We start from the raw sequence: 72089 nt of genomic DNA, 5'->3' as shown, positions 1-72089 counted from the left end.
CGAGCTACTTCCTCAGGCAATGCTCCAAAATCTCTGCCTTCTGGCCAGTCCATGATTTCTTTCAGGATTCCTGGGCGATTAGATTTCCCCAGCCGACATCGTTGTGTAATCAACGCCATCCACTTACTCCATGTAGCGCTGGTTGCATGATGTATAGAAGGGGTTTTCCCTTTGAACATCCAGTGTAACACAGGCAGACGTGGTGCCAAGAGGAGATGAGCTTCTGTGCCAATGACTTCTGAAGCAGCTCGAAGTCCCTCATATGCTGCTAGTATTTCTTTTTCAGTTGGGGTGTAGTGGGCTTCCGATCCTCGATATCCTCGGCTCCAAAACCCTAATGGTCGACCTCGGGTTTCTCCAGATGTTTTCTGCCAGAGGCTCCAGGTGAGACCATGCTCTCCAGCGGCAGTGTAGAGGATATTCTGCACATCTGGTCCTGTACGGATGGGCCCAAGGGCGACTGCACGAGCTATTTCCTGTTTAATTTGTTGAAAAGCTTGTTGTTGCTCAAGGCCCCACTCAAAACAGTTCTTTTTTCTGATTACTCTAAAGAGAGGGCTCACAAGCTGACTATAACCTGGGATATGCATCCTCCAGAATCCCACAAGGCCCAGGAAAGCTTGTGTTTCTTTCTTATTAGTCGGTTGAGACAAAGTAGCTATTTTATTCACAACATCCATAGGCACATGCCGACGCCCATCTTGCCATTTTATGCCCAAAAACTGTATCTCTTGTGCAGGTCCCTTTACTTTGTTTCTTTTTATAGCAAAACCAGCTTTCAGGAGAATCTGTATTATTCTTTTCCCTTTCTCAAACACTTCTTCTGCCTTGTTGCCCCATACAATTATGTCATCAATGTACTGTAAATGTTCAGGGGCATCACCCATTTCCAGCACAGTTTGGATTAGACCATGGCAAATAGTAGGACTATGTTTCCACCCCTGGGGCAATCGATTCCAGGTATATTGGACACCTCTCCATGTGAAGGCAAATTGTGGCCTGCACTCTGCTGCCAATGGAATTGAGAAGAATGCATTAGCGATGTCAATCGTAGCATACCACTTGGCTGCTTTTGACTCCAGTTCATACTGGAGCTCTAACATGTCTGGTACAGCAGCACTCAGTGGTGGTGTCACTTCGTTCAGGCCACGATAGTCTACTGTTAACCTCCACCCTCCATCAGATTTTTTCACAGGCCATATGGGACTATTAAATGGAGAATGAGTTTTGCTAATTACTCCTTGAGCCTCCAGTTGATGAATCAACTCACGGATGGGAGCCAGGGAATCTCGGTTCGTGCGATATTGCCTCCGGTGCACTGTCCTGGTAGCAATTGGTACCTGTTGCTCTTGAACTTGCAGCAATCCCACAACAAAAGGGTCTTCTGAGAGGCCAGGTAAATTAGAGAGTTGTTTGATTTTCTCTGCATCTACAGTGGCTATACCAAAAGCCCATCGATACCCCTTGGGGTCTTTGAAGTACCCTCTCCTGAGGTAATCTATGCCAAGAATACAAGGGGCCTCTGGACCAGTCACAATGGGGTGTTTTTTTCCATTTGTCCCCTGTTAAGCTCACTTCAGCCTCTAATACAGATAATTCTTCACATCCCCCTGTCACTCCAGAGATCCAGACAGAATCTGTGCCTCTATACCTTGATGGCATCAATGTACACTGTGCCCCTGTGTCTACTAAGGCTTTATACCTTTGTGGGTTTGATGTGCCAGGCCATCGAACCCACACAGTCCAGTAGATTCAGTCATCCCTTTCCTCCTCCTGGCTGGAGGCAGGGACCCTCTATTTCTGTTCTTCATCAGAGTATTCGCTATCTGATCCTTGCAATTTTAGACCTGAAGTCTCCTCATTGGCTTCGAAGGAAGTAGTTGCAGTTCTTCTATGTCTTGGAGATTGTTGATTGTCCTCTTTTGTTTTGGCAGCCACTCTGCTGACAGCTCTCCTGGGCGGTCCTTTTCTAACAGCTGTCTTCCCCCTTAGTTCACGTACACGCGCTTCTAGCTTAAAAGTGAGTTCACCATCCCACTTCCTCATATCCTCTCCTTGGCCACGCAAAAAGAGACAGAGTTCATTTCGCGGTGTACTCCTGCGTCTGGGACTTCCCTTTCCCCTGGTCGGGACAGTGGATGACTGAATTCTTGAGGCAGATCTAACAATCAGGCCATCATCCCACACTGATGAGGAGGTGCAGAGGCTCTCTTCATAGTTCTGTAACCAAGAAGATACCCTCTCCACTGTTGGTATGTCCATGTCTGGATGATACACCATTGCCAGGATATTAGAATATGTAGCTGGGGCACTCTGGATCACTTTTCTCAACATGGCCCGTGTACACTGGACATCGTCTGGATCTGTGGAGGCCTCGACATTATCCAGATCACCATAGATGACTTCCAACACAGCTAATTCCCTTAGATATTGGATCCCTTCATCAGCTCTAGTCCACTTTCCTCGGGCATTTACAAGGTCTTCCTTGAATGGGTATCTTGCCCGTACACTTGAGAGGAGTCGTTTCCAGAGACTACAAACTGAGGTTTTCTTTCCAATGCCTTTATCAATTCCCCGGTCCCTAGCAAGAGATCCTAGCTGTTGGGCTTCTCTGCCTTCCAATTGTTGACTGTCAGCCCCGTTATCCCAGCATCGGAGCAGCCAGGCACCAATCCGCTCACCTGGCTGGCGACTGTAATCTTTTCGCATATCTCTAAGTTCTGTTGAGGTGAGGGACCGAGTAGTTTCCATTTCCTTTTCGATTTCTCTCACTTCTCCTGATCTCCTTACCGAAGGACCAGTTTCTTCTTCTAGCCTTTCCTCTTCCTCCTCGTCTGCCCTTACTAATCGATGATATGGACTTGACCTCCTTATCCACTGCTTCTTTTTCACTACTGGGGCAACCACTGTGGTTGTTGTTTGGTTCCCTGACTCAACCATGGTAGTCTCAGGTATAGTTTGAATTTCCACCTCGGCCATAGTTCTCTGAGAGGGCTGGACTGCGACTGACTCAACTATGTTGGTCTCAGGTACCGTTTGAGTTTCCATTTCAATCATAGTTCTCTGAGAGGGCTGGACTGCGACTGACTCAACTATGTTGGTCTCAGGTACCGTTTGAGTTTCCATTTCAATCACAGTTCTCTGAGAGGACTGGAATGCAGCTCGGTAGGCAGAGGCTAGGCCCCAGTATAGTGCCTGAACCTGATGGGCCTCATTAGGGTAGGTAAGACACCCTTCTATCAGGTAGCGTGTCAGTAAAGCAGGGTTTTTTATCTGTTCAGATGTAAAATCCCAGGTTACAGGAGGTGATAACCGTCCTAGGAATTTGCCTAAATTCATCCACATACCCTGCCACCCAGGGACTGGCCGCTTCAGGGGGCATTTTAACATGTTTCCATCACAAATTTGTACTCTCTGATACCCAGATGACTCCAGATTCCACAAGATATATAATATACCAACCATGTTAATTAGTAATATTAAAACTCTCGTATAAGGGTGACTAAGGACCTGGGAAGTCTGTGTAACAGAATTGTCTAGATCAGTCCGAGCTGAGGAGAAAGAGGTGCTTTGCCCCATGGCCTCCACAAGATAGCTCCCACAGCACACTAAATTCATCAGTAACAGAATGAGACTTGCTATTATTATTTGGGCCATCATGTTCCCAGGCCCTTTCATCCTCTTCACAAAATTATATAGCCAGCTTAGCAAAGCTATTAAGGTTAAAGCACAGCCGAGAGTCAATGTTAGGAGCATCGTGTTCCCAAACATTAGAAAGTGTAAGATAAGCTGCATAGCAGCAAGGCTCCGTGACCAGCACAGGAACTTTGCTCTCATTGGTTTACTGTAATTGCAATGCAGTTAATGTAAATCTGCTATTATCTCGCCCCACGTTGGGCGCCAAAAGGGCTGTGGTAGTTTGAGCCTGGCTGGATGCCAGGTGCCCACCACACCGCTTTACCCCCCACCTCCTCAGCAAGCCAGGGAAGGGGAGAAAATAAGATGGGAATCTCGTGGGTTGAGATAAAAGCAGTTTAATAAATAAGCCGCAAAGCCGCGCGCGCGGGAAGCAAAGCAGAAGCAGATAAGCTGTTACTCTCTACTTCCCATCAGCAGCGATGTCCGGCCACCTCCCGAGAAGCAGGGCTGCGGTACGCGTAGCGGTTGCTTTGGGAAGGCCAGAAATGAATCTCGCCTCCCCTTCCTGCTCCTTTCCCCCAGTTTATATTACTGAGCTGACGTCATATGGTATGGAATATCTCCTTGGTCAGCCTGGGTCAGCTGTCCTGGCCATAGTCCCTCCCAAGATCATGCCCACTCACAGCTATTGGTGAAGGTGGGGGAAGGAATGCTGGAGGGACAGCCCCGATGTTGTGCAAGCGGTAGTCATAATATTGATATCAACAGTAAGCACAGCACTGCAGGAGCTGCTGTGGAAAATCACTACCGTCCCAGACCCACTGCATTTCTCCCGCCGTCTCCGACAAATGGTGACCTCGACGTGATACACGGGGGACGTGATATACCGACGTGATACACGAACGACGTGATACAAGATTGGCAACCACGGCGGAGCGGCGAAGGAGCTCGGGTCCTAGCAGCGAGGACGGCAACTAAGCACCAGAAAACAGAAGGAAGGGGTGGTGCCGTGCCCTGGGTGACCGTACAGACGAGCCCGGCCGATACGTGCTGCCGAGACCTTGTGGGGCTGCAACAGCGCTGACGACTTCTGAAAATGGAAAGGCAAGCAGCATATGATTTATTTACTTGCTTTTAAAAGAAGTGACAGGTTAAGGGAATAGATTTGGAAAAGGATCTCCCTGGGCTTTTAGCTTATGGGTATGCTAAGGGTTGTTTTCAGAACCCACATACTGTTCATGAGTTAAGTGAATGGCGAAAGTTTGGGGATAAACTATGGGAAGCTACCCTGGAGGACGATGAGATAGCTGAAAAGTTAGGGAAGTTTTGGCGGATAGTGCGCAATGAGTTGTTGCAACATCAGGCAGAAAAGAAGGCTGCTGAGCACACATCAGCAGCACAGAGTAAGAACAAAAACTATGAGCATGACTGGTTCCAATCCACCTCACTGGCTCCTACCGTCTCAAAAGTAATGCTCAACCCCCCGCGTGTAGAAAATGGGGTGCAGGAGCCACGTGAGTCATCGGCCCCTCCCGGGGAACGAGAGTGCCGGCCTAAAGAGCCCCCGCCTCTGCCCCCCCCACTTAGTGAGCCTGTCCCTGGGGCAGAGAGTGAACTGGCAGAGGCACCGACAGTAGTGCCGGGAGAGGTGCCGGGAGAAGCGCCGGGAGCAGCACCGAGAGTAGTGTCGGGAGTGGCGCTGAGGCGGATGATACCGAGAAAAAAGAAAAAGGTTCTTCTCTACACAAGAGTATTTACAAAGTCAGAGAGGCGAAGGGGCTTCAGAGCAGAGCCCCCGCAGGAGAGCTGCTTCCCATTCGAGCCCAACCCGCCGAGTTACCCCTGGGGCGACTCGCAGGGGAATGCCGAGCGGGCGGAGTCGGGCCGGGGTGCGGCGCAGGATGATCAGAGGAGAGTGGGGGAGCGCGACCCCGTGTTAGACTGGGCACCATCGGGCATGTGAGGGAAGACCAAGAAAACACGGGAGAGAGTAATAGCGGCTGCGCCGCCGGCGCCGGGGATGGCACGGAGTGAGCCAGACCCCCCCCGCCCCTTCCATCCGCAGCCGCCACCGCGCAGCCGCTTCCCGCGCCCGGTCGGTGTCTCCGGAGCCCCCCCACACACATCGCACCGACACCGCCGGCCCCGGCCCTCACGGACCGCTGGGCTCGTCCTTTCCATCCTCAGTCCCTTGCCTCAACGAGTGTAAAAACTGTTGGTCGTGATGTTATGCATTTTGCTGTAAATGTGATGATGAATACTGGTTTTCTTACAGGGGAAACTTTCTAAGGTGTTGTAGGTGTCAGGAACAGAACATTTTGGCATTGAGAAACTAAAAGGTGGTTTGTGTTTTAGGCAATTTCAACAACCCAAGCAAAACATGTGGGTTACACTGGCCAAAGCAATCAATCAGTCTACAATATGTTTATCAATGGCCACTCCAGATAATCCTTTTTCTACCTGTTTGGTGGGAGTTCCATCAGATGTGGCACAATGGCCTGTACCAAATGCATTAAAAACAAATCCCTTAGTTAAGGGTAATGGCAAAGTTGACAGCTGGGATTTGATCATTTCATGGTTGCCAATAATGACCACAGAGCCACAGGAGTTAGAATTATTGGGATCTATAAAGATGGATGTTTGTGTTATGTTTAATTTTACCGGCAATACCAAAACATTTGGGACAGAATGTGGATCCCATCCTGGGCGTGTATAAGAACAACATCTTGGTGCAATTATACTTCACCAAAAAGATCCAGGTCTAGTCTTGTGCCTGTACAGTTACCAAAGGGAATTTTTCTGATCTGTGGGGACCAGGCATGGCCTGGAATACCCTCGAGATTACAAAGGGGGCCACGCAGTTTGGGACAACTGACGATCTTGATGCCTAATCACACAATGATTTAGAAACATCATTGTCCAAAACAATTTGTGCGTGCATTTACTGGCAAATGTGATGACCATGTTACCTTTGGTCTCCCTCAACAATAATAGCAACTAGTATATTTGCTCCAGGTGTAGGAGTATCTGCTTTATTGACTCAGCTATGCAAATTAGGATAGTGGCCTAGCAAACAAAGTAACCAAACCTCAATGACATTAGAAGACTTGGTTAGTAATGTAAGTAGTATCAGCCATAGAACTTTGCAACATAGACCTGCTAGAGATTTTACCTTTAACACAAGTATAATAACTTTGTTTGTCAGCTGTGCTTTTTTTTTTCAGTGTATAAGAAGCAGCTTACCAGGCATGAGTTGCTAAAACTAATGTGCAGATTGTCCTTGAGCTGCTCTCTACTGTGAGAAACAAAGAAGCAAAAATACCTACACAAGGAGCAAGGAGGAAGCTGAGGCAGCGTGTGAAACTGCAAGGCTTCTCGCAGAAAACTACAGCTGGCTTTTAGAGAAAGGACCAATTAGAAGTACTATAAACACGCTGGCTTTGCTGCTGATTGGAAGGGTCTGATGCTTGTTAGTAAAATTTGAGTTATAGGCTGCCCGCAGGGGTCATGGACATACCAGCTATCCCCATGCATTGAGCCACGGTATCCCTCACACTAGTCTTAGGGAGAGGGAGAGCATGGGGTGTAGAAGATATAACGGTCTACTCAGTCTCTCTTGCAGATTGACGTGTTTCTCGGAGTGCTCACCGTGATGCAGATCAAGATGGAGTCACTCAGCTATTGGCAAGATTGAATAATGAAGTGGAACACGACCACCACCTGATCATATCTTCCTGCAATTGACTCAGCTAGCATGTGTGCTGGGCAGACACGTTATGTATCAGCCCGTGTCACAGGACACTGGAGTCATCAAGCATAGGGAACGGGAGATGTGGTAGGCGTCTGGAAGATCTCGGGTTGTAACGTGAGAGGTGAAAGGTACAGAAGAGGTGGGCACGGGATGGAGTGAGAGGAGGTGCTGGTGGTAGCAGATATAAGCACATGGTGTAAACAAAGGGCCAGCCTATATAAGTAGAAGCATAGAACAGTTTATGAAGCAATGGGGAGTTAAACATGTAGCAGGGATTCCCCATTCCCCCACAGGACAGGCCATAATAGAAAGAGCTAATGGGACTCTAAAAAGATATCTTGGCAAATATGGGGATGTCAAAGACCCACATATGAAATTGTTAAAGGCCTTATTTGTTATGAACCACCTGTGTGTGTTTGGGGAACAGAAGCTACCACCTGTAATAATACATCATAATCCAAAGGCACAAAAGGAAAGAAAGAAAGAAATATGGGTTAAATATCATGACCCTAAAACAGGGATATGGCAGCCTCCGGCCAAAGTATTATACTGGGGACGTGGGTATTTGTGTGTTGATTCTCCCACAGGATCCATTTGGGTGCCAGCCAGGTGGACAAGAGCTGTCCTTGAAGCTGCGGAGATCCAACCATCTGACGAAAAAGGACAGGAAGAGATTGAAGAATACATACACCCTCGTCTTGTGGTCATTGGAGGACTGGCTAACAATCAAAAGACTGAAGGTTATATAACAAAAAGACAGTGAATTTAATGAATAATGAGGTGTTTTGTTATAACCATAGCTTTTAGTATAACTATAATTGCTAACAGCTTGACGCATTTTAATCAGCCTAGAGATAATATTTGGATAACCTTTGCTAATCGAACTGGTCAATCATCTCTTTGTCTTAGTTTCGGAGGGGTTACTAATCCTTTTTAAAACATGTTTGGTAGGATTGCCCGTGTGAAATCTGGAGGAACTTTGTGGACTAGTAGATGATAACACCTTGTGTAATAGAATGAGGCTGAATGCAATTAGGATGGGAAACGTCAATGTGAGATGATTAAGTCCCTTAATACCACATTAGCCTCACCCCCTGAGAAAATAGACCTGTTTGGAAGTGCCAACGCAAGCTTCGGTACTAATGTAACTGGGGGAAAAATTGGATAAGTTCTAGGCCACAGGATATCCATAACTTTAATAGGAATCAAAAATACTGGGCCACCTTAGACTCTTCTTTGAAGTCAGAATCAGTATTTAAGCAATTGCATTACAGCTGTAATGTTTCTAGTATTACATCACCGAAGAAATTGCCCACGGGTATATTTTTAATCTGTGGACAAAGGGTCTGGAACGGAATACCCTGAACAGGGGTGGACCCTGTTCTATGGGGAAATTCTCTTTATTCCACCCTTAACCACGCTAATGCAGCTTACTGACCATAATAATACCTGTCGCAAAAAATGTAGTTATTATCAGTTTGATTGTACTGATATTGGTCGCCCACGATTTTAGAGTGAATGGGATTGAAGATAGCTCCCAAAGGAAAGCAGCTGCAAATGTGACACCGTGATGGCTGATAGATTGCATGGGGACCTACTTACTACTATAGCTGGGGTCTGCCTTCCTGCTTTCTTGTAGCTCCCATACTCAGTGGTGTAACTTCTACCTACAGTTTGTATTTTTTCAATGGGAGTTGAGGAGACAATGTCAGTGTAATTGGAGATAGTTCCCATGGAAAAGCAGCTGCAAATGTGTCACCGTGCTGGCTGATAGACTGCATGGGGACCTACTTAATACTGTAGATGGGGTCTGCTTCCTGCTCTCTAGTACCTACGATACGCAGTGGTATACGTTAATTGACAACATGTATTTTTTCAAGGGGAAGGGAGCAGTCCAAATGAGTGGGATTCAGGATAGCTCTGCTAGGAAAGCAGCTGCAAGTGTGACACAGTACTACCTAATAGACTGCATGGGGACCTACTAACTACTGTAGCTGGGGTCAGCCTTCCTGCTTTCTTGTAGCTCCCATACTCAGTGGTATAACTTAACAGACACATGTATTTTTTCAAAGGGAGATGAGGAGAAAACCGGTGGTATTGAAGATAGCTCCCACAGTAAAGCAGCTGCAAATGTGACACCGTGCTGGCTGATAGACTGCATGGGGACCTACTTACTACTGTAGCAGGGATGTACCTTCCTACTTTCTTGTAGCTGCCATACTCAGTGGTACAACTTAACAAACACATGTATTTTTTCAATGGGAGCTGAGGAGAAAAAGTGTGGTATTGAAGATAGCTCCCACAGGAAAGCAGCTGCAAATGTGACACCGTGCTGGCTGATAGACTGCATGGGGTCCTACTTACTACTGTAGCTGGGGTCTGCCTTCCTGCTTTCTTGTAGCTCCCATACTCAGTGGCATAACTTAACAGACAAAATGTATTTTATTCAATGGGAGCCGAGGAGAAAAATTGTGGTATTGAAGATAGCTCCCACAGGAAAGGAGCTGCAAATGTGACACCGTGCTGGCTGATAGACTGCATGGGGACCTACTTACTACTGTAGCTGGGATCTGCCTTCCTGCTTTCTTATAGCTCCCATACTCAGTGGTATAACTTAACAGACACATGTATTTTTTCAATGGGAACTTAGGATAAAAACTGTGGTATGGAAGATAGCTCCCACAGGAAAGGAGTTGCAAATGTGACTCCGTGCTGGCTGCTAGACTGCATGGGGACCTACTTACTACTGTTGCTGGGGTCTGCCTTCCTGCTTTCTTGTAGCTGCCGTACTCAGTCGCATAACTTAACAGACACATGTATTTTTTCAATGGGAGCTGAACAGAAAAAGTGTGGTATTGAAGATAGCTCCCACAGGAAAGCAGCTGCAAATGTGACACCGTGCTGGCTGCTAGACTGCATGGGGACCTACTTACTACTGTAGCTGGAGTCTGCCTTCCTGCTTTCTTGTAGCTCCCATATTCAGTGGTATACCTTAACAGACACATGTATTTTTTTCAATGGGAGCTTAACAGAAAAAGTGTGGTATTGAAGATAGCTCGCACAGGAAAGCAGCTGCAAGTGTGACACCGTGCTTGCTGATAGACTGCATGGGGACCTACTTACTGCTGTAGCTGGGGTCTGCCTTCCTGCTTTCTTGTAGCTGCCATACTCAGTCGCATAACTTAACAGACACATGTATTTTTTCAATGGGAGCTGAGGAGAAAAAGTGTGGTATTGAAGATAGCTCCCACAGGAAAGCAGCTGCAAATTTGACACCATTCTGGCTGATAGACTGCATGGGGACCTACTTACTACTGTAGCTGGGGTCTGCCTTCCTGCTTTCTTGTAGCTCCCATACTCAGTGGTATACCTTAACAGACACATGTATTTTTTCAATGGGAGCTGAGGGGAAACAGTGTGGTATTGAAGATAGCTCCCACAGGAAAGCAGCTGCAAATTTGACACCATTCTGGCTGATAGACTGCATGGGGACCTACTTACTACTGTAGCTGGCGTCTGCTTTCCTGCTTTCTTGTATTTTTTCGAATGGGAGATGAGCCGCCCCCGCAGAAATTCCTCAAACCCAGGCCTGCTACGGGCCCCAGGTCCGTTGCCCCTCTCCGCCGTCACCCCGACAACGGGTTCATTGTGACGCACGCCGCCCCCGCCCAAACCTTGCAAAGCCACGCCTGCTATGAGTCCTGGGTCTGTTGCCCCTCTCCACCGTTACCCCGAAAACGGCTTCCTTGTGACGAAGGCTGCCCCTGGCCAAATTCCGCAAACCCAGGCCTGCTACGGGCCTTGGGTCCGTTGCACCTCTGCACCGTAACCCTGACAACAGTTTCATTGTGACGCAGGCCTCCCCCGCCCAAATTCTGCAAATCCAGGCTCGCTGCCGGCCCGTGGAGCCTTGCCCTTGTACGCCGTCACCCCCACAACGGGTTCATTGTGACGCAGGCCGCCCCCACCCAAACCTTGCAAACCCAGGCCTGCTGCGGGCCATGAGTCGGTTGCCCCTCTCCGCTGTCACCCCGACAACGGCTTCCTTGTGACGCAGGCCACCCCCGTCCAAATTCCGCAAACCCAGGCCTGCTATGGGTCCGGGGTTCGTTGCCCCTCTCCTCCGTCACCCCGAAAACAGGTTTATTTTGACAGAGGAACCCCCTGCCCAAACCTTGCAAACCCAGGCCCGCTGCGAGCCTCGGGACCGTTGCCCCACTCCGCCGTCACCCCGACAACGGCTTCCTTGTGACGCAGGCCGCCCCCGCCCAAATTTCGCAAACCCATGCCTGCTACGGGCCTTGGGTCCGTTACACCTCTGCGCCGTAACCCCGACAACAGGTTCATTGTGACGCAGGCGGCCCCCGACCAAACCTTGCAAACCCAGGCCTCCTGCGGACTCTGGTTCTGTTGCCCCTCTCCGACGTCACCCTGACAACGACTTCCCTGTGTTGCAGGCCGCCCTCGCCCAAATTCCGCAAACCCAGGCCCGCTGCGATCCTGGGGACCGTTGACCTCTCTGCCGTCACCCCGACAACGGGTTCATTGTGACACAGGCCGCCCCCGCCGAAACCTTGCAAACCCACACCTGCTGCGGGCCCTGGGTCCGTTGCTCCTCTCCGCCGTCACCCCGACAACGGCTTCCTTGTGACGCAGGCTGCCCCCGACAAAATTCCGAAAAACCCAGGCCCGCTGCAAGCCCGGGGTCCGTTGTCCCTCTCCTCCATCACCCCGAAAATGGTTTCATTGTGACAGAGTGCTGCCCGTTCCCGAAGGAAAACACAAAACAACCGAGGTCGTTTTATGCGGTGCTTTATTGAGGGCCCTAGGGACCTGAGGACTAGTGTCCAAAGTCAGAGCCCCCCACTAACAGAAAATTTCACAGAGTTTATATACTTTTCACAAATGATTACTTCATCAGGTCCCCGTGACGTTTACCAGTTTTCTTAGACTTTAGGATTATGTTGTGCTCTTTCATGTAGTTACTTGAGACTATGCTTATCTGAATCCACAGCCAGAAATTTCCATAGATAACAAACAGGTAAACATTCGAGATAACGATTTCTTTGAGAAAAACAAGATTCAGCATTCAGCATTCTTCACTAATCTCTTTGCTTTGTTTAAGCAAGAATGCACAAGCTCAGCATGCGCCACTAGTTCCCTAGACTGCTAGGTTACATCAGCATCCCACACTGCTCACTAGGCCTCGATACAGACCTTAGCCTAACTACTTCTAACTTTCCATATACAGTAATGCTAACAAGTCCCCCCTTTTGAGCATTCTTCTATCTTGCAAGGATGCTCAACATCATCTGTCTTTATTGTCCGTGTCTCAAGTAGCGGTTTCCTTATATGATGGAGGAGGAGACCCATTTCCAGTTCCATTTCTGGTCATCGCATTCATTAATCTGCAGGTGTTGAGCTTTTCTCTGGTAATGGTTCCTAAAATACACTTGTAAACTATATAAATTATCATCAGTAGTATAACAAACATAATTACATATTGGATGACTGAGGAAATCCACCCAGAGACCTGGAGCCCCACTGAATCAAATATTGCTCCTATCCAATTATGTTGAGCTTCTTTTTCAATTTCTTTGGCTTCGGTTTTAACCTTCTCCAATTGTAAAATATCTTTTTCTACTTCGATTGTCATGTTTGGAATATGGATACAGCAGTGATCAATTCTTTTGCTCAGGTAACCACAGACCCCATGTTCCCGCAGCAGCAACATATCTAAGGCCATTCTATTCTGCAAAGTCATTCTGCTAGTTGCCTGTAGCTGCAAATTCATATCCTTAAACCCTTTCTTGGTGGCTGCTGCTAATCTTTTAGTCTGGCCCAGTAGCTTATACAACATTTCCCTATTACGGTAAGATGCAACCTGTGCAAACAAAGACTCTAAAGCCCAGCCAAATTTTACTCCATCACTTGGTTCATGCCACTCATCTTCTACCTTGATATCATCACCTATTTCCCTTTTCTTCCGAGCTATCCTTGTTTCTAATTTAGATTGTCTCCAAAATGGGCACAATGTGGGAACTCCCAAGGTTATTCAAGTTACTGGACCATCAACTGGTAAATGGGTGGTCCATTGCCCATGACCCATAACCCAAACTAAGTTTCCTGGACTTCTGATTGTGGTGGATTTGCAATTAATGACCCTTTTTCCATACATCCCTTTCTCATGTACATCTCCCTTTATTTTGTCTTTAATCGTATGATTGTATCCCCGACATTCACACCCCCATTTCAGCAGAACTCTAACAGGGACTAAACCTATCTGACTCTCTGGGGAGTCACAAGTAAAAACTTTCGTACAGTTCCATATTTCTTTCTGATCTCTGGATGGTCTCACGGAAGTGTATGTAGCCATCACACTATCGTGAGTCTGATCTTTCTCCCCTGTCCATTGTATACACCATTGTACTGGACCTAGGTAACTATATGATTCCAACAAACCAGGTCCCCATACTGTGTCCCATTCATCTTCCAAAGACTGTTATCATGTAACATTCTGGCAGATCTCTTCATTCCTAATCTTTTCAACTTTTATTTTTGTGCTACTACACCAATATCCAATTATTGGAATAGTACAGCGACCTTTAATATTGCCACCTCTCCCATAAGGACCTGTTCTAACCCATCTATAATACCCCGGCAATGATCTGCACTCTTTTTCCGTTAAATCCCCCTATATTAAACACCCATTTATCCACTCTTCATACTTTATTGATACTTGCCTGCAGTTCCAAGTAAAATTAACAGAGGTTTCTGGCATGGTTGTTATTGGAATAATTCCCCAGGGTATAGGTTCACCTGCAGCCTGAGGTAGTGGCAAACATGCTGTAATCTTAGATACATTCTGAATCATTCCAAAATCTCTAATCAACCCGACCACTAAGTTTTCCCGTCCTTCATCTCGATGGAAGTTTATTGTCCCATTTCCTAGATCCCGCACTCTCCTTCGGCTATATTTGCCTCTAATTAATGATACTAACATCCTAGAGTGGGCCCATCACGCATCTTTGGCTATCCAACACCAATACATCCCTTCATCATCTGACTGTACGTCATTTATTATTAATACTATGGTGCCGCCTAACCTCTTCTCTATCCGATATTTCCTTCCAGGCTGTATACTGCTACCTCCAAACCACCACCCAAAATCTGAAAAACTCATTCTGGGATTCACTTTACATGTTAAAATAACTATTTTCCCTTCGTTGGCCTGATACACCCCTTGTGTGGCCCTAATTCCTTGATTCAAATGAGGTCGGCCCTGCACATTTCTTTTTCCATAATTAGAGTAGGGTCCACATACAACTACACATAGATATTGTCCATCCACCTTACCCAACAGAGGTTGAGTATAATTCAGCCATCCTATCCCTCTATTCTCCACATTCCACCAACTGATTCCTTCCTCGATCCTGTCCCACAATCCTTGAGGTCCCATTTTCCACCATTTAACTTGAACCGGGGCTTCACATTCTCTTTGTGAAGTAAATGCGCAGTTTATCCTCAAGGGTGGGCCATCCCACATATCCATTGAAGCTATTTTTGGTATTACTTCTACTCCCTCCTGAATCAGGGACCAAGGTACCACTCTCAAATCTATTTGCTTATAATCAAAATTTTCCCGAATTAACACCAAACACATGTATACTCCTGCTTCTCCTAACGTTAAATTAGTCAATTGCAAGGTAACACTTCCTTTTTGGGTATCCTTATTCCAAACAGTAACAATATTTGCAGTCAATCTGGTTTGTCCTTGTTTCCAAATCGCAATTATTTCCTCGGCTCCAGCTCCTTGGTCATCAGCAATGTCACTGGTTAAATTGACATCCATCCCTTCCATAACAGTAACCACAGGCTCTGTAACAGTGACAAATACAAATCCATTGACCGATACCATTTTCAATAATATCAACAGTACAACAGTTAAGAATGCGGTTTTGCTCGAAATATCATTTGAGTGGGGGATACCACTTGAGTTTCCCATTCGGTTGGAACCTTCTTGACTCGAGTGTAGTGGATCCAAGCGTCGATTCCTGCTACCTTTATGGCTGTGAAAGTTGTCAAGATCACTTGGTGGGGACCGTCCCATGTCTCTCTCAGTGGGTCTGTGAACCAATTCTTCACATAGACCTGATCTCCCAGTTGAATATCATGCACTGGATTTTCCAGCGGGAGCGGCCGATTCCATTGAAGGGCACCCCGTAAGGCGTTGAGAACTCTATTGAGCGACATAACATAGTTAAAAATCACCTGGTCTCCCAATACATGCGGGTCTCCTTTTAACACGGTGGCATGATAAGGCTTGCCGTACAGTATCTCGTACGGACTTACTCCTATCCTTTCCCTAGGTTTTATCCTAATCCTAAGTAACGCTAACGGCAAAGCTTGGGGCCACTGAAGTTTGGCCTCCTGACATATCTTTTTGATCTGATTTTTCAATGTTTGGTTCATCCTTTCTACTTGACCACTAGACTGAGGTCTCCATGGAGTGTGTAAATTCCAGGTAATGTCTAACGTCCTAGCCACCTCCTGAACTATCCCTGCCACAAAATGTGGGCCTCTATCTGATGATAATCCCAGTGGTACTCCAAATCTAGGTATTATTTCTTTCAACAAAGTCTTCACCACTTCCTTTGCTTGGTTTGTTCTACAAGGGAAGGCTTCTGGCCACCCTGAAAAGGTGCACACATACACCAACAGGTATTTAAGTCCCTGAGCCCTTGGAAGTTCTGAAAAGTCGACTTGCCAATAATCTCCAGGCTCTGGTCCTATTTGTAATTTTCCCAACTGCACCTGTTTCCTTACAATAGGATTATTCTTTAAACAAACTGGGCACATGGCATTCACCCTTTTCGCCAGCGTTAACATTTGGTTGGAAATTATTTCCTTTTTCAAAAATTTTACCAACACCTCTGCTCCCCAATGGCATTTATTGTGTCCAGTCTCTAATATGGACTTCATAACATTTTTGGGCACCACCACTTGTTCCATTGTCGTTACATACCATCCAATTGTATTCTTCTGGGCCTTTAGATATGTCGCCAATTTCTCATCATCAGCAGAATAGCTCAGTCCCCGAATCATATAACAAGAAACAGGGCTCACCTTGGTTGGTATTAAAGCCATCTGAGTCCAAACCTGTCGAGCAGCTTCTTTAGCAGTGATGTCTGCTAGTTCATTCCCTCGATATATCTTTCCTTCTTCTTTACGATGTCCCTGACGTGCATTACTGCTGCCTTTTCTGGTTTATGTACCGCATCCAACACGGTGAGAACTTCCGATCTATGTTTTATCATAGTCCCTTGTGAGTTTAACAGTCCCCGTTCCTTCCACAAGGCACCATGAACATGTACAACTCCAAAGGCATATTTCGAGTCAGTCCATACATTTACCTTTTTCCAGTACTCAAAATTAATGCCCTGGTAAGTCCAATTATCTCTGCCTTTTGAGCAGATGTCCCAGGGGCTAAAGCCTTTGCTTCAATCACTTGTGCAGCTGTGACCACCGCATATCCCGCATACCTGGTTCCATTTTCCACAAAGCTGGATCCATCGGTAAAGAGATCCCAATCTGAATCTTCTAACGGTGTGTCCTTTAGGTCTGCTCAGCTCGCATACACCTGTTCAATTGTTTCTACACAATCATGAACCAGCTCCCGTTCTTCCTGTTTGCTGCGAAGAAATTCTGCTGGGTTGATATGGTTAGTTATCTTAAGTTCCACATCATCTTGTTCTCTTAATATAGCTTGATATTGTAACATTCTGCTGGATGATAACCAGTGACCCCCCTTTTGTTCCAGGACAGCCAAGACCATATGGGGCACAAAGACCTCCATTTTCCTTCCCACAGTCAGTTTTCGGGCTTCCTGTATGAGGATCACTGTGGTCGTAACTACCCGCAAGCATGACGGCCAACCAGCACTAACATTGTCCAGTTGTTTTGAAAAATATCCCACTGGGCGTTTCCATGACCCTGTTTTCTGGGTCAACACTCCCAGAGCCAGATTCTGCCTTTCATTTACATAAAGCTGAAAATCCTTATTTAAGTCCGGCAACCCTAAGGCAGGTGCTTCTTTCAGAGCTTGTTTTAGCTCCTGAAAGGCTCTTTTCCTTTGTGGACTCCATTCCAATTGGGGCTCCTTCAAAGCCTCATACAAGGGTTTGGCTAACAATCCGAAATTTAGAATCCACAGTCTACACCAACCAATCATTCCTAAAAATGATCTCAGTTCCTGATGATTCCTTGGAAGGGGTATGGCACATATTGCCTCAATTCTGTTTGTGCCCAATCGTCTCTGACCTTGCATCAATTCACATCCCAAATAAAGAACACTCTCTTTGAGGAGCTGGGCCTTTTCCTTAGATACTCGATATCCTGCTTGTCCCAGCATATTCAGTAAGGCAATTGTAAGCTTCAGGCAAACTTCCTTTTCCTCAGTTGCCAACAGAATATCATCCACATACTGCAAAATCACATAAGAGAATGGAGATTCTCTTACCTGTTCGGTCCTCCATTCCTCCAATTCTTTGGCTAATTGATTTCCAAAAATAGTGGGACTGTTTTTGAAACCCTGCTGAAGTCGTGTCCATGTCAGTTGTTTCTTCCTTCCCGAATTTGGATCTTCCCATTCAAATGCAAAATACTTCCTACTTGGTAATGCCAGCGGGATGCAGAAGAAGGCATCTTTCAAATCAATTACTGTAAATCATTTAAACCTTTCCAACACAGATGTTAACAGAGTATAAGGGTTAGCAACCACTGGGTGAATGTCCTTTACAATTTCATTTATGGCCCTTAAATCTTGCACTAGCCTATATTTACCATTAGGCTTACTTACAGGAAAAATAGGAGTGTTATACTCAGATTCACATTCCTGTAAAATTCCTTGAATCACAAATTGGGTTATCAGTGGAGCCACTCCTTTCCTAGCCTCCAACTTAATTGGATATTGTCTAACCCTAACCGGCTGGGCCCCTTCCTTTAGTTCTACAACAACAGGCTGGGCAGCTTTTGACTTTCCTGGGGTCCCTGTTTCCCATACCCAGGGTACAACTGCCTGATCTATTTCCTCTGGGATGGGAGTAGGTTCTATTTCCTTTATAACAAAAATTTTCCCAATTTCTTCATTTGGAATCTCCAATTTTACTCTCCCATTTTCAAATATTATTTTCACGTTTAACAAAGACAATAAATCCCTTCCAAACAGGGGCTTGGGACAATTGGGCATATACAAAAATTGATGATCCAATTCCTTTCCCCCAAATTTCAAATTTAGAGGCTGCAAAAATGGTCTTTCTTCCAGCTGACCCACAGCCCCTACCACCTGTACGTTGGTATCACTTATTGGTCCCAGTCTTTTGTTGAGAACTGAGTAAGTAGCTCCTGTATCAACTGTGAATTCCTGTTCTTTACCATTTATTTCTAACCTTACCTTTAACCCTTGCTCTAGTCAGCTCTGATTTTGGTAATTCCCCAAAACCAGGGCTTGGGCGACATCTGCCCAATAGGATAACTACCCATTGTCCCGGCGTCACTCCCCATTCCATTTTTCACAGGACATTCATTTTTCCAACGTCCTATCTGTCGACAAAAAGCACACTGATTAAAACCTAACTTTCCTTGATTAGGCTTTCCCATTCGAAGTCGTTTTCGGGGTGACAGCGGAGAGGGGCAACGGTACCAAGTTGCACAGCGGGCCTGGGTTTGCGGAATTTGGGTGGGGGTGGCCTGCGTCACAGGGAAGTCGTTGTTGGGGTGACGGTAGAGAGGGGTAACGGACCCCGGGCCCGTAGAAGGTCTGGGTTTGTGGAATTTAGGCGGGGGCGGCCTGCGTCACAAGGAAGCCATTGTTGGGGTGATGGCGGAGAGGGGCAACGGACCTGGGGTCTGCAGCAGGCGTGGGTTTGCCAGGTTTGGGCGGGGACGGCGTGCGTCACAATGAAACAATTTTTGGGGTGACCGCGGAGAGGGGCAACGGACCCAGGGCCCGCAGCAGGCCTGGATTTGCAAGGTTTGGGCGGGGGCAGCCTGCGTCACAATGAACCTGTTGTCGGGGTGACGGCGGAGAGGGGCAAAGGACCCTGGGCCCGTAGCAGGCCTGGGTTTGCAAGGTTTGGACGGGGGCAGCCTGCGTCACAATGAACCCGTTGTCGGGGTTACGGCGCAGAGGTGCAACGGACCCCAGGCCCGTAGCAGGCCTGGGTTTATGGAATTTGTCCGAGAGCGGCCTGCGTCACAATGAACCCACTGTCAGGGTGACGACGGAGAGGGGCAACGGACCCAGGGTCCAAAGCAGGCCTGGGTTTGCAAGGTTTGGGCGTGGGCGGCCCGCCTCACAATGAACCTGTTGTCGGGGTGATGGCAGAGAGGAACAACGGACCCCGGGTCCGTAGCAGGCCTGGGTTTGCGAAATTTGGGCGGGGGCGGCCTGCGTCACAAGGAAGCCGTTGACGGGGTGACGGCGGAGAGCGGCAACGGTCCCCAGTCTCGCAGCGGGCCTGGGTTTGCGGAATTTGTGCGGGGGCGGCGTGCGTCACAATGAACCAGTTGTCGGTTTGACGGCGGAGAGGGGCAACGGACCCCGGGCCCGCAGCAGGCCTGGGATTGCAAGGTTTGGGCGGGGATGGCCTGCGTCACAATGAACCTGTTGTCGGGGTTACGGTGGAGAGGTGCAACGAACACCAGACCAGTAGCAGTCCTGGGTTTGCGGAATTTGGCCAGGGGCGGACTGCGTTGCATGTAAGCCGTTTTCAGGATGACAGCGGAGAGGGGCAAGGGACCCAGCGCCCGCAGCAGGCGTGGGTTTGCAAGGTTTGGGTGGGAGCGGTCTGCGTCACAGGGAAGTTGTTGTCGGAGTGACGGTGGAGAGGTGCAACGGACCCCGGGCCCTTAGCAGGCCTGGGTTTGCAAGATTTGGGCGGGGGCGCCCTGCGTCACAAGGAAGCTGTTGTCGGGGTGACGGAGGAGAGGTCCAACGGACCCCGGGCCCGTAGCAGGTCTGGGTTAGCGGAATTTTGGCGGGGGCGGCCTCTGTCACAAGGAAGCTGTTGTCAGGGTGACGGCGGAGGGAGGTAACGTACCCGGGGCCCTTAGCAGGATTGGGTTTGCAAGCTTTGGTTGTTGTCGGCCTGCGTCACAATGAACCTGTTGTCAGGGTGACGGCGGAGAAGGGTAAAGGTCCCCAGGCCTTTAGAGGGTCTGGGTTTGCGGAATTTGGGCGGGGGCGGCCTGCATCACAATGAACCCGTTGTCGGGGTGACCGCGGAGAGGGGCAACAGACCCAGGGCCCGCAGTAGGCCTGGCTTTGCAAGGTTTGGGCGGGGGTGGCCTGCGTCACAATGAACCTGTTGTCGGGGAGACGGAGGAGAGGGGCAACGGACCCTGGACCCGTAGCAAGCCTGGGTTGCCGAATTTGGGCAGGGGCGGACTGCGTCACAAGGAAGCCGTTGTCGGGGTGACGGCGGAGAGGGGCAAGGGACCCAGGGTCCGCAGCAGGCCTGGGTTTGCAAGGTTTGAGTAGGGACGGCCCGTGTCACAATGAACTTGTTGTCGGGGTGACAGCAGAGAGGGGCAACGGTCCCCAGGCTTGCAGCGGGCCTGGGTTTGCGGAATTTGGGCGGGGGCAGCCTGCAGCACAGTGAAGTCGTTGTCGGGGTGACGGCGGAGAGGGACAACGGACCCAGGGCCCATAGCAGGTGTGGGTTTGCAAGGTTTGGGCAGGGGCAGTGTGCGTCACAATGAAGGATGACGGGGTGACAGCGTAGAGGGGAAAAAAACCCCGCGCCCCCAGCGTGCCTGGGTTTGCAAGGTTTCGGCGGGGGTCGCCTGCGTCACAATGAACCTGTTGTTGGGGTGACGGAGCAGAGGTGCAACGGACCCAAGGCCCGTAGCAGGCCTGGGTGTGCGGAATTTGGGCGGGGGCGGCCTGCGTCACAAGGAAGCCGTTGCCGGGGTGACGGCGGAGAGGGGCAAAAAACCCTGGGACCGCAGCAGGCCTGGGGTTGTAAGGTTTTGTCAGGGGCGGCCTGCGTCACAATGAAGCCATTCTCAGAGTGATGGCAAAGAGGGGCAAAAAAAGCAGGGCCCGCAGCGCGCCTGGGTTTGCGGGGTTTGAGCCGGGGCGGTCTACGTCACAAGGAAGTCATTGTCGGAGTGACAGCGGAGAGGGACAATGGACCCAGGGCCCGTAGCAGGCCTGGGTTTGCAAGGTTTGGGCGGGGGCGGCCTGTGTCACAATGAACCTGTTGTCGGGGTGACGGCGGAGAGGGTCAACGGTCCCCAGGCTTGCAGCGGGCCTGGGTTTGCGAAATTTGGGCGGGGGCGGCCTGCGTCACAGGGAAGTCGTTGTCAGGGTGACGGCGGAGAGGGGCAACGGATCCCAAACCAGTAGCAGGCCTGGGTTTGCGGAATTTGGGCAGGGGCGTCCTACATCACAATGAAGCCGTTGTCGGGGTGACGGCGGAGAGATGCAACGGACCCAATTCTGTAGCAGGCCTGGGTTTGCGAAATTTCGGTGGGGGCGGTCTGCGTCACAAGGAAGCCGTTGTTGGGGTGACGGAGGAGAGGGGCAACGGATCCCAAACCAGTAGCAGGCCTGGGTTTGCGGAATTTGGGCAGGGGCGGCCTGCGTCACAAGGAAGTCGTTGTCGGGGTGACGGCGGAGAGGGGAAACAGACCCTGGGCTTGCAGCGGGCCTGGGTTTGAGGGGTTTGGTCGGGGGCGGCCTACGTCACAAGGAAGCAATTGTTGGGGTGACGGCGGAGAGGGGCAACGGAGCCAGGGCCCGCAGGAGGCCTGGGATTGCAAGGTTTGGGCAGGGGCTTCCTCTGTCACAATGAACCCGTTTTCGGGGTGACGGAGGAGAGGGGCAACAGACCCCAGGCCCATAGCAGGCCTGGGTTTGCGGAATTTGGGCGGGGCGGCCTGCGTCACAAGGAAGCCATTGACGTGGTGACGGCTGAGAGGGGCAACGCTCCCCTGGCTCGCAGCGGACCTGGGTTTGCAAGGTATGGGCGGGGGCGGCCTGCATCACAATGAAACGTTGTCGGGGTGACGGCGGAGAGGAGCAACAGACCCAGGGCCCGCAGCAGGCGTGGGTTTGCAAGGTTTGGGCGGGGGCGGCCTGTCTCACAATGAAGCCATTGTTGGGGTGATGACGGTGAGGGGAAAAAAAACGCGGGCCCCCAGCAGGCCTGTGTTTGCAAGGTTTCTGCGGGGGCGGCCTACGTCACAGGGAAGCCATTGTCGGGGTGACGGCGGAGAGGGTCAACGGTGCCCAGGCTCACAGCGAGCCTGGGTCTACAGAATTTGGGTGGGGGCGGCCTGCGTCACAGGGAAGTCGTTGTCGGGGTGACAGCGGAGAGGGGCAACAGACCCAGGGTCCGCAGCAGGCCTGGGTTTTCAAGGTTTGTGCGGGGGCGGCCCGCGTCACAATGAACCTGTTGTCGGGGTTACGCGCAGAGGGGCAAAGGACCCTGGGCCTGTAGCAGGCCTGGGTTTGCGGAATATGGGTGCGGGCGGCCTGCGTCACAAGGAAGCCGTTTTCGGGGTGACAGCTGAGAGGGGCAACGGTCCCCAGGCTTGCAGCGGGCCTGTGTTTGCAAGGTTTGTGTGGGGGCGGTCTGTGTCACAATGAACCCGTTGTCGGGGTGACATCGGAGAGGGGCAACGGACCCAGGGCCCGTAGCAGGCCTGGGTTTGCGGAACTTGGTCGGGGGCGGCGCGCGTCACAGTGAACCTGTTGGAGTGACGGTGGAGAGGGGCAACGGACCCAGGGACCGCAGCAGGCCTGGGTTTGCAAGGTTTGGGCGGGGGCTTCCTCTGTCACAATGAACCCGTTTTCGGGGTGACGGAGGAGACGGGCAACTGACCCCAGGCTCGTAGCAGGCCTGGGTTTGCGGAATTTGGGCGGGAGCGGCCTGCGTCACAAGGAAGCCGTTGTCGGGGTGACGGCGTAGAGGGGAAAAAAACCCCGGGCCCCCAGCGGGCCTGGGTTTGCAAGGTTTGGGCGGGGGCGGCCTGCGTCACAATGAACCTGTTGTCGGGGTTACGACGCAGAGGTGAAAAAAACCCCGGGCCCCCAGCGGGCCTGGGTTTGCAAGGTTTGGGCGGGGGCGGCCTGCGTCACAATGAACCTGTTGTCGGGGTTATGACGCAGAGGTGCAACGGACCCAAGGTCCGTAGCAGGCCTGGGTTCGCGGAAGTTGGTCGGGGGTGGCCTGTTTCACAAGGAAGCTGTTGTCGGGGTGACGGCGGATAGGGGCAACAGACCCCGGGCTTGCAGTGGGCCTGGGTTTGCAGAATTTTGGCGGGGCGGCGTGCGTCACAAGGAAGCCATTGTCGGGGTGACGGCGGAGAGGAGCAACGGACCCAGGGCCCGCAGTAGGCCTGGGTTTGCAAGGTTTGGGCGGGGGCGGCGTGCGTCACAAGGAAGCCGTTGTCGGGGTGACGGTGGAGAGGGGCAACGGACCCAGGACTCAGCCAGCACGGTGTCACATTTGAAGCTGCTTTCGTGTGGGACCTATCTTCAATATCACATTTTTTCTATCCGGCTCCCATTGAAAGAATACATGTTTCTGTTAAGTTATACCACTGAGTATGGGAGCTACAAGAAAGCAGGAAGGCAGACCGCAGCTACAGTAGTAAGTAGGTCCCCATGCAGTCTATCAGCCAGCACGCTGTCACGTTTGAAGCTGCTTTTGTGTGGGAGCTATCTTCATTACCACAATCTTTTTCTTCTTATTGCCATTGAAAAAATACATATCGTCGCTTGAGTTATACCACTGCGTATGGGAGCTACAAGAAAGCAGGAAGGCAGACCCCAGCTACAGTAGTAAGTAGGTCCCCATGCAGTCTATCAGCCAGCACGGTGTCACATTTGCAGCTGCTTTCCTGTGGGAGCTATCTTCATACCCACTCACGATGACCTTTCTGTGACCCCTCATGACCCCCACACGCCTCCTGTGACCCCACACATCCCCTATGACCCCCCCTTGCCCCTGTGACCCCTCTTTTCCCTATGACCCTATGTGACCCCATGACCTCTCCCTGACCCTGTGACCCCTCCGTGACCCCACCGTGACCCCATGACCATTCAATGACCGCACATGATCCCTCTGTGACCCCTCCTTATTGTGTGACGCCCTCAGAACCCCCCATTGCCCCATGACCCTACATGACCCCATGACCTCCCCTTGACCATGTGACCCTGCCATGACCCCGTGACCTCCCGGTGACCCCTCCATGACCCCTCTGTGAGCCCTCATGACCTCCTTTTGCCTCTTTCATTCACTCTTGCCCCATGGCCTTACGTGTCTCCATGACCTCCCCCTGACCCTGTGACCTCCCAGTGACCCCGCCGAGACCTCGTGACCTCCCAGTTACCCCGTGACCCCGTGGTGACCCCCTGACCCCTCTAGGTGCCACGTGCTTTTGGTGGTCGGTGAGAACTCCCCCGACGAGGACGCCGTTTTGAGTTTTGGGTGGGGTTGGGGGGTGGGGGGCGTGGCCACGCGCTGTGACCCCTCCATGACCCTGTTAAGCCCCGCCCTCTCCTCTTTGCCCCCCCCCCCCCCCCCCCCAGGTGGAGTGTATCATCATGCTCGACCCGACCGAAACTTCCTTCCTCAAGGTGACCTTTGACCTCTGACCCCAGGCACTCCCAGTGCCTCCCAGTTACCCCCAGACCCGTCCCAGTGACTCCCAGTAACCCCCAAACCCCCTCCCAGTAACTCCCAGTTACCCAAAATCCATTCCCAGTGACTCCCAGTAACTCCCAGTGACCCCCAAACCCCCTCCCAGTATCTCTCAGTGAGTCCCAGTAACTCCCAGTTACCCCCAACCCCCCCCTAGTGTCTCCCAGTGACTCCCAGTAACCCCCAGTAGCTCCCAGTCACCCCCAGCTCCCCTCCCAGCTCCTCCCAGTGACCCCCAAAACCTCTCCCACCTCTTCCCAGTCCCTCCCAGTGACCCCGAACCCTCTCCCAGTCCCTCCCAGCCCGTCCCAGTATATCCCAAACCCCCTCCCAGCTCCTCCCAGTCCTTCCCAGTAACTCCAAACCCCCTCCCAGCTCCTCCCAGTCCTTCCCAGTAACCCCCAAACCCCCTCCCAGCTCCTCCCAGTCACCCCCAATCCCCCCTTCCCAGTCCCTCCCAGTAACTCCCAGTGCCCCCTTTGCCCCCCCCAGATGGCAGACGGGGGCGGCCAACCCCAACTCACCCAGGTAAAGGGGGGGGAATGTGGGGGGGGTGGCTTACGGTGTGGGCGTGGCCTGACAGAGAAGGGGTGGCCACGCCCAAGCCGCGCCCCTCTGTGACGTCACATGGCCACTAATGAAGGGGGGGGGGCACTTCATTCACCAGAATCACCGCGGAGCTAATTAACGGTGGGGGGGAGTGTTCGGAGCCTAACGACCTTCCCCCGCGCCTTAATTAACCCTTTAATTAGCGATTAATTAAGTCGCACCCCCCCCCCCGGGTTGACTGGAACGGTGCAGCGGCTGGGCGGGGCCAAGCTCCGCGGCGCCTCGCCATCTGATTGGCTGAGGCGCGGACAGACGCGCGCCGATTGGCCGAGGCGGGGGCGGTGGGCGGGGTTAAAGCGCGGTGTCTCCCCTCCCGGCAGTGGCCGCGTCCACCATGACTCGCTTGTCCCGGTCCCGAACCGCTTCGGTCGCCAGTTCCGGCTCGGCCGAAGGCGAACGGGGCCGGAGCCGAACCCTGTCTCGCGGCAGCGTCGGGGGAGCACCCGGGAGCCCTTGATTCGCCCCTTCCCCGGTAACGGAGGGACCGCCCGAACCGAACCCGGCGGCGCTTCGGCTCCTTCCGTCCCCCCCTCGGGTGTTTCCGTCACCTCTCGGGTGTTTCCGTCACCTCTCGGGTGTTTCCGTCACCTCTCGGGTCCTTCCGCCGCCGCTTAGGCGATCGGATCCTTCCGCCCAACGTCCGACGGCCGGATCTAGACGGGAGGGGCACTGGGAGTTACTGGGAGGGGGGTTGGGGGTTAGTGGGAGGGACTGGGAGCGACTGGGAGGGGGTTACTGGGAGGGACTGGGAGCGACTGGGAGGGAGTTGGGGGTTACTGGGAGTCACTGATAGGGGGTTTGGGGGTTACTGGGAGGGACTGGGAGCGACTGGGAGGGTGTTTGGGGGTTACTGGGAGCGACTCGGAGGGTGTTTGAGGGTTACTGGGAGCGACTGGGAGGGGGTTTGAGGTTACTGGGAGGGACTGGGAGCAACTGGGAGGGGGTTTGGGGTTACTGGGAGCGACTGGGAGGGGGTTTGGGGTTACTGGTAGGGACTGGGAGGGGGTTTGGGGGTTACTGGGAGTCACTGGAGGGTATTTGGGGGTTACTGGGAGTTACTGGGAGTCACTGGAGGGGTTTGGGGGTTACTGGGAGTCACTGGAGGGTGTTTGGGGGTTACTGGGAGCTACTGGGAGGGGGTTTGGGGGTAACTGAGAGTTACTGGAGCTACTGGGAATTAGTGGGAAGGGGTCTGGAGCTTACTGGGAGCTACTGGGAAGAGGTTTGAGGTTACTGGGATTTACTGGGAGGGGTTTGGGGTAACTGGGGGCTACTGGGAGGGAGTTTGGGGTAACTGGGAGTTATTGGGAGGGGGTTTGGGGGTTACTGGGTGCTACTGCGAGGGGCTTTGGAGGATCCTTCTCCCCCAGAGCCGGATCTAGATGTGCCCCAATGGGATCCCTCCGCCAACGAGGTTTGGCCCCTTTTCCCCGCGGATCCTTCCGCCGCTCAATAAAAGCCGCCGCTCCAGTGTTTCAACTGGGTTGAACTGGGATGGACTGGGGAGACTCTTGCGTCCAAACCCCACCAAACTGGAACTTTTACACACCAAGTTGCACCAAAACCTCACTTTTTCCTCTCGGAAATGCCTCAAAACCCCACTTTTCACTTCAAAACTCCACCCAAACCCCACTTTTCCCCTCAGAATTGCCCCAAAACCTCATTTTATCCCTCAGAAATAGTCCAAAACCTCACTTTAACTCCCAAAACTTCACCCAAATCACTTTTCCCCTCAGAATTGTCCCAAACCCTCATTTTATCCCCGCAAATTGCCTCAAAGCCTCATTTTATCCCTCAGAAATAGCCCAAAACCTCACTTTTCCACTCAAAACTTTACCCAAATCACACTTTTCCCCTCAGAAATACCCCAGAACCCCACTTTTCCCCTCAAAACTCCACCAAAACCCCACTTTTCCCCTCAGAATTGCCACAAACCCTCATTTTATGCCTCAGAAATACCCCGAAACCTCACTTTTGCCCTCAAAATGTTACTCAAATCACACTTTTCCCCTCAGAAATACCCCAAATCCTCACTTTTCACCTCAAAACTCCACCAAAACCACACTTTTCCCCTCAGAATTGCCACAAACCCTCATTTTATCCCTCAGAAATACCCCAAAACCTCATTTTATCCCCCCAAATTGCCCCAAAACCTCACATTTCCCCTCAAAACTCCACTTTTCCCCTCAGAAACACCCCAAACCCCCACCTTTCCCCTCAAAACTCCTCCAAAACCCCACTTTTCCGCTCGGAATTGCTCCAAAACCTCACTTTTCACCTCAAAACTCCTCCAAAACCCCACTTTTCCCCTCAGAATTGCCACAAAAGTTCATTTTATCCCCCTAAATTGCCCCAAACCCCCACTTTTCCCCTCAGAATGGATGTGCGGCCTACCCAGACTCTGACCTTTGGCACTGGGAGGGAACTGGGAGGCAACTGGGAGCGGCTCCTGCTCCTGAGCGCGGCCACGGGCGCTGATTGGACGGAGAGATGAGGGCGCCGAGCGTTGATTGGTTGCTACGGGGGTGGAGTCTGCCCGGCAACGGGACTAAAGAGAGATGATTGGCTGAGAGGCGGAGCGGCGTCTGGGTGGGGGGGGGGAATGGGAGGGAACTGGGATGAACTGGGGAGGGAACTGGGGAGGGACGGGGATGAGCTGGGAGGGACTGGGAGGGAATTGGGACGAACTGGGAGGGCACTGAGAGGGAACTGGGAGCAACTGGGATGAGCTGAGAGGGCACTGGGAGGGACTGGGAGCAACTGGGAGGGACTGGGAGCAACTGGGAGGGAACTGGGAGCAACTGGGATGAGCTGGGAGGGCACGGAGAGGGAACTGGGAGCAACTGGGATGAGCTGAGAGGGAACTGGGAGGGACTGGGAGCAACTGGGAGGGACTGGGAGCAACTGGGAGGGAACTGGGAGCAGCTGGGACGAACTGGGAGGGCACTGAGAGGGAACTGGGAGCAACTGGGATGAGCTGAGAGGGCACTGGGAGGGACTGGGAGCAACTGGGAGGGACTGGGAGCAACTGGGAGGGAACTGGGAGCAACTGGGATGAGCTGGGAGGGCACGGAGAGGGAACTGGGAGCAACTGGGAGGGAACTAGGAGCAACTGGGATGAGCTGGGGGGGACTGAGGGGGCTGGGAGCAACTGGGAAGGAACTGGGATGAACTGGGGAGGAACTGGGAGGGAACTTGGAGCAACTGGAATGAGCTGAGAGGGCACTGGGAGGGAAGTGGGAGCAACTGGGAGGGGACTGGGATGAACTGGGAGGGGACTGGGATGAACTGGGAGGGAACTGAGGGGAACTGGAGGGAACTGGGAGCAACTGGGATGAACTGGGAGGGAACTGAGGGGAACTGGAGGGAACTGGGAGCAACTGGGATGAACTGGGAGGGGACTGGGATGAACTGGGATCAATTGGGAGGGGACTGGGACAAATTGAAGGGAACTGGCAGGGACTGGGAAGGGGTTTTGGTTTTTTATCCCACTTTCAGCCAGTTTTGACCCATTTTTGACCCATTTATTCCATTATCCCCCAATTTTATCCCATTTTCAGCCAGTTTTGACCCATTTTGACCCATTTTTACCCCATTTATTCCATTAACCCCCAATTTTATCCCACTTTCAGCCATTTTTGACCCATTTTGAGCCATTTTGACCCATTTTTCACCCATTTTTACCCCATTTTTGACCCATTTAACCCCATTTATTGCATTATCCTCCAATTTTATCTCATTTTCAGCCATTTTTGCCCCATTTCGACCCATTTCCCCCATTTTCAGCCATTTTTGCCCCATTTTTGCCCCATTTCCCCCATTTTTGACCCATTTCTTCCCATTTTTACCCATTTTTGACCCATTTTTGACCCATTTCCCTCCATTTTTGACCCATTTCCCATTTTCAGCCATTTTGACCCATTTTCAACCCATTTCCCCCCATTTTGACCCATTTTTGCCCCATTTCCCCCCATTTTCCCCCAAATTTTGACCCATTTCCCCCCATTTTCAGCCATTTTTCTCCCATTTTTGACGCATTTTTGCCCCATTTTCCCCCATTTTGACCCATTTTTGTCCCATTTTTGCCCCATTTCCCCCCATTTTGACGCATTTTTGCCCCATTTCCCTCCATTTTCGACCCATTTCCCCAGTCTCCAGCCCACGTTCCTGGCCCTGACCTCGCTTATGGCGGGACTCACTGTCCGCACTCACCTCTCACACACCTTTCACCCCTTTTGACCCCATTTATCTCATTGTCCCCCAGTTTTATCCCACTTTCAACCATTTTTGACCCATTTTGACCCATTTTGACCCCATTTATTCCATTATCCCCCAATTTTATCCCACTTTCAGCCATTTTTTACCCATTTTGACTCATTTCTGACCCATTTTGACCCATTTTTGACCCATTTATTGCATTATCCTCCAATTTTATTCCACTTTCAGCCATTTTTTACCCATTTCGACCCATTTCCCCCCATTTTTCACCCATTTTTACCCCATTTTTGACCCATTTTTGACCCCATTTATTCCATTTTCCCCCATTTTTTACCCATTTTGACCCATTTTTGACCCATTTATTCCATTATCCTCCAATTTTATCCCACTTTCAGCCATTTTTGACCCATTTCCCCCCATTTTTGACCCATTTCCCTCTATTTTCAGCCATTTCTGACTCATTTTTGACCCATTTCCCCCCATTTATCCCAGTATCTCCCAGTTTTATCCCATTTTGATGCATTTTGACCCATTTTTGACCCATTTATTCCATTATCCTCCAATTTTATCCCACTTTCAGCCATTTTTGACCCATTTTTGACCCATTTCGACCCATTTCCCCCCATTTTTGACCCATTTTTGACCCCATTTATTCCATTTTTTACCCATTTTGACCCATTTTTGACCCATTTATTCCATTATCCTCCAATTTTATCCCACTTTCAGCCATTTTTGACCCATTTCCCCCCATTTTCAGCCATTTTTGAGCCATTTCCCCCCATTTTGCCCCATTTCCACCCCATTTTGCCCCATTTCTGCCCCATTTCCACCCCATTTCCCCCCATTTCTGCCCCATTTCCCCCCATTTCCCTCCATTTTGACCAATTTTTGCCCCATTCCCGCCCCATTTTTGCCCCTCAGCCTGCCCCCTCCAGCGCCAGGTAGATCCCCACGGGACAGTGGTCGCTGCCCTGGGCCCGCTGCTCGATCCTGCTGTCGCACAGATCCTTCCTGCCCCTCTGGGACCACAGGCAGTAATCCAGCCTCCAGCCCATGTTCCTGGCCCTGGCCCCGCTCAGGTAGGTCCAGAAGGTGAAGGCGTTGGGCAGCAAGGGGTTAAACACCCGGAAGCTGTCGAGGAAGCCCGCCCCCAGCAGCTCCCCGAACGCCTCCCTCTCCTCCCGCGTGAACCCGGGGCTCCTCTTGTTCCCCGACGGGTTCCTCAGGTCCAAGGACTGGTGGGCGACGTTGAGGTCGCCGCAGATGGCGACCGGTTTGGACCGGTCCAGCTGGGACACGAAGGAGCGGAAGCGCTCGTCCCAGGCCTGCCGGAAGCTCAGGCGGCCCAGGCCTCGCCCGGAGTTGGGCACGTAGATGCAAACGACGCGCAGGGCAGGGAACTCGGCCGTCAGCACGTGGCCCTCGGCATCCAGCTCGGGGTCACCTGGCAAGGGGACACACAGACGGGGATAAAAAGGGGCTTTAGGGGCCTAAAAAGGGGCTTTAGAGGCCCAAAAAGTCACTTTAGTCTTCAAAAATCAACTTTAATGGCCTAAAAAGGCACTTTAGTGGCTCAAAAAGTCACTTTAGAGGCCTAAAAAGGGACTTTAGAGGCCGAAAAAGTCACTTTAGAGGTCAAGAAGGGGATTTATTGGCTCAAAAAGGGGCTTGAGTGGCCCAAAAAGGGACTTTAGAGGCCTAAAAAGTCACTTTTGTACCTAAAAAGGGACTTTAGTAGCTCAAAAAGGGGCTTTAGTGGCCCAAAAAGTCACTTTAGTGGCCAAAAAGGGGCTTTAGAGGCCTAAAAAGTCACTTTAGAGGCTCAAAAAGTCACTTTAGAGGTCAAAAATGGGGTCCAGTGGCCTAAAAATACACTTTAGTGGCTCAAAAAGTCACTTTAGTAGCCAAAAAGGTCCTTTAGTGGCCAAAAAAGTCACTTTACGGGCCCAAAAAGGGGCTTTAGAGGTCAAAAAGGGGCTTTAGCAGCTCAAAAAGGGGCTTTAGAGGCCGAAAAAGTCACTTTAGAGGTCAAAAAGGGGCTTGAGAGGCCCAAAAAGTCACTTTAGTGGCCAAAAAGTCCCTTTAGAGGTCTAAAAAGACAGTAGCTAAAAAGAGGGTTTAGAGGTCTAAAGAGTCACTTTAATGGCTCAAAAAGTCATTTTATTGCCCAAAAAGGGGCTTTAGAGGCCTAAAAAGTCACTTTAGAGGCCAAAAAGTCAATTTAGAGGCCCAAAAAGTCACTTTTTGGCCTAAAAAGTCATTTTACTGGCCTAAAGAGTCACTTTAGAGGCCTAAAAAGAGGCTTTAGAGGCCTAAAACGTCACTTTTGTGGCTTTAATGGCTCCTGAGGGCCCCAAATGGCCACTTAAGGCCTAAAAATGGCTCCTAAAGGGCCCCAAATGGCCACTTAAGGCCCAAAATGGCCACTGAAGGGCCCCAAATGGCACTTAAGGCCTCAAAATGGCTCCTGAGAGCTTCTGGTTGCCATTAAGAGCCCCAAATGGCCACTTAAGGCCTCAAAATGGCTCCTGAGAGCCCCAAATGGCAACTTAAGGCCTGAAAATGGCCACTGAAGGCCCCAAATGGCCACTTAAGGCCTCAAAATGGCTACTTAAGGCCCCAAATGGCCACTGAAGGCCTCAAAATGTCTCCCGCGAGCCTGTGGTGGCCACCCAGGGCCTGGAAACGGCCAGCAACACCCCAGCTTTGGCTACTCACCCATGCCATAGGTGACAGCCAGGGGTTTGGTCCTGCTGAGCAGCCCCACGCCGCTGTAGCTGGGCCGGTCGCTGGGGCTGTGCTGGTGAGGGAAGGCCCCGAGGCTCCGTAGCTCCTCTGGCACCGACTCGGCCCCACATTTGGTCTCCTGGGGGCAAAGGACGTCGGGGGCATCGGCCTGGACCCACTGGGGGGGGGGAAGGGAGGTTTTGGGGCGGTTTGAGGCGGTTTCGGGGCCGTTTTGAGCCCGTTTCAGGCGTCATGTTGAGTCTCTTGGCAGGCGCCATTTCGTGGGGGGGTTTTGAGGCATTTTTAGGTCGTTCTGAGGCACTTTTGGGTCATTTTCTGAGTCATTTCTTTGAATCTGTGTTTAAGAGGTTTTTTTGGGTCATTTCGGGTCATTTTCAGTGATTTTGAGTCACTTTTAAGTGGTTTTTTAAGGCTTTTTTCATCCATTTCAGGCACCATTTTTAGACCTTTGTTGGAGCCATTTTGAGGAATTTTGGGGTTATTTTGGGCCATTTTTGGCTCATTTTAAGTTCCATTCTTTAACCAATTTTTAAATCATTTTCAGTTTCATTTTCAGCTCCGTTTTGGGCTCATTTTGACCCATTTTCGCCTCATTTTGCCCAATTTTACCTCATTTCAGGCCGATTTTGGGCCCATTTTGAGCCTTTTTCACCCCATTTTTGGGTCAAAATCCCTCATTTTTGTCCCATTTTCATTCCCTTCCTTTGAACCAATTTCTCAACCACTTCAAGATCCATTTTCAGCTCCATTTTGGGCTCATTTTGACCCATTTTGACCCATTTTGGCCTCATTTTGCCCAATTTTACCTCATTTCAGGCCCATTTCAGCCGCCATTTTGAGCCTTTTTCACCCCATTTTTGGGTCAAAATCCCTCATTTTTGGCCCATTTTCATTCCCTTCCTTTGAACCAACTTCTCAACCACTTCAAGACCCATTTTTAGCTTCATTTTGGGCTCATTTTTACCCATTTTGGGCTCATTTTGGCCCATTTTGGCCTCATTATGGCTCCATTTTGCCCCGTTTTCCCTCATTTCAGCCACCATTTTGAACCTTTTTCACCCCATTTTTGGGTCAAAATCCCCACTTTTTGAGTCCTTTCCAGCCCCATTTCTCTGAGGCGCCCCAGTCTGGCCCAGTTTCAGCCCAGTTTAACCCACCTCCAGGCCTCCTTTCTTCACCCAGGCCCTGAGACCGGCCACGTTCCACGACGTCACCTTGAAGTTGAACCTTCGCCCGTCTTCCGCCGTGTCCCAGGGCGGGGGGGGGACACGTACAGGTCACTAGGAGAAACTAGGAGGCCACTGGAACTTACTGGGAGGGACTGGGAAGGGGGTTGGGGTGGTTTGGGGGTGGGGGTTGGGGTGGTTTGGGGTGGTTTTGGGGTGGTTTAAGGGGGATTTGGAGTGGTTTTGGGGCACTTGACGGTACTGGTTTGTACTGGGAGGGCACTGGGAGTTACTGGGAGGGACTGGGAAGGGGGGTTGGGGTGGATTTGGGGTGGTTTGGGGAGGTTTGGGGGGATTTGGGGTGGTTTAAGGGGGATTTGGGGTGGTTTTGGGGCACTTGATGGTATGGTTTGTACTGGGAGGGCACTGGGAATTACTGGGAGGGACTGGGAAGAGGGTTGGGGTGGTTTGGGGGGGGTTGGGGTCACTTGGAGTTACTGGGAGCTACTGGGAGTTACTGGGAGGGGGATTGGGGTCACTGAGAGTCACTGGGAATCACTGGGAGGGGGTTTGTGGGTCGCTGGGAGTTACTGGGAGCAACTGGGAAGGACTGGGAGTGGGTTTGTGGGTCACTGGGAGCTACTGGGAGGGACTGGGAGGGGGTTTGGCGTCACTGGAAGCCACTGGAAGCTACTGGAAGGGACTGGGAGGGGGTTTGGGGGTCACTGGGAGCAACTGGGAATCACTGGGAGGAGGTTTGGGGTCACTGGGAGTCACTGGGAGCTACTGGGAGACACTGAGAGGGGGTTTGGGGTCACTGGGAGTTACTGGGAGCTACTGGGAGGGGGTTTGTGGGTCACTAGTTGTTACTGGGAGTCACTGGGAGCTACTGGGAAAAACTGGAAGTTACTGGGAGAAAGGTTTTGGGTCACTGGGAGCTACTGGGAGCTACTGGGAGTCACTGGGAGTTACTGGGAGGGGGGTTTGGGTTGACTGTGAGCTCCTTGGAGCTACTGGGAGGGGCTTTGGAGTTACTGGAAGCTACTGAGAGGGGGTTCTGGGTTACTGGGAGTGACTGGGAGCTACTAGAAGCGACTGGGAGGTGATTTGGGGGTAACTGGGAGTTACTGGGAGCCGCACCAGGCCCGTACTGGTCCATACTGGTTTATACTGGCGCCTCTCACCCTCTATAAGTCTATTACTTAACCGACAACATGTATTTTTTCAATGGGAGATGAGGATAAAAACTGTGGTATTGAAGATAGCTCCCACAGGAAAGCAGCTGCAAATGTGACACCGTGCTGGCTGATAGACTGCATGGGGACCTAGTTACTACTGTAGCTGGGGTCTGCCTTCCTGCTTTCTTGTAGCTCCCATACTCAGTGGTATACCTTAATAAACACATGTATTTTTTCAATGGGAGATGAGGAGACAAAGAATGTGGGATTGAAGATACCTCCCACAGGAAAGAAGCTGCAAATGTGACACAGTGCTGGCTGATAGACTACACAGGGTCCTACTTACTACTGTACTTTGGGTCTGCCTTCCTGCTTTCTTGTACATCCCATACGCAGTGGCGTAACTTCTTCTCAAATCATATATTTTCAAAGGGAGCTGACGAGGCCAAGAGTGTGGGTTATTTGCTAACTCCCTCAGGAAAGCAGCTTTAATTGGGACACAGTGCTGACTGATAGTCTACAATTGGACCCTTATACGACTGTAGCTGGGGTCTGCCTTCCTGCTTTCTAGTAGCTGTCATACACAGTGGTATAACTTCTACCGACAGTTTGTATTTTTTCAATGGGAGTTGAGGTTAATTATGGACGGATAAAGTTGTGATGGACCGGCTTGCACCTCCTCATCCACATCCATAGCAAGCTTGAGCAAGGGGAAAACCAAAACAGCAAATTGTAACAGAAACAAGGTCAAAGCAAGAAGATAGGACAGGACATTAAACCAAGCGTTGTTAGAGGACTGAATAGAGCATTCAATTTAGCATTGTATGATTGACTGTACTTGACTAATTGTAACATATGTAACTAACAATAATATAAAGGTAACTAAACGTAAGGTAAGCATAAACATAGTGTGAGAGAAAACTAACTGAAGGTTGAACAGATGGGGTGATATTTTAGACACAAGGCTGATGTTTTATGCACAATAAGGATGGTTTTTAAACACAGTGAGGTTGGTGTTTAAGTTCTTACCAAAAGGAAACTTTGAGGCCTTATGCATAGTGCGTGATGCTTAGTATTAACTATTTGCCATGAATTGTGGCACGTACAAAGCATTTGGAAAAGGTATATAATTGATGATGATGTGACAATAAATTGGAGCTGATGCACATCAGATTGGTGTCTGGTCACTCCTGTTTCGCGCAACAAAGAAGAACCCCTGCACAAAGAAAAAGAAACCCTGCAGAACAGGCTGCCCAGAGGGCTTGTGGAGTCTCCTTCCTTGGAGGATTTCAGCACAAGCCTGGACACGTTCTTGTGCGACCTGATCTAGGTGAACTGAATTCTGGGGGAGAGGGTCGGTCTAGATGATCTCTAATGGTCCCTTCCAACCCCTACCACTCTAGGATTCTATGATGTCACACAGTCTAGATGCAGTACCCAGATGTGCTGTGATGTCACAGAGCACTGTTGCAGCATCCAGAGGTGATGTGATGTTATAGAGAACTGTTGCCATGCCCACGTCTGCTGTGATGTCACAGAGTCTCGTTTCAGTGCCCAGATATTGTGTGAAATCTCAGAGCACTGTGTGTCCAGTGTCCAGACGTCCTGTGATGTCACAGAGCACTCTTGCAGTGCCCAGATGTGCTGTCATGTCACACAGCCCTGCTCCAAAGCCCACATGTGCTGCTGTGTTACACAGTCCTGTTGCAGTGCACACATGTTCTGTGATTTCACAGAGCACTGTTGCCTTTCCCAGATGTGCTGTGATGTCACAGAGCACTGTTGCAGTGCCTAGTACTAGGACGTCGCAGAGCCCCACGACAGTGTCTGGATGTGACGTGATGTCAAACACTCTTGTTGCAGTGCCCAGATTTTCTGTGATGTCCTACAGCCCCGTTCCAGTGCCTAGATATGCTGTGATGTCCAGAGGTGATGTGATGTTATAGAGCACTGTTGCCGTGTCCACGTCTGCTGTGATTTCACAGAGCACTGTAGCAGTGCCCAGATGAGCTGTGATGTCACACAGCCTCTCTGCAATTCCCACGTGTGCTGCAATGACAGAGCCCCGTTGCAGTACCAACATGTGCTGCAATATCACACAGCCATGTTGCACTTCCCAGATGTGATGTCGCAGAGAACTCTTGCAGTGCCCAGATGTGCTGGATGTAACAGACTCCCACTGCAGTTCCCAGATGTGCTGTGATGTCACAGAGCACTCTTGCAGCGCCCAGATGTGCTGTAAGGTCACAGAGCACTGTAACAATGTCCATTTGTGCTGTGATGTCACAGAACACTCTTACAGTGCCGTGGAGTGCTGTGATTTCACAGAGCCCTGTTACAGGGCCCACACATCCTGTGATGTCACAGAGCACTGTTGCCGTGTTCAGATGTGTTGTGATGTCAAACGTCCACGGAAGAGGAAGGTGAAGCACTGGAACAGGCTCTCCAGAGGACTTTAATCTCAATGAACAAATTGGGTAATGTCACTCACAGTAGAAAAACAAAAGCTTCAAAACCATTGCTCCCCATGCACTGCAGCAAAAATGTGTCTTAAACATTTGACCCTTAAGGGGGAAGATCTGTTCCAATATATACACCCCCTCTCACTTACCCGCTCCCCAACATGAACCTGAACAGGGACCCAGCAACCTGACAAGGATACATCCTGGAGGGCTGGTTCTAGGGAGGGCTCCCAGCCCTGTTCAGATAATAGTAATGTGGAAAAATGAGGACTCTGACACGGAATCTTCCTCATTGGTGTCCATGAGCACTCAATGCTGTACTCATTTAATAACCACCTTAAAGATCCCCTTAAATTCTAAAGTCAAACAGCATATAATTGCCCCATTAAGGCAAGGGGTTGGGCAGGGTGAACCAGTACACATGAAAGTGCCTTTCTCACCTTCTGATTTAATTCTCTGAGAAAAAATCAACTGATCAATACTATAAGGAGCATCCAGATAAAGTGAGAAAGATAAAAAAAAAACAAAAAAGAGGAAAAAAACCCCACCAAAAAAAAGGAAAAAAAAACCCCAACAGAGAACAGAACCCAAAATAAACATGGGAGTAATGCATTCAGTTTTAAATACATGTAGAGGCACAAAAGGAACTAAAACTGCAAATATTGCGGGAGCCACAGGGAAAAAGGAAAATGGTCCATTTTTGCAACCCTTAAATTTACAATTTGGCAATAAAGTGATAACATATGAATTTTTGTATGTTCCAGAATGTCCCATACCCCTGATGGGGAGGGACTTGTCTAAATTAAATGCACAAATTGTCTTTGAAAACGGAGACTTGTTACTAAAAATATTTGCGTCAAAGACAGGACAAATATTGATGATAAAAGAAAAACTAAAGGTGCTAGAATTACCTCCAGAAGTGGAGAATGCAGCGATCCCAATGGTGTGGGAAACTGAGATTCCAGGAAAATCACAATTGACACAACCAGTAAAAATTGAAATTAAAAAAAAAGTAAAATCGGTCAGGGTGAGACAATACCCAATAAAACCTGAGGCAAAACAAGGATTAAAAGTACCAATTGACAAATTTCTGAAATGTCAAATTCTAGAAGAATATCAGTCAGAGGATAACACACCTATTTTACCAGTACGGAAACTGAATGGAGAGTATAGGTTAGTTCAGGACTTAAGGCCCATAAATCAGATTGTGAAAGATACACATCCAGTTGTAGCAAATCTATATACCTTACTCACAGCTCTGAGAGAAAATGATCAGTGGTTTATAGTGCTTGATTTAAAAGATGCTTTCTTTTGTATCCCTTTGGAAAAGGAAAGTCGTAAACTATTTGCTTTTGAGTGGGAAAGCCCCAAACAGGACGCAAGGTGCAGTTAACATGGACACGGCTACCCCAAGGATTCAAGAACAGCCCGACTATCTTTGGAAGACAACTAGCAAAAGAACTGGAACTCTGGACTAATGAAACGACAGTGAAACCGAGACCAGAGCATCTGCTTCTCCAATATGTGGATGACACCCTAATTGCCACAAGGGAAAGGTCAGCCTGCATACAGGTAACATTGAACTTTTAAACTTTTGGGGATTAAACGGGTACAAGGTATCAAAAGAAAAAGCTCAAATAGCAGCCAAACAGTGATCTATTTGGGCCTTGAAATTTCAAAAGGAGAACGGAGGCTGGGCACAAATGGAAAGGAAGCGATTTGTGCTATTCTGGAGCCACACACTCTGCATGAGTTATGGGCATTTTTGGGAATGACGGGATGGTGCAGGCTCTGGATCATGGATTATGGTCTTATAGTCAAACCCTTATATGAAGCCCAAAAATCTACCCCTTTTACATGGGGCAAAGAACAGCAGGAAGCTTTCCGGAAGCTTAAAATAGCTCTGCTGACAGCCCCAGCCTTAGGCTTGCCAGACTGAACCAAAGACTTTCAGTTATTTGTTCATGAAAACCAGCATTTGTCTCTAGGAGTTCTGACACAGAAACTAGGAAGCTGGAAGAGACTGGTGGGATATTTTTCCAAACAACTGGACTTGGTGAGCAAGGGATGACCTTCCTGCCTGCGAGCAGTAGGTGCAACTGTCACACTGATCCAAGAAGCAAGAAAGCTGACCTTGGGAAGGACTGTTACAGTCTGTGTCCCACATATGGTAACCACAGTCTTGGAGCAAAAGGGGGGACACTGGTTATCCCCGAGCCGAATGATGAAATACCAGGTAATTCTCCCTGAGCAGGATGATGTGGTGTTGAAAACAACTCACCTTCTAAATCCTGCAGTGTTTCTGAGCACTTCACAGGAAGAGCAACAACTGGAACAGGACTGCATTGCAACCATTGAACATACATATTCCAGCAGAGAGGACCTGAAGGATGATCCTCTTGAAAACCCTGAATGGGAACTGTTCACAGGTGGCAGCAGCTTCGTCATGAATGGAACGCGCCACGCAGGATATGTGGTAACAACTGAAAACATGATAATAGAAGCAGATGCATTGTCAAGCACAACTTCTGCACAGAAGGCAGAACTAATTGCATTGACAAGTGCTTTGGAATTCAGTAAAGGAAAACGAGTTAGTATTTGGACTGATTCAAAATATGCTTTTGGAGTAGTCAGGTCCAGGGCACCCTGTGGAAAGAAAGAGGACTACTGTCTTCCCAGGGAACAAACAATAAGCATCAAAAGGAAATCTTGCAACTGTTAGTGGCAGTGCAGGAACCAGTTCAAGCAGCAATCAGGCACTGTAAAGCACATCAGACAGGGAACTCAAGGAGAGTAAAATAGCACAACACACAGTCTCACAAATGGCAATCATCCCCACCAGAACAGTAGCGCTTCCTAAGGAGCCACCAAAACATTCCGGGGAGGATGAGAAATTGTCTGAGTTACTAAATGCAGAGAAAAATTCAGAAGGATGGTGGACGACAAGTACAGGTCAGGTAGTATTGCCTCCCTTAGTCATGAGAGAGATTTTGCAAACAAAGCACAGGGAGTGTCATTGGGGTGCAGAAGCTATGACTCAGCTTCTGAAAAGAAGTGTAATATCAATAAAATGTTGGAAATGGCCAAATGAGTAATTGTGAAATGTGAAATTTGTTTAAAGAACAATCCAATAGTAAAAAAAAAGGGTACAGATGGGCAAAATAAAAATTGGAGTGGAACCAGGAGATTATTGGCAAATTGATTTTACAGAATTACCTAAATGCAATGGATATAAATATGTGTTGGTTGGGGTTGACACCTTTTCAGGATGGCCAGAAGTCTTTCCCTGGCGCACCAATCAGGCTACGGAAACAGTTAAATGGCTCCTGCAAGAAATTATCCCAAGGTTTGGAGTTCCATTTGGAATATCTTCAGACAGAGGACCACATTTTGTGGCCAATGTGGTACAAGAGGTAAGCAAAGTCCTAGGAATTTCCTGGGATTTACATGCCCCTTGGAGACAGCAATTGAGTGGAAAAGTGGAAAGAATGAATCAGACCCTAAAAAGAGAGATTAGAAAAATCTGTCAGGACGCTGAATTGAAATGGCCTCAGGCACTTCCACTTGCATTGCTACAAAAATAAGAGTGAAAGCTCGAAGAGGAATGTCAGTAAGTATGTATGGAAAACCCTATGAGGTTCCTGAACCAAATCCAAACATGCATGTGATGGGAAAACAAGATGTGTATAAGTATTTACTTCCTCTTGGAAAAAACCCTGAACAGGCTGTGAAGTGCAGTATATGAACTTGATTGTGGGGAAGGGGGTTGGTCTAGATGATCTCTAATGGTCCGTTCCAACCCCTACCATTCTATCATTCTATGATGTCACACAGCCTGGATGCAGTACCCAGATGTGCTGTGATGTCACAGAGCACTGTAGCAGTACCCAGATGAGTTGTGATGTCACGCAGCCTCTCTGCAATTCCCAAATGTGCTGCAATGTCACAGAGCACTATTGCAGCGTCCAGATGTGATGTGATGTTATAGAGAACTGTTGCCATGCCCATGTCTGCTGTGATGTCACAGAGCACTGTAGCAGTACCCAGATGAGTTGTGATGTCACGCAGCCTCTCTGCAATTCCCAAATGTACTGCAATGTCACAGAGTCCTGTTGCAGTACCCACATGTGCTGTGATGTCACAGAGCCCTGTTGCAGTGCCCAGATGTGCTGGATGTAAGAGAGTCCCACTGCAGTTCCCAGATGTGCTGTGATGTCACACAGCCAGGTGTACAGCCCTGTTGCACTTCCCAGATGTGATGTCACAGAGAACTGTTGCAGCACTCAGAAGTGCTGTGGTGTCAGAGTCTCTCTGCAATGCCCAAATGATCTTGGATGTCACACGTCAGTGCCCAGGTGTCCTGTCATTTCAGAGGAAACTGTTGCAGTGCCCACATGTGCTGTGATGTCACACAGACCTGTTGCATTGTCCAGACATCCTGTGATGTCACACAGCACTGCTGCAGTGCCCAAATATGCTGTTATATATCAGAGCAGTGATTGAGTTCCCAGATGTCTTGTTATGTCACAGAGCACTGTTGCAGTGCCCAGTGGTGATGTGACATCACAGAACCCATACGTGATGTCACAGAGAACTGTTGCAGCACTCAGAAGTGCTGTGGTGTCACAGAGTCTCTCTGCAATGCCCAAATGATCTTGGATGTCACACATGTCAGTGCCCAGATGTCCTGTGATTTCACAGGAAACTGGTGCAGTGCCCACATGTGCAGTGATGTCATATAGCCCTGTTGCAGTGCCCAGATGTGCTGTTATAGATCAGAGCACTGATTGAGTACCCACATCTGCTGTGATGTCACAGAGCACTGTTGCAGTGTCCAGTGGTGATGTGACGTCACAGAACCCCACGGCAGTGTCTAGATGTGATGTGATGTCAAACACCCTTCTTGCAGTGTCCAGATGTTCTGTGATGTCACACAGCCCTGTTCCAGTGCCTAGATATGCTATGATGTCACAGAGCAGTGTAGCACTGCCCAGATGTGCTGCGATGTCACACAGCCCTGTTGCAGTTCCCAGATGTGCTGTGATCTCACAGAGCACTGTAGCAATGTCCTCTTGTGATATGTTTCAGAGCACTGTTGCAGTGCCCACGTCTGCTGTGATGCCAGAGTGTCTTTTCAGTGCCCAGATACTATGTGAAGTCTCAGAGCACTATTGAAGTGCCCAGATGTGCTGTCATGTCACAAATGTGCTGTGATGTCACAGAGCATTGTTGTAGTGCCCAGTGTTGCTGATATATGTAAGAGCAGTGATTGAGTACTCAGATGTAATGTCACAGTGCACTGTAACAGTGCACATCTGTGCTGTGATGTCACAGAGCACTCTTGTAGTACCCAGATGTGCTGTCAGGTCACAGAGCACTGTATCAATGTCCATTTGTGCTGTGATGTCACAGAGGACTCATGCAGTGCCCTGGAGTGCTGTGATGTCACAGAGCACTGTTACAGGGCCCACACGTCCTGTGATGTCACAGGGCACTGTTGCAGTGTTCAGTTGTGCTGTGATGTCAAACGTCCGCGGAAGAGGAAGACGGAGCACTGGAACAGGTTGCCCACAGGGCTTGTGGAGTGTCCTTCCTTGGAGGACTTCAGCATAAGCCTGGACACATTCCTGTGCGACCTGATCTAGGTGAACTTGATTGTGGGGGAGAGGGTTGGTCTAGATGATATCTAATGGTCCGTTCCAACCCCTACCATTCTAGGATTCGATGATGGCACACAGCCTGGATGCAGTACCCACATGTGCTGTGATGTCACAGAGCACTGTTAGAGTGTCCAGAGGTGATGTGATGTTATAGAGCACTTTTGCCATGCCCACGTCTGCTGTGATGTCACACAGTCTCTCTGCAGTTACCACATGTGCGGCAATGTCACTGAACCCCATTGCAGTGCCCACGTGTGCTGTGATGTCCCCATGTAGTCTATCAGCCAGCACTGTGTCACATTTGCAGCTGCTTTCCTGAGGGAACTATCTCCATTCCCACTCACTGGGACTCCTCAGCTCCCATTGAAATAACACATGTTGTCGGTTAAGCTCTACCACTGAGTATGGGAAGCTACAAGAAAGCAGGAAGGCAGACTCCACCTATAGTGGTAAGTAGGTCCCATTGTAGTCTATCATCTTGCACTGTGTCACATTTGCAGCTGCTTTCCTGTGGGACTTATCTCCAATCCCCTGCACTTGGGCTGCTCAGTTCCCATTGAAAACACACAGGCTGCCAGTAGAAGTTATGCCACTGCGTGTGGACACTACAAGAAAGCAGGTACACAGACCCCAACTACAGTGGTAAGTAGGTGTAGTAGTTTGAGCCTGGCTGGATGCCAGGTGCCCACCACACCACTCTGTCCCCCACCTCCTCAGCAAGCCAGGGAAGGGGAGAAAATAAGATGGGAGTCTCGTGGGTTGAGATAAAAGCAGTTTAATAAAGAAGCAGCAAAGCCGTGCGCGGGAAGCAAAGCAGAAGCAGATAAAGCTGTTCCTCTCCACTTCCCATCAGCAGCGATGTCCGGCCACCTCCCGAGAAGCAGGGCTGCGGTACGCGTAGCGGTTGCTTTGGGAAGGCCAGAAATGCATCTCGCCTCCCCTTCCTGCTCCTCTCCCGCAGTTTATATTCCTGAGCTGATGTCATAGGGTATGGAATATCTCCTTGGTCAGCCTGGGTCAGCTGTCCTGGCCATGGCCCGTGCCAAGATCATGCCCACCCAAAGTTATTGGTGAAGGTGGGGGAAGGAGTGCTGGAGGGACAGCCCTGATGCTGTGCGAGCGGTAGTCATAATATTGATATCAACAGTAAGCACAGCACTGCAGGAGCTGCTGTGGAAAGTCACTACCATCCCAGACCCACTACAGACAGTCACAGGAATGCAGACATATTACAAACACTATTGTTTCTGTGTTCAAATGAAACACACAGTCAGTAATATCAATCATGAAAACATCTCCTTAATTGTAGCATTCTTTTTTCATAAAGTGTATGCTCAAAAAAACCTTGTAAACTCTTACAAGGGCTCCAAGTTTTCTGCATGTCCAATATGTTCATGTGGCTGCACAGCTTCTGAAGTTGTGTTCTGTGTTCTGCATTGTCAGTTCCCAGACCTGTAGGCAAAACCTGAGATTGAACGTCGTATTCGTTAACTGACATCTTCAAGTCTGGAAGCCTGGTAACCCGGACCTTGGATGACAAAACACACCAAGTTGAAACCATAACTCATCAGTAGTCTAACTCTAAGCTGCTCTAAGTGAAGCTTTAAACATGTACCCGTTTATTGATACCTGTAAGTAATTGGTTTTCTCCCAATGTCCCAACAGGCACGTTCCCATGTTTAATTCTTCTCCAGATATTGCCATCTTTTTCATCATAATAGTGTTGTATGGAACTCGTAGTTAACTCCATGGAACACAACCAAGAGAGCAACCAAGTAAACAATCCGAGCCCTGATTACACAAGTTATCTGAAATACACACCACACAGAATAACTTCCCAGACCAAAATAGAAGAAGAAAACTGCTGGGGAGACACAGTTAGAAAAACTCTAAACAAGAACAAAAGCAGAGCAATCAGAAAAAGGCTGAGATGTGCCATATGGAAAAGGAAGCTGCTAAAGAGAATTACTTCCAGTAATTCCCCGTTTCCACTGTATTTGTCATCTGAAATGGACTGAATGGTCAGATGGAAAACAGCATCACACATTCCAAAACACTAACTAACTGTACTCTTGGACAGGACCAAGCAGCCACAAGAGGCACGTCATGATCCTGAGATGGAGGGGTGGCCTTTCTGATGAACTTGTCCAGACAATTAAAAAATAACCAACTCTTTAAGCAAAACTCACCTCTAAGTGAATCTCCTACCAACAAGGTTTTGGGAGAATAGGAGAATGCTCAGAGGAAACACTCATTGCATGGAGGGCTGTCACCTTCTAGTCAGTCTTACCCAGAAGAATATTTGCCAGTGCCTTTATTACAGGCCAGGGAACTGACAGAACAATACAAACATGGCACTGACTAATATTTTCTTTTCAGGAAAACCTGAAGAGTTGACTCTGAGAAAACCAATAATTAAAACAATTTCATCCCATGCCTGAGATTATTGCCATGAGAAGTTATCTCTGTTTACCACAGAATGGCTGTGGCTGGAATGGCCCTCTGGAGATAATTTCATCCAAACTCCCTGCTCAAGCAGGGACACCTAGAATCATGTGCCCAGGACCACATCCTGGTTGCTTCTGATTATTTCCAAGGACAGAGACTCTACAGTCTCTGAGAAACCTGTTCCAGGGGTCAGACGCCACCACAGTAAATTATCCAACAGTATTACCTGAATACCGTGTGGAATCAAATTGAACTTGGAACGGACAGAAGCAAAGAAAAGAACAGGTGCTCTTGGTAAAGGACTTTAGATACAAATATTTTGTAATGCTGCAATTCTATACCTCCCATTGGGTCAATCCCAGTTGTGTTTCCCAAGGGCAGTACTACTTTCGCTTTGTGTAGTTCTCCTTTAACTGTTTGATGAATAGAATTAGTTACCTAAGGAAAAACAAAGTCACTGCACTTGAGGTGAATTCCAACTTAACTTTACAATAACTGTAATGAAACAAATCTTCCAAGCTTAAACATGACACGAGTATTAAACAAAAAAAACCAGATTTTGTTACTCATTAAGGAAGGAGCTTCCTGAATGGGACAGTACTCAAACACAGTTTCATTTACAGAGGCTACCCTTCCCCCGTTGAATCCCCACAGATGCAAAAGCAGCAATAACGTTTTCTGGAAGAAGATACTGAATTCAGAAGAACTGAAGAAAAAAGATCGCATAAATCTCACTTGATTTTGCAGGAAAACAAACCAAGAAAGCTGACTTCTCAGAATCTGGCCAATAGTAGATATTTCTTGTCAATACTAATGAGGAGTTAAATTTGAAAACTAACTTTGCAGTTCATTACTGCTTTCTTACAGAAAATAAGACACAAAGAGAAATAAAAGAACATACCACTGAAAATCTGATAAATATTACCTTTGGGTTCCACTCCAGTTCATTACCAATGGGTGTCACTCTACAAAGTCCCCAGCCTGAGGTGGCAGACACTGAAACTTGGCAGGTGAGTGAAGCAGCTGGTAACTTTGGACTTGACATGTTCTGCCTTCATCTATATAGTGAATTTTGACACTACAGAACATATTTTCCTTCTCTTTTGGGGAAATATCTAGCACCTGAGCCCTTCAGAGTTGGAAAGGAAACAAAAAATTATTATAGTTGTAAAGTTTCTTCACCTCCTTGTGTCTAAAAAAGATTAAACTTTCACAGCACAATGTTCAGTGGTGTGTATGTGGAGCCATTCTGGCTTCCCTTCAGCACAGGCAGCATGGGAGAGCTTTTTAAAAACAATTTGTACAGCTGAGATTTTTTTGCTAGTTTTCATGGTGGGTTAACTTTAACTTAGCAGTAAAAGTTCTAAACTACTTTGTATTAAAAAGTGCACATGAATAATTTAAACCAAAACAAATCCACATTTTTACCTGTGAACAACTGTTTTCTGACATAAACCATGAAATGCCAGCTTCTCCACATTTTTAACAGCAATCTTATTACCAGGTTCCTTAAAATACCCAATAATTCCTTCAGCAAGAATTGTATATTGGTCCTTCTGCTGATCTACTCTTTGACCAAAGTAGTTTGTTGCATTTACAACGTGGAGAGGCAGAATCTGAAAGCATAAAATACGTTATAAAGACAACTGATGGTTTCTTAAGTTAATGAGACGTTTTCATATTGAAGATGACCTACCTCTTTCCAGACTAAAGAGATGACAAATACTGCTGTACACATGCATTTCAGAAGATGATGACCTCTTATTACTCCAAAGATTAGGAATAATCCTGAATGAATGAATCCTTATGAATGGTAACTGTCCATAGCCCAGTCCAGACTGGACACAAGTTTATAGAGCAAGATCTATAGGTCTTGGTGGTATTCCATTTAAATGAACACTAGTGAACTACAGTATTACCTGTCAAGCTACTAACCACTAAGGCATTTCACATCATCCAAGCTTAATTTTAAGTGGTCTCCAACCTTACAATGAGATTTAGAAGAACTGACTGGGGAAGCGTGACGCCTTCCCTCTTTTTGCACGGAAAATGCTTGACATAAGCTATCAAGAACACCAATTCACAAAATGCTGGCTGCATTTCATCCAAAGGCTCATGCTAGGCACAAGTACTGAGATACAGCTGAGTGTATGAGGGCAGACAGAAAAGAAGACCAGAAAGGTAATTTCCACTTACTAAAACCCTAAAACTCTCACAATGCAACTAGAGATTCTTAAAGGAAAGCAACATGATACCGAGTTCTAAACAAAAGAGACAGTGAACACTTATCCAATTGACAACTGATTTGTAAGGCATATATCCAGGCTCTGCAGTCAGCAGAAGCAGAACTAGATGAGGAAAGAGGCCACAACTGCTGTCTTGAGTGCACAAAAGGGAAGTACAAGTTTATAACAGGAGTATTACGAAATCTGTCCAGGTTTCAAGCACTCAAACTGTATCTATAGGTTATCAACGAGTTTCAACTACCAGCTGCCAACAAAAGCTTATTTATTAGGCAGAAATGGAGTGACACCAAGGAATCCACCCAGTTTTTATTGTCTATTCTCACAACCTATGATTTTTGGGAATGGGGAACGCCCATTGATTGCATGACTTGAGCGCACCTGAATTCTAGCTAAAGACAGGACAGGAAGAAAGTGTAAGCAGCTCATCCAAAAAGGAAAGCACCCAGCAGTTCTCAGATCCAAGTACTAACCTTGAAAGGAAGCACCAGTGTCTACACATCTGCCCTCAGCAATCATTATCCAAGGTGGAGATGAGACAGACTCTACAGTACTGCTGTACAGGAAGACTATCTAGTAAAGTCGGGACTGAAAAGCCAAGTGAAGGCAGTTTTGACATACAAACTGTTACTGAGATGTGAAGAGCCACTACAGCAAAGTCAAACGGGTAACCAGGAAGGTTTCATGACTATTTAACTACTAAAAATGGCAGTCTGAATGTAACAGGATTCTATCAAAACTGTTTTCAAAACCACAATGACACCTTAGTAGGAAGCAACTGCTCCATCTAGAAGAGAGAATTTATATCCCATGTCTATGGACAGTGCAAATAGAGAAAATATTTGGTTCAATTGACAAGGCCAGAATATACTCATTTTTCAGGAAGTCTGCATCAACGTGACAGAGAAGGAAAAATCCTCCCTTCAACTCTTGTTAAACAGGAATGATCTTCCACTGCAACGTTTCTTCACTACAGAGGATTGTGTTTGCTCTACTACAAAAATAATGACATTTACAGGACCTTTAATCTTTGCCTATTTTGGTTTATGTTCTAAATTGATAGAGGAAAGGAATAAACAGAACAAATGCCTCTTCCCATAGAACATGAGGCTCCAATGCAGGAGAAAACCTAAGGTAAACTCAGAACCACCTACAAAACAATTTTAGGTCAAGCTAAAGATTAAGGGAAAATCTGACACACACCTAAGCAACGGAGAAACTAAAGAAGCTAAAAATCTCCCAAATACCCAAGAGATGTGGGATATGTACTACATTAACATGAAGGTAATATGCTAAGGAGGTATTTAAGATGTGTTCTTGGTACACCAAACCAAGGGAAAAAGCAATAACTGTAACTTACCATCAGATATCCAGGTGTTTGTGTCATTGTATCTGGGATATGCTGGGGCATGTCTGTTTGTAAATTAACTTGATGACGATCCAGACACACTGTTCTGTTTCTACATATTAAAAACTGGTTTTAGAACAAAGACCTTTTACTTGTAAACTATTTTTGATGTGGCTTACAACATCTTTTCACACTAACATTTCATCAGCCCTCAGTATTCAATTTCTCTTTCAAGTAGCACCAATGACTGGAGATTAGACAGAAGTGGTCAAAAAGCTCTTGTTGGAAAAGTTTATACAACAAAACCAAAATCCACCAGGAAACCAGTTTCAGAATAAAACAAAGACTAACACTGAATTTTGTGTTACTTGCAACAAGGGTCATCCACACTAGAAGGAATATCTGAGGGCTTCATCCAAGGCCCTGTTAGAATCCAGTTAGACACAGCTCAGAGAAGTCATCTACTTACCTAATCTGGAGGGACAGAAGACAACAGAGGAGAGAGCAAAGCATAAGCCTTGGGCAATTATGGGCTAGAATACTAATCAAAAAAGAGCCTGAAGTTCCCTCAAGAACACTTGGGCAGGAATGATAATGAATTATGATATCCTGTCAGGCTACATGAGATTGGTCTCCAGAAATTGTTGGTATTTTGATTTTCGTAGCAGTATCTAAGAAGAGTGAAACTGATGCAAAAGTAACCACAAGAAAAAGAGTCATGAGCAAAAAATGGTTTCATGAAAGTATCCAACAGGAAAATTGAGCAAGAAAACAGAAGCAGCATCATTGAGGCATATACCACCTTCCTACACCAGTATGGGTGGTAAGAAAGCTTGGCAATTCCTTACCTGCAAGCCCCAAATGTTTTAAGATGGGTACACAGTGGCCTTGACAATTTCTGGTATTCTTCATCTTTTAGCACCTTGGCAGTCAAACCAGGCAGTTCTGGGGGAACTTCAGCTTCTGCCTGCTGCAAATAGCGGAGGATCCCCTTTGTGATCTCTTGGTCTACAGAAGAATGCTAAAACAAATACACACGTATTTTTAACAGCTTCTGTGTACCCACTACTTTGTGATCAAATGCACTATTAACCTGGTAACGGTTTGTCAAACCTTTATCGCATTACAGAAGTTGTCAGGCATGCTGTGTACACGATGAGCAAAGATTCTTGGAGAAGGAAAACTGAAATGTGTCACACAAGTGGCATCTGTAGCTTCCAAAGACTGCATGCATTCATCTGTTAAAGCTAAGCACACGGTTTATACACACTTGTAAGTGTACTACTCGAAGCATGTGAAGTGTGACATCACTTTAACAGTGGCTGTTTCCATCTCTCCATCCACTGATTTAAGCATTAAGAAAAAAGGTCCTTCCCAAACCACTTTGTCATGGTTTGCCATGACAGCCTTTTCTGGTGAGGGGGAAGGGGCTGTAAAGATGTTTCCTGGAAGAAGCTGCTCGCAGCTCTCCCCAGCTCTGAGCCAGACCCACTGCTGGGGCTGAGCCAATGAGCCTCCACCATCACTTTGTAACAAGAAGCCTGAAGAGGAGGTTTCTTCCTCCATTCTTCTTTCTTCTGCCCTTTCTTCTTCTGGCTGGTGGTGGTGCAAGGAGTAGGAACAGTGAGAGAAACAACCACGCGGACTCCAAGGTCAGTGAGGAAAGAGAGGAGGAGGTGTGCTGGAGCAGAGACCCTTCTGCATTCTATGGAGAGAACTGGGGAAGCTGAGGTTTGTTTGCATTTCTTTAAAGACCCTACAGCAGCGGTAGAGACTCATTTTGCTAAAGCTGGCCCCAGTCCAGGGGCAGCGATTCACTTCTTTAATGGCCCCGAGCCAGGGGCAGTGATTTCCTTCTTTATCACTATGGCCAGAGCAGGCCGTGTCCCGAAGGAGGGACCCAATATCCACAGCTGTAACTGTGGGGAGGAATCATATTGGGATTTATCAAAATGAGACAGAACATGGTTAAAAATGTCATCATGAATGCATTCTGTGTCAGACATTCCTGTCAGCCTTTCTTCTAGCTGGCAGAAGGGCAGGGTTTGGGCTATTTTTAGCAGAAGTAGTTAAATTACAAATTCACAAATCTCCTTTATTCTTAGAAGTCAAGATATTTTAGTTTGTTATATCTTAATAATTAAAAACCCCACTTACCTGTGTAAAATGATGCTCACCTGATGAACCATTTCTGCCTCATCTCCTGAATTAGTGAATGTCAGCACCTTCTGAAGATTACTGTGGGTAAAAGCCAGTATTTTGAGTAACACAGCGGTTCTTTCACTGTCCATACAAGGCTGTACAACCTAAAGGTGGATACACACCAGAGGGCTGGTAATTCATGTAATCTAGACATGCTTTACTGTGTATTTCTTCTTTTAAGAAGCACAAAGCATTGTTATATGCCAAAGAACATTGGTAAATCCTAAATCTTCTGTTAAACTTATAACGTACAATATACAATTCTCACAAAGGGTGTGAATTTCTGACAGCTTCCAGAAGCAAAATTAAAACCCATCACAATCAAAATCTCACATCGGTATTTTCTTATACGTGTGATTTTTGATGATTTGTCAGTGTTGAAGTTTCTCATTTAAGTACCACTGAAGAAGTTTCACACTCCATAAGCACAGTGCACTACCTCAGATAGTCTTAAAAAAAGCCCCAAAACATGGACATTTGCAGTGCTGCCAAATCACTAGACTTTTCACAAAAAGTGATGTTTTTCCAGTTTCATGTCATGCTCAGAATGTCTGGTCTTAGAGACTTCCCAACATTTTCAATCCCCAAATGATTATGTTTTGAGTCATTGAAGAATTCAGATCATCCTTGTAACATTTTATACAATTCTTCAGGTCTATACCACACTGACTGGAAGTTCCATGAGAAGACACCTCAGGATATACAGTAGCTTTCTCAAAATATTAGGTCAAATTAATTTCTGCACTGTGTGGCACAGAGCAGTCAAACAAGCATTTTACTAGCTCTGTCTTTGGAAAACTTACTTGTAGTTCTGCCACTCAATCAACAACCACAAAAACATTCTGAACATTCTGGTCACAAACAACTAAGACAGCCTACATTGCATTCAAGTGTCATTCAGACGACAGAAGTATTCTTACTTCCTCAGATTTTCACACTTTTAGCTGCTTCTTTGTTCTACCCAAGCATTAACAACATTGGATGAAGCTGTCTGGAGCATCTCTGGTATGTTTGCAGTAGCTCAAAACCAAGTTGTGCCTTCTTCCACCCAGGACACAAGATAAGTGCTAGTGGCTAGGTGTGCATGTACAAAACAGTTACAGTATAGCATGAGACAACTGTTTAGAATCTTAGTCATTGTACTATTTCAGAATTTAGGGCAAAACTAAAATCCGCAAAACAGGCCTTTCAATGCTTCAAACAGAAGCTTTTAACACCACATCACCTCTTCAATGCAGATGGTACAGGCCCGAGGAACCGTGCACCAAGCTGGAGACAAATGGATGTGCAGCAACACACGGTGAAAGGTCCAAAAGTTTCACAGAAGCAGAAACATCTTGTCTTACTTGGAGCTGTGTGAGCCATTTTCAGTGGTCCCTTACAGCCTCAGTAAGTCTATGTTTCTGTGATCTAATGCATTAGAAAATGAATGACAATGTTTTAAAAATCAAACCAGACATTTCCATTTCACTATGTAACAGCCCCTTAAAAATCAAGCTTCATCGAGTATCCAAGTGATATGACATTAACCACTTGTTAGATATTACTTGATAAATAAGTTACAGACTGCCACACTCATGCAGTCCATCTCTGTCAATGTCTAAGCAGATGGCCTAAAGAACCTGGGAAGCATCATCAAGATACTCTAAGATGACATCAGATGCACCCATTCCCAACATGCACTACCTTTTGGATCATTCATTGACATTTGCACCTTAGAACACAAAACCTGCAGTACTCTAATATATACATCCTCCACTCCTGTTTCTCAAGGTTTGTAGCAACTGCTCAACTGCAAAAGTGTAAGAATTGGTGGAATATACAAGAAAGGATTATTTCCCTGACATGAGACAGCAACTACATCACATCCTTGAGCTATTGGTGGCCAACAGTAAGATTCAGTGAAGTTAGGGCCTAAAACTTTTTTCCAAGTAAGTTCCTACAGAAAGAGAAATAAAGAGTTCTACCTGAAAATCGTGTGCTTGAAACACCAACAAGGCAACACAAAGCACTGAGCAATTTAAAAGCCTTTGACCCACTGCATAATACATTTCCTTAACACACAATATGATAAGAGTTCTTCTGGGATGAGGAGTTAAATTCTTACATCTAATTCAAATGCCATCATTTGTAGCAGTGGTTGATAGATCAGATGAAACTGTACAATTCTACAGTCTCTCTGAAGCATAATTTACTCAACCGTATGAACAACCTCCTACACATTCCTCAATCAAAATTAGCTACTATAATATTTAGTATCTGAAAGTTAAGGTATGATACTAGTCTTAAAAATACTAAATGTAATGTATTACATTAGCATTACCCTTTCCAGATCTTCAAGAAGTGGTGCTGTTTCCAGAATTGATGGTGGCTTCATTTTCTTGCCAAGAAAGACAAAGTTTCTTTCTTCAAGATTTTGAAAACTCTGAAACCATATGAAATAGATGACAAAGGCAATACTTAGTAGATGGGTTTGAGCTTACATCCAACTTAAAAACTATTTTTTTTTGAGAAGAATTAGCCAAAGAAACGGTAAACAGAAATGAAGTACAACTCACACACACGTCACACAGTACAGTGCTGAGACTCCTACTGTCCCCTGACTTGGCCATTGCCTCTGTTTCTTGCTTTTTTTCTGTCTCTTCCCCTGCTTTTTTTTTTTGCCCTTCATATTTTCACAGAGGCACCATCAACTTTGCTGGCTTGCTGACCTTTGGTCTGGTCTTGTTGCTGATGTGGCTGGATTCAGTCTCTGATGTCCCTCCACAGAGTCCCTCCACAATGACCACTCTTGTAGCCTCAACACTACCCACACCTTCCACATATATGACACACGTTTGCAGAGGTTAAATGGAAGTTATATCCTGGAATTACCTGTTGCTCATTTTCAGTTCTATGTGTGTTCAAAGGATCAGAATTTAAGCACTGCTGAAGCCTGAGAAATATACAAATATTAAATTCAATGTAAATGCAAAAGGAAAGCGTAATCGATAAATATCACCAATATTTCTAAATGGCACGAAACAGTTCACCTACAAAATATCTCTGATGTATTACCTGTGCCAACAAAAACCCTCAAATATGACAGAAGAAATCAAAAAGTACCATTTTGGATGTAAAATTTACTATTAGGTTTTAGGTATCTGAAAATAACCCAAAGGTTTTTTTAACCAAGATAATTGGTGGGTTCCTCAACTTCAGAAGAAAATCAGATGGGACTGCAGGAAAAAGGTGTCTTAAAGTTGCAAAACCATGAAACAATGTATCTTTGCAACAGTTAAAACTTGAATTAAAAACACCCCTCAGCTTGTTTACATATGCAGCAAGTGATTTGCAGCATAATAAAAGCCTTGCACAAATCAACTCAGTCAGATTTCATTCAGCTGGAAAACTTTATAAATCACACTAAGAATAAAAGAAGGCAACTGAATATGCTGAGTGTGCAGAAACGTACTGCCTCATCACAGCCTTGTTTAGAAAGAATTGCTATTTTTACTGTGGTCTGGATAAGTATCAGCAGCTTCTAATGGCCTCCTTCCCCAATACCATGTGCACACATCTTGTCTTACCCTCTGCCCTTTTAACTGTCTAAGAAGAGTAACTGGAAACATACTACAGCTCCTAATTATCTGACTACACAATTGGTTCAAATATGTAACATACTGTACCACACCTGTCTGTGTGAACTGCTGGATTTTCCTTGAAAGGCAATCCTGGCATTGTTTTGACAATCTATCAAGAAAAGACAAACCCTTTTCTGGCAGTAAAATACTGCTTAAGAGCAATATTTTAGAAAAAAAAGATTACTGAGCTCAAGGTGGTTTTCTTACCTAACCGAATTTTCTTCATTAAGAATCAAGCATGCAACAAGAACATCAACCACACAGGAGAATCAGTTCATGTTCACAGCTCAAGCTATAGCTTCAGGCAGCTCTTTCTTTGAAGAATCTGCCCCTGTATTCCCCCAACAACTACCAAAAGCTGGCCACACAAAACCACTACACATCTTCACAGCACTAGAGCAAGTGAGTACAAAAGGAGACACAACCTGTTCAAAGTCCATAGCTGAAATCTAAAAAACCAAAACCACCAGAACCACAAACTTGAAGGACAACGTTCTCTTTTAACTAGATCAAGAGTTAGTCCCAGATTTGTTACATGAAAGGACATGATAGGTGACTACAGTATTCCTAATCTGCCTTACAGATGCTTCACTTAATTCATTCTGACATTTGAATAGAAAATCTAACACTTACAGATGTGGTAGTTTCACTGTCATCTGTGTTGGAGCTTTGTCATGTCTTTTCAAGAACAGAACCAGATACAGCAAGATCTAGAAAGACAATTTGAAAAGATGCAGAAACACGTTTGTGATTATCTGAATCTATGAAAGGCCAGTGTTTTTACAGTTGGTTGCAACTGACTTCTTTCTCTGCTTGTCTCATTTTCTAATGGCAAAAAGAACAACCAAAAGACAGTTGTATTTACATAAAGATATGCAAATGAACCGAGGGAACAAGGACAGAGGATATTTATAGTGATTCAAGTCTGTTTTAAACAAGACAACTCACAGAAAACATTCAAGTTACCTCTGTGTAGAGAAATCCCTCTAAACTCAAATCAAACAGTAAGGTATCACTGATCAATGCTACAAGTTATTTCAACAGTATCTAATGCTTTTCAGCATATCAACAAATGACCCTGCAACTCACCCTTTGTCTTATCAAGTACAAAATGCTTTAGAATATTCCTGCATCTGCTGATTTGATTGCTCTTTGTAAACTCTGATACATAGGCAGTGTTTGTTAGGATACCTTTTGTTCCACTTGTTGGATTCCAACTGATACAGTAGTTCAATATATCCAGTTAAAGACAAATGATGCACTGCATGAATGATTGCTGCCAACACACACGGTTCCCACTTGTTTCAGGATCTGTTGATACCTTCTGCTGGAGCAGCACTGTCCTCAAATCAAGTGCAGGATTAACAACTTTCACTGGAAGAGAGTCAAGATTTAATGATGTTTGGGTCTCCTGATAATCTGCTGAACTCACTGCATTCCCTTCAGCTTGCTCAAAATGAGCAAAGCTGCTTAAGACGAGATCATCATTAACACATACCTAAAAAACCCAAGTATTTGACTGACCAGAATCAACAAGCAAGTCACCATCACATACTGCTTCAGAATTTACTTGAAGCTGGAGACAACAGGAAGACATATGCAGTATGTACAAATGCTTTCTGAAGAGTACTCATTCCAGGGCAGGAAAGTTGGTCATATCTTCCTCTATGTTCTCCAAACAGGTGTTACTTACCAGTTTCATGCTTTTGCCTAAAATTCTGTGCTCAGTTTTCTATGAGCTTTAAACATTTTTAGAAAAACTATCTTAGTTTTATGTCCCTTTGATTCAGAGTGCATCCAAACCTGGCAGGAAAAAACAATATTCAACTGAAAAGTTCTCACTGGCTCAGAGAGAAGTGACACTTGCCAACTGTGATTCTGAACAGAGAAGGTATTCAAATTAAGATGTAATCCAAGTTATTGTCTACAGTGAAGACCACAGCTCTAATGTTAAAAGTCTTGGTAAAATACTCCAAATGGCAGCAGTTTTCAAACACATTTATTTTTGTCTACTAGGCAGCTGCTTAAGTCTGACAGTAGCTGCAGCAGAGATTTAGCAGGAGTTACGCACTTTGGTAAGTGCAACGAGCTTTCTTCCTTTCTCCCAACTGTTTGGGAATTCAGCCTTATGCACATATGAACTTGTATTTATTTTCATAACACCATGCAACTGCCTTCTTGAAATATCTTTAAGTGTATCACAAAGAAGGACAAGAGTACAGTAAATTCACATAGTTGTTCATCTGAAGTACTTGGGGGACTTCATTTGCTTGTCAATACCTTCCAAAGCGCTTCACAAGTTTCCACCTCACAGAATTCATTCCAAAGTTCACAAACAACAGATTTAGAAAATAAATCTTCTAATAAGTTAATGATTGCACTTCTACTGTATATGGCAAATTACAAAATTCACTTGCAAATAACACTTTCCGGTCTTAAATTTGTCACAAAGTTATAACTTCTATAGCAGAGTGCACAAAGAGCTTTGTAGAGAGAAAAATATCTTACCTTTTCACCTTTTATTGTCACATAAAGGAAAACATCAGATGTGGTATCTCCTACAGCACATACTTTGGCTGTCGTCTGGGTAGCTGCTAAACAGAGTTATAAATACAGGAACAAGGAAAAAGATTAAACCCATACAAAATTATCAGTATTTGCCACTTCCACCTTTTGACACAGACAAAAACAGAAATCACAATTAGATGCGTACACTATCTCTTTAGAGAAGCTACTACAACTGTTGTAACTTTTAAATGAAATAAGAAAGTAACAGGGCAATAAGAAGGGTTACAAAAATGTTCTCCTTAGTCTTTGAAGGAAAATTGAGAGCCAAAACAGATTAATGACTTCCACACACAAACTAACCTAGTTCTACACTAAAAATCTTTGTCAGAGTCTAAAAGATGAGCTAATCTGTAGTACAAATGCATACTTCCCAAGCTTGACCTTTACTTTTCTTGAAAGAAGTTTTATTTGTATATGTGTATAGCTTAGTTAGGCTCTACATCCAAGCAAACACAGCTGATGAAGTCCACGAGTCAACTGTGAAGCACTGCTTCTGCAGACACTAAGGATGTGCCAGTAATGAAAAAACATTATCACTGCGTACGGTACAGTCTGGGAAATGAAATTCAGTGTTATCACTGCTTCTATAGGAACCTTTCCCTTTACTCTGCATGGTGACACACAGCTGGCTGTGGGGAAAAAATAAGTAAATCATTGAGAAGCATTGCTTACTGGTTACCTTGGGGAGTTGATCAGCCTAAAGACCCTTTCTCATTTTCATAAACTCATCCTCTCCTCCCCAAATACAAGTACAGAAAACTCCACATAAAAGGTAAGTAAATGGGCAGGCAGTTTTTCAGGTAGAAGAATATAACTCAAGATTAGGATACCTCAGTGAAGAGCTGCTTTTCTAGTAAGACCAAAAGCTATCACAGAAAGACTGGATGAGCCACTGAAACTTCAACTATGGGAAAAGACAAGAAGAGATTAAAGAGAAAGCAGTTCTGGACAATGAAATGACTACTTAGAGCTCAATCTATTTTTTAACATGTGTAACAAAGATACTCCTCTTCTGAGCTGCTGCTTACATCCTCGTCAAACAACAACTGACAGGGTAAATCCGTAAGCCAGATTGTGACATCTCCATACAAAACTACAACAATACATTTGTGATGCCGAATCAAAGATTCAGGACAAATAGACAGAAAGGCTTCATTGTTCAAAACAACTGTCACACGAGTCCTACGTTATTTAGCCTATCCAAGAGCCAGATACCCTCTAGTAAACTGTCAAAACTGATGCAGCATGGAAGCCCGCAGTACTCAACATGCAGCTCCACAAATGTTTTTGCTTTAGTCCACACAGAAATCACTAATGTAGCTTCTTTCTGTATTTTTAACATACAACATTCTTAAATAAATACAAAATACAAGCACTACAATTCTCCAATGGTTTCTTTTTCCCAAAACAGAAATACCAATGACCATTTTGGCAGGATGTTTTATTTACCTTTGAGAAGGTTTAGAAAATACTGAGTAGCAGCATTATCCCATCTTTTAGCTGCTCTAGGAAAATAAACACAACCAACCATCCTACCTCAACAAAAACTAACAACTTTGGAAAAAGCTATGGATACATGTCAAGAGATTACTTCAAGTCATGATAAATCTTAAGAAAGGCACCAATGAGACATAACAAAGGATTAAAACAGGTCAATAATAAAACTGGAATCACTAAGGAAGAAACATTCATTAATCACTAATCGGTTCTGTTTAAGAACTGCTCTTCTGAAACAGGTTTTGTAATCTCATTTCCTACCTTCTTCTTGAAACACAATCTCTTCTAAAAATAACTGATGTAACAAGACTTCATGCTTAGGAAACTTACTAATACAGTTATTAAACTCTACTTACACTGTTCCTGCAGTACTTCCACAGAAGTTGACATGCAGTGTCACTGGCTGTGCGCGATACAGTCTACATTTCTTTGCTCTATATGGGATCCACATGAATGCTTCCAGTGCCACTGCAATGCTTAAAAACAAAGCAGAAATAATCTCCTTTTACAAAGTAGATTTTTTCTTCAAAAGTCATTGGTCTCATATACATTCTTCCATTGTCTGGTGTCTGACAATACAGTTCTTCCAGAAGTTTAGCTCCCACTGTGATACATCCTGGAATCATCATTTTTCTCTCCAAGAGAGGTGCTACCAGGAGCAATTAATCTATAGATTTGCTCCAGGTATTAATTGTAGAATCATAGAATGGCGGGGTTGGAAGGGACCTTTAGACATCATCTAGTCCAACCCCCCTGCAGAAGCAGCTTCATCTAGATCAGACTAGACTTTACCTAGGCTTTACTTAGGCTTCTTATGGCATCCTAGTCTTCTTAGACTAGACTTTACCTAGACTTCACCTAGACTTTACTTAAAGTCTTTCTGATCTTTTGCCACAAAATCTGAAGTATTTTCATGGCATTTAGCCCTCATACTACTACTACATATAGCACCTGGCACCATTTATTCCCCTCTACAATAATGACTGCTGTGAGAAACCAGGTATCATTAATACCAGCAAGAAGCAATCCTGATAAATACACTAATGTGCATTTGCACTCACTTTCCTAGAAATAACTTATTCTTTGTAAAGCTATCACCAGAGTGTTAATTTACCTTTTACACTTGATTTCACCTGAGACATTTAACAACCAGCAAAACACCTTGTACAGCAAGATTTTAAGATCCATATATCTATCATTTTTGTTTAAATCTTTCTTTTGCAATTAAAAAATCCCTCAGATTTACTTCTGGTTGAACATATTTTAAACCTGAGGCATTGTCAACCTGGTTTCCAATACACCAAATTTAAAACCATTGTTTAACTTGAGATTTATTTTAAAATAAGCTTCATTTTGCAGAATATCCAAAAAAATGGTAAAGCTTCTTGTACTCAAAGCGGCATACTGTATTAGAGAAACTAACCTTAAATGTAGCTAAAAACTTAGAACAGTTACTCTGTAAACCGTATTTCTCAAGATTTCAGAAACTGCAGGTTCACAGTGGTTTTATTTACAACTAGGAACCTGTAAAAACTCTTTTTTTTGCAGTATGTCAAGACAGACTGACAGCTCTTAGCAAACAAGCCAGTAAACTGCAGTGGGGAAAAGATCCACAGAACAAGACTGGTTTGCATGCACACTTGCAATGGCCTGTTACATGGCTAGAAGTTTCTCGTGGACTCGAGCCACACCTCAATTAAACCAAAGCCTTGCTACTACCAATCTTAATAAGCCTTCAGTAGTATTTGTATGCATCAACTAACGAAAAACTGTCAAAATAATCCAAACACACACTTATCTGACTTAACAAAAATATATTTGGCATAATCCACAAGGAAACATCGTGTTTGATAATGATCTGTACAGTGTATGATTGACTTAATAACTGCTCTACACCAGCACTTGTGCTCTCCACTGAACACCACACAAACCTGAAAGAGAAAGAACAGGACCGTACGTTCTTCTAAATAGAGTGAACTACACTCAGGTTTGTTTAGAAGCGAGACTACAGTACTTATTATATGGCCTCAACTTGCTTTTAAAACACAGGCATTACAACTTATGCAGTTCTGAAGGTTACAGATAGGAAGACACAACTCACACTGATACCATGAGCTGTTTTTATACGTGACAATTTTGTTTTGAAAAAGCATCCTGGATACTTCAGCCCCAAACCAATGCAAAGACTCTTGCTATCTACACAACATAACGGTGCTTTTACCTGTCCTTCTTCTACCGTGACTGGTTTTACCTCATCCACATCTTTGTAAGGTGTGTGGTAGAGCTGATTCATTGCAGCAGTCAGGTTTTTATATTCTATTTCATCGACTGTGTAAGGCTCACATCCTTCCATAGGAACCCAGAAGCAACCCAGACTTTCAACCTAGGGCAAGGAGTAGATAACAAAACCAGGTAATACTAGACTTAAAAACATCCCATTATTTGAGCAGAAGCTATCTGAGCAGCAAATCTAAAAACGAAACTTAATCTTTAGTGAGGCCCGTTAAAAAGTACTGGGGCTGGATACTGAGCATACAGAATGTCAACAAGCAGAACATCTTTCAAGTCATTAGGTCATTAAATGACTTCTCAGCTTTCAAGTTTCTTCAGCACTGTAATTAATGGCACACACAATCTAAAAGGTATTGCTATTATCTAAAAAGTTGGTTAAACCAAACACTGTGTAAAGTTCAGAGACATAAGGCTTCCCTATTATTGTCAAGAACTATGTATGAAAACACAGAACACACAACAAACCCCATCAACGGGCTTTTCTTCATGCTCAAGAGTCTACAGGACAGTTGCTTTCTTTATAATAGAGTCATAGCTTTCTGCTTAGCCTTTGTAACCAGTTCTATCCCAGTCTCTCCTCTGATCTGGGTCTCCTGCTCTTAGGGGTTAATCCCAGTTCAACACCACACAGCTGCTTCCTAACTCTCCTGCAGTGGGATGATTAACAGAACTGGAAGGATTAAAGTGAGAAAACTCCTAGGTTGACGGGTGAAATAGGTAAACACCTCACAGGGTAAAACAAAAGCTAGGTGTAGAAGCAAAGCAAAATGAGGAATACATCGTTTCCCATTGGTGGCCAGATGTTTATGCATCTCCTGGAAGGCTTCAGCGTGTATTAACACTGACTTGGGAATGTCTCTAGTTATTGAATTTGGCTTCCCCTTTTCTCCTCCTTCCCCACAGGTTTTATTGCTGAGAACAACATCCTATGGTATGGAACATCCCTTGGGCAGTTGGGGTTAGCTGTCCTAGCTATATTCTGGGAAAGGGACTTTACTCTGATGCCTTGTGGAATTGAGTAGAATCTAGCACTATACTGCACTGTATTTAAGATTACGTTGCACAGCTTCCAGTTTAGATTTTAGCTGCATCCCTACTGACCACTGTTGAGATTAAACAAGTATAAACACCTCTAACACATAAAAAGAGATACCAGCACATCTATGTGAGAAACCAAACAAGCTTCCTCGTGAAAGACTAGGGTCAGACTCTGCAGGGAAGCACTTGTATGAAGCGTTCTTGCAAGAGCGGTGTCCTAGCCAGCAGCACACCTGACAGGTACAACATTGGGCTTGTTATTCCCTATCCAGGGTCCCTCCCTTGTTTCCCCACTGATCAGGTACTCCAAGGTTTACAACTTCTCCAGGCACCTACAATCCCCTCAGGGGATGGCTGGTTTTTGTACATTATGACCCATTCCCCACAGTCCTGAGATTTAAAACTCTAGTTAATGCTACAAAACTGTCTTATGGTCAGTGCACTGATTTACACCACACAGACACAGACAGCAGTCGAAACTCCTTGTATTAAGTTCTTTCTAATTCTGCAAAAGCAACATCAATATTTCTTACACCTGGGGCATCATGGCAAGGGGACGTCCCCTCCCGCCCAAAAAACAACCGCCCCCCCCCCCAAGCCACGAGGCACGAGGGCAAAGGGCACAAACCCCCCTAAATGACCCAAGATGCCCCCAAATGAACCCCAACTCCTCCAAATGAGCCTAAAATCCCCCCAAATGAGCCCCAAACCCCCCTAAATGAGCCTGAAACCTCCTCAAATGACCCAAAACCCCCCAAAATGGCCCCAAAAGCCCCCCACGTGAGCCCAAAACCTCCCCAAATGACCCAAAAACCCCCAAATGATCCCAAAACTCCCCCAAATGAGCCCAAGATCCCTCCAAATGAGCTCAAGAACCCCCCAAATGAGCCCAAAACCACCCAAACTGACCCAAAATGCCCCCAAATGAGCCCATAATCCCCCCTAATGAGCCCCAATCCCCCCAAATGAAACTGAAACCTCCTCAAATGACACAAACCCCCCCCAAATTGTCCCAAAAGCCCCCCACATGAGCCCAAAACCTCCCCAAATGACCCCAACTCCCTCCAAATGAGCCCCAAAACCCCCCAAATGATGCCAAAACCCCTCAAAATGGCCCCAGCTCCCACCAAATCACCCAAAACTCCCCCAAATGAGCCCAAGACCCCCCCAAAGGAGCCCAAGACCCCCCAAATCCCCCCAAATGAGGCCCAACCCCCCCTAAATGAATCTGAAACCTCCTCAAATGAGACAAAACCCCCCAAAATGGTCCCAAAATCCCCCAAATGAGCCCAAAACCTCCCCAAAGACCCCAACTCCCTCCAAATGAGCCCCAAAACCCCCCAAATGATCCCAAAACCCCTCAAAATGGCCCCAACCCCCTCCAAATGACCCAAAACTCCCCCAAATCAGCCCAAAATGCCCCAAATGACCCCAGAGCCCCCACATGGACCTAAACTCCCCCAAATCAACCCAAAGGAGCCCAAAACTCCCCAAAATGACCCCAAACCCCCTCAAACGACTCCAAAACCCCCAAACGATCCACACTCCCCCCTAACCTCCCCCAAATAATCCCCAACCCCCCCAAACGACCCCAAATCCCCCCAGGCCCCCCAAGTGACCCCATATCCCCCCAAACGACCCCAAACCCTCCCAAATGACCCCAAAACCCCTCCAAATGAACCCAACGCCCCCTAAATAACCTCAACCCCCCCCAAAGGACTCCAACCCCCCCAAGCGACCCCATATCCCCTCAATCGACCCTAAAACTCCTCAAACCCCCACAGAACCCCTCAAACGCTCCCACACCAGCCCAAACAACCCCAGACCACCCCCAAAAGCCCCCAAGACCGCCCCAACTCACCTCCCCCCTCTCTCCATGAGTTTCCGCATCCCTGTGGCACCTCAGACTCCGCCCCGGATGATGGGGGGCTGTCCCTGATACCCCCCAAAGACGTAGGGAGGGTGGAGGAGGGGAAAAGAGCGTGGGGGGTGGTCAAGCCGAAGCCCACCCACTTTTTTGGGGGGTAAGTGGGGTTTAGGGGGGCTCCACCCCCCTGATGGTGCAATAACTCCCCCTCCCGCCCCCAAAATGTCCCTCGGGGTAAGCTGGGAGGGGGCTTATGGGGGGGGGAGGGGTCTCCCCATGAGCTCAGACCCCCCTCAAATGACCCCAAAATCCCCCAAAATGAGCCCAAAACCCATCCAAATGGCCCCAATCCCCACTCAAATGACACCAACCCCCCCAAATGAGCACAAAATCCCACAAATGAGCTCAAAACGCCCCCAGATGGCCCCAAACCCCCCAAAATGAACCCCAAATCCCCCCAAATGAGCCCAAAACCTCCCAAATGACCCCAAACCCCACAAAATAAACCGAAACCCCCACAAAATGAGCCCCAAGCCCCCAAATGACCCAAAACTCCGCAAAATGTCCCCAAAACCCCCCAAAATGAACCCAACCCCCCCCAAATGAGCCCAAAACGCCCCAAATGGCCCGAAAACCCAACCAAAATGGGGGTTTCGGGTCACAAAATGAGGGCGGGTTGGTCACAGGTTCAGTTTGAGGCGAGAACGGCCGTTTTAGGGGCAAAACCGCTGCTGTGAGGTGGGAAAAGGAGCTCGGGTCGGGTACAAAGCACCCAACATGGCGGCTGTGCGGACGCCGCCATGTTGTACGGACTCCGTTACGGTGAAGGGGGCGGGTGCTGTGCGGACGCCGCCATGTTGTACGGACGCCGTTACGGTGAAGGGGGCGGGTGCTGTGAGGGCGCCGCCATGTTGGGTGAGGACAGAGGCGGCCGCCATTTTGTGCCGAGCGCGCGTTTTCCGGCTTCCGCCCGGCTGAGGGGAGGGAGGAGGCGGAGAAAAAGCGGCTTTTGACGCCAAAAGCGAGGGCGAGGTACAGCGGGGAGGGGCACGGGGAGGAGGAGGGACGCGAGAGGGAGCCGGAGAAAGGTGTTGGGAGGCGCGGGGCTGGCAGGAACGGGGAGAGAATGGTTTAAATTGCTCCGTTTTACCCCAAAAAGCGGCGGGTTGTTGAGCTTAGAGGGACCGTTTTGCCCTCAGAGATTAAATTTCCTCTCACACCTTCGTTTTATGCCTCAAATGATTCCCATTTTCGCCCTCAAAGCGGCGGTTTTGCCCTAACCCTGTGGTTTTTGCCTCAGAAAGGCGCTTTTCCCGCCTCAAAGGGATTTTCCCCCTCTCAGATTAACTTAATTTCCTCAAAGCAGCTATTTTCCAAAAAAAACCCTGTTTTTCCCCACAGAACAGCGATTTTCCTGCCTCAAAGGGATTTTTTTTCCCCCTCAGATTACTCAGTTTTCCTCAAAGCAGCGATTTTCACCCAAAAAAGCAGTTTTTCCCCTCAAGGAGGCGCTTTTCCCACCACAAAAGGATTTCTCCCCCTTCAGATGAACTTAATTTGCTTCAAGGCTCTGATTTTTACCCTAAAACAGAGGTTTTTTTTCCCCTCAAAATGTGACTTTCCAGCACATAAAGTAGCTTTTTCCCTCACCCAAAGCCTGGGATCAACTTCATTTGCCTCAAAACAGCAATTTTCACCACAAAAAAACAGTTTTTTCTCTCAGGCAGTTTTCCTACCTCAAAAGGATTTCCCCCCCTGAGATGAACTTAATTTGCCTCGAAGCAGTGATTTTTACCCTAAACCAGAGTTTTTTTCTCCTCAAAATGTGACTTTCCCCCACACAAACTGGATTTTTTTATCAAACAAAGCCTGGGATCAACCTCATTTGCCTCAAAGCAGCTATTTTCACCCCAAAAAGCAGATTTTTTCCTCAGAAAGGCGCTTTTCCCACTTCAAAGGGATTTTTCCCTCCTCAAATGAGTCTAATCTGCCTCAAAGCAGCAATTTTCACCCCAAAAATCATTTTTCCCCCTCAGAAAGGAACTTTTCCTCCTCAGATGAGCCTAATTTTCCTCAAAGCAGCGATTTTCACCCCAGAAAAGCAGTTTATCCCTTCAGAATTGCACTTTTCCCTCTTTACAGGGACTTTTCTCCCCTCAGATGAACTCAGTTTGCCTCAAAGCAGCGATGTCCCCCCTAAAAAAAGCATTTTTCCCCCTCAGGCGCTTTTCCTTCCTCAAAGGGATTTTTCCCCCCTCAAATGAACTTAATTTGCCTCAAGGCAGTGATTGTTAACCCAAAACAGATTTTTTTCCCCTCAAAACGTGACATTCCCCCACACAAAGTGGATTTTTCCCTCACAGAAAGCCTTGGATCAACTTAATTTGCCTCAAAAGCAGCGATTTTCCCCCAATAAAGCTGTTTTTCCCCTCAGAAAGGCGCTTTTCCCACTTCAAAGGGATTTTTCCCTCCTCAGATGAGTCTAATTTGCCTCAAGGCAGCGATTTTCACCCCAAAAATCAGTTGTTTTTTTTTCCCCCCCCAGATTTCAACATCTACACGGAAGAGTCAAAGAACACACCAATTCAGAAGCCAGCCCCTAAGAAAGCCTTCATTGCTCTCTCCCATTCAGGACAGACTGAAAGAGGAGGAGGACGAGCTCTCTCCTCCCCTTGGGCATCCTGAGCTACTGCTTTAAACATGACTGACCAGAAACAGGGAGCACTGGGTCATTTTTGACAACGGAGCTTTATTAGCAAAGCAACTTCATCCATGAAAATACAGAGCAAGGCTAGTCGTGTTCACACTGAGGATAACTAAAGTGTTTCCAACCATAGGAAATGGTTTTCCTCAGCCAGGGGGGTCTTTTCCTCCGTCACCTCCAGCAGGGGTGCGCGTGGGCTGCAGCGCAACGATGGTGCTGACCACAGGGCATCCTACAGGGACCGCAGGGAAAAAACACTGACACAGGAACAGAAAGGATTGTGCAGGGCACCCGTGTTTTCTTTCTAAGCTGCTCAGGCGAGACTGAAAAAGCCCAGATGCAGCCAAGAGAGATTCAGGGGACAGGGTGGACACTGAGCGACACCCAAAAGCCCCCAGCCCCAGGTTTCTCACACTTTTCAGAGGTTCCATGGCAGCCTGTCTGCCAACAAACGTCTGCCTTCATCCTACTCTTGGTGTAGGAGCTCTCCTCATTCGTATGCATTCAGTCTGCTCAGCCTAGACTGAAAAAAGGCTGCCCTGGGACCAACATCTTCATCAACCACCTGGATAAGGGGACCGAGGGACCCTCAGCAAGTTCCCTGCTGGCACCAAACTGGGAGCACTGGCTGATTGCCCAGAGGCTGTGCTGCCATTCAGCGGGATTTTGACCAGCTGGAGAGTTGGGCAGAGAGGAACCTCCTGAGGTTCAGCAAGGACAAGGGCAGAGTCCTGCATCTGGGAAGGAACAACCCCCTGCACCAGGACAGGCTGGGGGTTGAACTGCTGAAGAGCAGCTCCAGGAGAAGTACCTGGGAGTGCTGGCTGAAAATAAACTGAACATGAGCCAGCAACGTGCCGTCGTGAGCAAGAAGTCAATGGCATTCTTGGGGCATGAGGAAGAGTGTGGGCAGCAGGGTGAGGGAGGTTCTTCTCCCTTTCTGCTCTGCCCTGGTGAGGCCTCATCTGGAGTCCTGTGTCCAGTTCTGGGCTTTGCATCACAGGGGCTGTCTCCATGGTGTCTCCAAGGCTTGGGGAGCTCCTGGGCTTGCCCTGAAGGCTTTGTGATGTCACCTGAGGGTCACAGTCAGCCCATGACATCACTTGAGCTGGGACACAGTGTCACATCCAGCCAGCAGCACAGCAGGACATTGTGAGCTGCCAGCAGCACGAGAGACATTGGGACATGCCAGCAGCCAGCAGCACCCGAGCCACAGCGATGCGGCGTTTGCTACTCCTGTTGCTGCTGCTGGTGGCAGCCCAGGGGGTGTCTGGGTGTCTGCGCTGCTCCCCAGGGGCAATGGAGATGCTGGAGATGCTGACAGGCCCCTTCCTGCAGCGGGGGATGTCACACAGTCCAGAGCTCAGGACCCGGCTGAGAGCCATCCTGCTGAGGACTGTGCAGACACTGGGCCAGCTGCCACACAACCCAGAGACCTTCATGGGTGTCATAGGTAAGGGGGACCCAAAACCCAGACCCCCATCCCTCTCCAAAACCCCCCATTCCCCTCCCCTCCAATAACCCCATCCTGAACTCCCCCTGCCCCTGCCAAACCCACTCTGGCTCTCGGGAATCCACCCCAACTGCCCTCCTGACCCTCCGATTCTGCCCCAAATTCCACCCAAACCCATCATCCACCTCCCTTCCTTTGTGCCCCCCCCCCAAAAGGGTGCAATGAAGGGGAAGGTTCAGCTCCTCTCCCCCTACCCCCTTTGTGCCCACCCTCCCACCCCCCTAGACGAGGCAACGCTGGAGGAGATCACCATCTACTTTAGACGGACCATGTCTGGCGTGGTGGAGAAAAACCTCCAAGGTGAGCCTGAACCCCAACAGGGGGTGGGGATGTGGTGGGTTTAGCCCTTGCTGGCTGTCAGGTGTCCAGCAACTTGTTCTCTCGCTCCCTCTCCTAAACTGGACAGGGGAGAGAGAAATATAAGGAGAGGTTGATGAGTTGAGGGCAGGGGTCCTTCCCATAGGATGCCCCACGGGCTGCAGGTGGGTCTCTGATCCCTCACGGCCCTCCACGGGCTGCAGGGACACAGCTGCCTCACCATGGGCCTCAGCACAGCTCACAGGGGAGTCTTTCTGTCAGGGCCTAAGCAGCCTCCTCCCCCTCCTTCTCCACTGACCTTGCTGACTGCAGACATGTTGTCACATTCTCCCTCCCTGTTGCTGCTGCAGCTCAGCAAGTGCCCAGCAACTTCCTCCCCTTCTCCCGTCCGTTAATCACAGAGTCGTTACCTCAGTCACTAATTGGCCAGGCCTGGCTCAGCTGTGTGTCCATCTTAGAACTGACTGGCATGAGCCCTGTCAGCTACAGGGGAAGCTTCTGGCAGCTCTTTCTTTAAAGAAGCACCCCCTGGAGCCTCTCGTTACCAAAACCTGGCCCTGGCAAAGCCAGCACAGGGACACGCACACCTCCCTGCCTGGAGCTCCACACAACTCCTGTCAGACACTGCTCAGAGAGTGCTGTTAACTGTGGGGGTAACAGCATGTCACAGGGCTGTGGACTCTGGAACCTAAGAGTGGAGGCCCTGCAGAGTAGGGCTCTGGGGCATCTCCCTCCCCTCTGGCTGACAGATTTCCCTTCCTCTCCCAGACAAGCAGCTCTTCAATGAGATGTTCTGGGCCATGCAGGATGTGACCAACCACTTCCAGCAGCTCATGAAGCAGTTCCAGAAGGAAGGTGGGACCCAGGACCCTGGGACATCTGCTGAGCTCCTCCCAATCCCCACCCTGCCCTCTGACCTCACTCTAACTCCCTTTTCCCCTTCCTCTTGCAGTGTTTTGCCCCAATACCTGTGGTGAGTAGAGGAGCTGGGGGGGCTGGAGGTGGCAGTTTGAGGGGGTCCTGGACCTGTCCCTACGTTGTGACCCGACACACACACTCCTGTGGCCCCCCAGGAAAGATGGAGGTGATGTGGATCGAATGCAGCTCGTGCAACGTCACCCTTTACGTCTGCAGCCGGACGGTGCATTGCGGGGGTGAGTGGGGCTGTTGGGGTCAGTGGGGAGAGGGGGGCTGCCGGCTTTGGGGGGTAGGGATAGAGATGAAGGGTTCCTGGAGAGGACAGATGGAAGTCTAAGGGGTCTCAGGGGTATAAGTCAAGGAGAAAGGGGGGTCCTGGGGGGGTGTAATTTGGGAAGAGGGGTCCTAGGAGGACAATCTGAGGGGTCCCAGGGCAATAACATGGGAATGAGGGGCCCAGAGGGGGCAATTCGAGGAAGAAGGATCCTGGGGTGGTGATTTGTAGAGCTCTCGGGGACAGGAAGGCAGTTTGGGGTCCCTGGGTAGGATCCACGTGTGTGAAATAGGGGGGTTCTCATCGCACTCCCCCCACCCCGCTGCAGAGCGGCGTCTGTGGGTGGAGGAGGGGAAGGAGCTGCGTCTGGACTGCGGCCTGGCCTGGCACGAGCTGGCCCACGGCACCAAGAGCTACTGGTTCTACCGGCTGCGGGGCCACACGGAGGGTCCCCCCCCAGCCCCAGGAGCAGCTCCAGGCCGAGAGCTCCGAGCCGGTGCTGGTGCAGAAGGGGGTGACGGCAGCGGCGGGGGGACGGTACCGCTGCGAGATGCGGGACGCGCGGGGGGACGTCGCCTCCGAGCTCGTCTTTGACGTCGTGGGTGAGGGCACACGCACACATCCCCCGCCCCAGTTCCCACAGGGGGATCCCGCTGAGCCCTCACCCCGCTCTGTGTCCTTTCCCCCCGCTCCTGCCTGCAGTGACCCGCTCGTCCGCGCGCTCCCACCCGGCCCCGGCCCCGCCGGCCTCTGGCCCCGCTGCGGGGGGGGTCCCGGTGCCCACCATCATCATCGCCAGCTGCAGCAGCGTCGTCGTGGTGGCCATCGTGGTCATGGGCTTGTGGTGAGGCTGTGGGAGGGGGCTGCGTGATGCCGTGCCCACAGGGGGATGGAGCTTTAGTGCTAAGCTCTGCCCCCTGCCCTCCCCACAGCCTCTGCCAACGGATGCGCCGCAGCGCCCAGGGCCAGCAGAACCCTGAGCTCCCCTGAGACCCCCACAACCTCCCGGACCCACAGGACACCCAGGACCTCCAGGTAGCCCAGGATCCCACAGGACCTCCAGGACTCCCAGGACCCCACACCCTCCCCCTGCTATTAAAGTAGACACAGACTCCGTTTCCCCACGCTCTGCCTCAGTTTCTCACACAATGTGGAAGGGCCCACGAGGGGCTGAGGGGGTGGGGGGAGTTTATTGACCTTCTGCCTGTGGTGGGACCTGAGGACGGCTGAGAGCTGGGGGTCAGAGACACCGGGGGGACACGGGCCAAGGGACAGCAGAGGGGCATGGGGGGAAGGGAGGGATGGAGGGAACACAGAGTGGGAAGGGGGGAGAAATGAGGATGGGGGAGGGGATGGGGGAATACGGGGGTGTTAGGGGACCAAGAGCCTGAGGCTGGGACATGGAGGGACACAGGTCACCAGTGTGTCTGAAGTGCAGCACAGGCTGTCTCCTGTCACTATTTGCCAACAGGCATGTTCCCATGTTTAATTCTTCTCCAGATATTGCCATCTTTTCCCTCATAATAGTGTTGTAAGGAACTTGTAGTTAACTCCATGTAACACAACCAAGATAGCAATCAAGTAAACAATCCAAGGGCGTAGTGGGCGATTTTCCTGCCTCAAAGGGCGATTTTCCTGCCTCAAAGGGATTTTTCCCCCTCAGATGAACTCACTTTTCCTCAAAGCGTCGATTTTCACCCAAAAAAGTAGGTTTTTTTCCCCTCAAAAAGGCACTTTTCCCACCTCAAAAAGGCACTTTTCCTGTCTCTAGAGGATTTCCCCCCCCTCAGGTGAACTTAATTTGCCTCAAAGCAGTGATTTTTACCCTAAACCAGAGTTTTTTCCCCTCAAAATGTGACTTTCCCCCACATAAAGTGGCTTTTCCCCTCACACAAAGCCTGGGATCAACTGAATTTGCCTCAGAGCAGTGATTTCCACCCCAGAAAAGCAGTTTATCCCTTCAGAATTGCACTTTTCCCTCTTTACAGGGACTTTTCTCCCCTCAGATGAACTCAGTTTGCCTCAAAGCAGCGATGTCCCCCCTAAAAAAAGCATTTTTCCCCCTCAGGCGCTTTTCCTTCCTCAAAGGGA

At 47.9% G+C, this 72089-nt stretch overlaps 1 protein-coding gene across 1 annotated transcript; it reads right to left on the bottom strand.

Annotated features, from left to right (window-relative positions):
• Positions 1–30848: 30848 nt before the first annotated feature.
• On the bottom strand, positions 30849–65209 carry LOC133628079 (DNA-(apurinic or apyrimidinic site) endonuclease-like). Its single transcript, XM_062015979.1, has 5 exons — positions 65147–65209; positions 61296–61457; positions 33837–33932; positions 32650–32836; positions 30849–31375 (listed from the first exon to the last, which is right to left on the bottom strand). Exons 1-5 carry the CDS (start codon positions 65207–65209, stop codon positions 30849–30851), a joined length of 1035 nt encoding a protein of 344 aa, XP_061871963.1.
• Between the last annotated feature and the right edge of the window lie 6880 nt (positions 65210–72089).

This window comes from Colius striatus, chromosome 28 (genome assembly GCF_028858725.1).
Source record: "Colius striatus isolate bColStr4 chromosome 28, bColStr4.1.hap1, whole genome shotgun sequence".
Lineage (NCBI taxonomy): Eukaryota > Metazoa > Chordata > Aves > Coliiformes > Coliidae > Colius > Colius striatus.
This window is presented reverse-complemented; position numbering and strand designations above follow the sequence as displayed.

Coding starts and splice junctions, on each gene's coding strand:
- LOC133628079 (XM_062015979.1), bottom strand. CDS start 65,209: ATGGCGGCCGCCTCTGTCCTCACCCAACATGGCGGCGCCCTCACAGCA. Junction 33,933..61,295: donor TCACGGTAGAAGAAGGACAG/GTAAAAGCACCG, acceptor CCCCCCCCGCCC/TGGGACACGGCGGAAGACGG. Junction 31,376..32,649: donor GGCTGTCACCTATGGCATGG/GTGAGTAGCCAA, acceptor TCCCCTTGCCAG/GTGACCCCGAGCTGGATGCC.